Source organism: Hibiscus syriacus, unplaced genomic scaffold, assembly GCF_006381635.1.
Source record: "Hibiscus syriacus cultivar Baekdansim isolate YM2019G1 unplaced genomic scaffold, ASM638163v2 tig00110888_pilon, whole genome shotgun sequence".
NCBI classification, from domain to species: Eukaryota; Viridiplantae; Streptophyta; class Magnoliopsida; order Malvales; family Malvaceae; genus Hibiscus; species Hibiscus syriacus.
In genome coordinates this window covers 368,754-440,842 of record NW_024062898.1, presented here as the reverse complement: position 1 = coordinate 440,842, position 72,089 = coordinate 368,754, and the positions used below count along the sequence as shown (strand labels likewise).

The window sequence follows — 72,089 nt, the reverse complement described above, 5'->3', positions numbered from 1 at the left end:
ACCACTCCTTAAGAACCATATACATATTCCAATGGATCAAATATGTCTCAAAAGACCCTATAAATGTTCCAAAGGATACATATACGTCCCGAAGGACCACGTAGAACCCTCGACTCTTGGCATGCCAACTATACCTATAGCTCTCATATCGTATACCATGGGCATTATTCTTATGTTTCGTATGTTCATGTATTCGTGTCATTTCTCTTGTGATCACATAGCTTATATCATTTATCATATCACATGTGCATTTGAATCTATTCACATATATCATTTATCAAATCATACGAACATATATACTTTATGCATGTATCATAGTAATTATCATGTATGCATGTTCATAACTATTGTACTATGAAAATCAACATAGGAATTAGACTTATCACAAGTCTTATTCCATTGTACCATACTTATATTATGCCCTCACCTATATCCCTTTGTCTTTTCCTCGATCGATCTTACTTGTCACTTGTTCCGGAACTTGTTTAGGCTCAATATCTAGATAAATATAATTTTCAAACAATTATAAGAAGCCTAAACCTTATAATTCGATACTAATAACTTGAGCTAATTTAATGAACCCAAAAATTCAGTTTTCCTATATGGGTGTACCAATGCACTATGGATGCATCGGTACACAAATTAGGTTCGAAATTCCCATGCATCGATGCACCCCTTAATGCATCGATGCACCTTCAAAATTTATCTTAGTGCATCAGTACACACTTATAGTGCATCGATGCACCAGCCCATAATAGACTATTTCATATGAAAATTCCACAACTTTTCATTAAATTTCCTCATATAAAACTCCTTTTATACCACTAAACTCAACTACAACCATTTTCACTAACTTTTATCATTCCAATACCTTATTATCTCCCATATCTCATCCAAATTCTTAAAGCTAAGAATCATACCCAATTTTCCATGCCATCCAAACTTAATTCTAACACTTATAACTTCTTATTCTCATAGATAACAAGTCAAATCCAACTTTCAATTCTTATTATAAGCTCTATTTCAAGATTTCACTCAAGAACTCCAAATCTTTAATCTTTCCTAACTCCTTTATCTTTTGATTTTAAGATAACTTAAGCTTTCCTTAAGCTTAGTTATCATCTAATGATCAAAACTCAATCTTAAAAATAACAAATAATTAACTAAACTGAAAACTTACCTTTAATGGAGACCTACGGTAAGAAGAAGATAAGCTTCCAGATGCTCATTCAACCCCCATGCTTATCTCTTAAATAATATATTTTTCATGAAAAGACCACCTTACCCTTCATACTTTCAATCCTCACAATTTAATCCAATACCAAAATTTATCACTTTAAAATTCTAAACTTTTCAATAAATTCTACTTTAATCACTAACTTTTTAACTTTTTAAAATTTGGTCACTAACCCATAGTTTGGGATGTTACAAATCTCTCATCCTTTTAAGAAAATTCATCCTCGAATTTTCATTGCACACATTGATAAAAACATATATTCTAATGTTCTTATATTGCCTCATTTACTTAATCTTTCATTCGTTTAGTTCTTCAATTACCTTTTTCCCTTATATATATATTCATCTACTGTCACTTATCAGATAAACAGTAACCAGTAACCTCAATTCATTTTTCATTTCTCTCATTCTATTCTGCATTTTCCTTGACCTTTCTAAAATCCATATAATGTCACTCATTACATAGACAATACCCTCTATTTTCATCACTCCATATCATAAATCCATCTATTTCTTCATTAATTTCTAATTACTTTATAACAATACAAAACTTATATTCCATCATCATTTAACCAAACACAACTTTAAATCTTCTCCAATTGTGATTCAACATATACTTTACAGAATCAAACAATCTTTTCACATTACCTTGCACACTTTTGTTATTTCTATATCGAACTTATCATCTACACTTCCATATAACATTTATCTTACTTAACCCTTTAATTTCATTTTTCACTTACTTTCTTTATCCCTTTACACCTCCATAAATCAAAATCTCCTTGTAACATAGATCATATATTTTCTTCAGGCTCTCATACTCTTTTCATATCACTCTTATCCATGATTACCAATTTTCATCACATCTTCGTAATTCGATAATCTTCCTTTATTTATATAAAACCTCTTCCTTTATCATCTATTGTACTGATAATTTCTTCCTTAATCTTTTACAAATACTTATTTCCTTGTCTACATCATATTTATATGATCAGAATAAATAACCAAATCTAGATTCACCTTATACTTAATTAACTTAACTTATCAAATCCACAATTCTTTCTCATATACCATGCAATTTCTTTGCTCACATTCAACATTTTAACTTCTTCTATCTCATAAACTAATCACCGATGTACTTATTTTTAAACTCTTCCGAAACAATATTCACATCAATAAATCTTTCATTATTCCCATAACAACATTTGTTTACCATACTTTAGCTCAATCGCATAGTAACTAAATTACTTTATCTAAATTATCCACTTAGAATAGTGGGGATCTTTTAACATTATTCGGTTGCACATTTAAATTTCTGAACACAATCTTTAACTTTTTAATCTATAGTACAAACCTTATCACCCCGATCATATACTTCTTTTTCGTCGAAATTTTCCTCAAAGGTATCTTACTCAACTTTTCAAACTCAAACTTTTACTCACATACAATACTATTCCTCTATTTCAAAATCAAACGTTGTAACTTTCTGTGTCTTATAAACTGATCACCGATATATATTCATTCTTAAACCTTTCTATTACTCTTTATCTCCTCTTAAACATGTAAATCATTATCTTTTTCACTACATCACATTTACATACTCAAGATATACAACTATATCCAATACATTTTCATCACAAAATCATTTTAGCCAATGCTAACTCTTTCCTTCTAGATTACAAACCCTTATCATATCCACACTCTTGCTTATACACAATACTATCCCTTTGTTTCAAATTCATAACTATGATTTCATTCATCTTATAAACGTATCACTGATGCACTTATTCTTGAACTCTTCTACAATTATAACCCCATCATTTGATCTTTTAACGTTCTTATAGTGACATTTGTGCACCAGATTCTCTCTTGCCCACGAAGCAAGGAGACCACTCCATTTAAATTCTCTACATTAGAACAATGGAGACCATCTAAAATAATTTTTACATTATTAAGCCAAAGGTCCGCAACAATAGGATCTTCTTCGGCTTCACTTTTAAACTCTGGAGCTCCTAAACCCTTCAACTCCTTTGCAACATTCATTCTCAGAGTTAAAGTGCCAGGAGGTTGGAAACGCGCCAATACCGCATCTAATGTTCTAAAAAAAATGGATACGAGTTCGAGATGTCACATTGACTTTTTAAAACGACGTTCTTCCAAAATAACCAAATATTTTAACTCATTTTAAGAAAATACGATGATATATTATTGAATTATGCTTCATTATAAAAATTAAGGAAAAAAACATATTCATGAACAGTAAAATATGGTATGAACAATAATGAACAGTACCGTGAACAGTTTCGTGAACCGTGCTACAGTGCATCAATGCATTGCTACAGTGCACCGATGTACTAAATTTTCGAAGCAATATTATGCATCGATGCACTGCTACAGTGACTTTCGTAAAACTTTCATAAAATTCGTAAAAATTTAACAGTTCATTACTATACATTTACATTTACATAAATACGTTTAAAACATTACAAAACTTGATCAGAGCATAAATACTTAATTTACCAACTTTGTTTACATGCCAACCTACTTTCTCATAATAAAACATACTATTTAATCTACTTCTGATCTGACCTTCAAATGGAGTTATGTTATTCTGCTAAGCTTAGCTTTGATCTTCCTGCTTCTCAGTACCTACGTGTAAATCACTTACACGCTAAGTCATAGACTTAGTGAGACATAAAAATATAATAATAATGCATTCCGTATAAATATGAACATGCAATCTATCCATTCAATCATGTCATATGCAATTCAATATAAACAATAATAATATGGTAACATATAACTATAATAATGCACTTACATTTGATAACCTTTTATATGCCATGTATATTTTGAGAATCAAGGTATTCGAGTACATTGAGGTTGTGCACTATTGTTGTCACCATAGCTCGTATGGGGTCCCACTAGGGGCTATGAAATTTTGTCCCGAAGGACCTATGTACTGTATTTGTCCCGAATGACAACTCCTTAAGAACTATATACATATTCCAATGGATCAAATATATCTCAAAAGACCCTGTAAATGTTCCAAAGGATACATATACGTCCCGAAGGACCACGTAGAACCATCGACTCTTGGCATGCCAAATATACCTATAGCTCTCATATCGTATACCATGGGCATTATTCTTATGTTTCATATATTCATGTATTCATGTCATTTCTCTTGTGATCACATAGCTCATATCATTTATCATATCACATGTGTATTTGAATCTATTCACATATATCATTTATCAAATCATACGAACATACATACTTTATGCATGTATCATAGTAATTATCATGTATGTATGTTCATAACTATTGTGCTATGAAAATCAGTATAGGAATTAGACTTATCACAAGTCTTATTTCATTGTACCATACTTATAGTATGCCCTCACCTATATCCCTTTCCTTTTCCGATCGATCTTACTTGTCACTTGTTCCGGAACTTGTTTAGGCTCAATACCTACATAAATATAATTTTCAAGACAATGATAAGAAGCCTAAACCTTATAATTCGATACTAATAACTTGAGCTAATTTAATGAACCCAAAAATTCAATTTTCCTTTAGGGGTTTACCGATGCACTATGGATGCATCGGTACACAAATTACGTTCGAAATTCCCATGCATCGATGCACCCCTTAATGCATCGATGCACCTTCAAAATTTATCTTAGTGCATGCCCATAATAGACTATTCCATCTGAAAATTCCATAACTTTTCATTAAATTTCCTCATATAAAACTCCTTTTACACCACTAAACTCAACCACAACCATTTTCACTAACATTTTTCATTCCAATATCTTATTATCTCCCATATCTCATCCAAATTCTTAAAGCTAAGAATTATACCCAATTTTCCATGTCATCCAAACTTAATTCTAATACGTATAACTTCTTATTCTCATAGTTGACAAGTCAAACCCAACTTTCAATTCTTATTATAAGCTCTATTTCAAGATTTCACTCAAGAACTCCAAATCTTTAATCTTTCCTAACTCCTTTATCTTTTGATTTTAAGATAACTTAAGTTTTCCTTAAGCTTAGTTATAATCTAATGATCAAAACCCAATCTTAAAATTAACAAATAATTAACTAAACCGAAAACTTACCTTTTTTTGTAGACCTACAGGGAGAAGAAGAAGAGAAGAAGACAAGCTTCCAGATGCTTATTCAACCCCCCATGCTTATCTCTTAAATAATATATTTTTCATGAAAAGACCACCTTACCCTTCATACTTTCAATCCTCACAATTTAATCCAATACCAGAATTTATCACTTTAAAATTCTGAACTTTTCAATAAATTCTACTTTAATCACTAACTTTTGAACTTTTTACAATTTGGTCACTAACCCATAATTTGGGATGTTACAAGGTCGATGACGACTCCTCATATTTCAAAACCTTTTCAAAGAAACCCTCAAGTCGTGCTAAGTTTTTCCCCTCCTGGGCGAAAAACGATGTCGACAGCTTGGCGACTATGCTGGGGACCTAGTGGATCAAGCCCTAAATCGATTATATATTCTCTCTAGTTGGAAATATAGAACTCAGTTTTATTTAATTTATGATTCTTTTGATTTCTTTCAATTTTTTATTTTATTTCATATCCTTGTATATTAATGTTTGTATTTGATTGATTTCATATATTGAAATTTTGGATTCATTTTAGCTCGATCTTAGTGTGGTTGTTGGTCAAAGGTTTGAGAATTTCTCATCACACACAACACGTGCATTGCATAACATAAGCTCTATACTCGAGCTCTTTCCCCTATAACTGGGAGTGAAAATGACGTCTTCGTGAGAATTTATTCTCCGTGTCAGACCTAGGAAGTAGTTTCCAGGGTTCATATGCCCTATGTCTTCATGAGGATTTATTCTCTGTGTCAGGCATAAGGAAATGTGCCCTCTCGAATTGAACTCGATCCGCTTAAGCTTATAATGGGTGAGGATTGAGGGTCTGGCTCGCCCAAGGGGCACCGACAAAGAAAATTTGAATACCTTTACTCCTAGAACCAAAACTCTGCATATAGTAAACTATAAAAACCCACCCAATTTAAGACCATGCTTAACCTTTGTCTATAGGTACCCAAATAAGTGTACACAAAGGAGAAATGAACTCTAACTTTTGTCTTTTAATTTATTCGATAGATTCTTTTTGAATAATTGCATGTGAACTAAAAATTTATTCAAATAAGTGTTTTATTCACTGTATTTTATGGTTCATTTATCAGTTGAATTTATTCTTTTCATATTTCACTAACATACATTTTCTCTCTTTGATTATTATTTTTGTTAATATCTTTTATTTGTTCTGTTACTTTATTTATGCATAAACATGATGTTAATACCCGAGGTAATTATCAAATTAGAAGGCTTTAAAATAAAAATGTCACACGAAGGGGTAAATTTTTTATCTGCTTTGACATGTTGGGACGTTGTGAGGTCTTTAAAAGTTGATCTAGGATAATTACCTTGGAATTAATACATGTTTCATACATATCATGTCATAGAAGGTATTGATTCCTTAGTTAATAGTCGCATTAGAAGGCTTTCAATATGACAATGTCACTTGAAGAGTTAAAATAGAAATGCAAAAATGCATCGATAGTCCAAAAGGGTGCTCCAGGAAATAACTAAAGAGTGCATCAAGATGGAATATATGAAGCTCAAATGATGTAGTAAAACAAGATTTTCAAGGGTGTTATGATGTTGTTGATACAGCTAGCCGAGAAGAAATAATATGTTTGGAGTCATCAAGAAACAACGATAGCCAACACGAGACAGTGGATGATGTCAGTCACACATGGTCGCTCAACAAATGTATTTCTGGAAAAGAAGTCGAAGAGTTGAAGTTTTTCATCAAGCCAAGGATAAAAGAAGATTGTTTCATTGCATGTTCGATCAAAATTAAAGAAGTCGAGTATTATAACGTGATTTGTAGTTTCCATTTGCCTCAGTGTATTGAGACATTGTGTGTTATTTTGAAGTTGTTTTATGATAATTACTTTGGGGATCAATTACTTTGTTGCATTTACATTTTGCATTCCCATTTTTGCATCTTAGTATTTGCATATTTGCATTAACATCTATACATAGTACATTGTATGATATACATTACCTCTCAATGTGCATTAATCACAGATCCTGGGAGTAACCCGCGAAATCTTTTGAGGTAAATTGAAGTCACCCCATTCGTACCTAGAAAAGGTTAAAGAGCAATGGATGTGATGCTATCACCATATTAAGATCAAAGCACATCATTGAGAATGATGGGGCATTAAAACGCAAGGTTCATAATTTAATCGATCCAGGGGGCATGAACATTGATGAATAATGGGGCATTCTGATGCAAACCTAGGAAAACCATTGCAACCACTATGAACTTTGCAACATCTCAATTACCAGGTAAGTGACCAAATTGTAAGAACTTTTAAACTCAGTGATTTAATTAGAATAAAGTGATAAGTTTAGTGATTTATGGAGGAATTTATGTTGGGTATTATAGTAATTATGAATGTTTAACAAGGGCAAAATGGCAATTTATAGAGGAATGATATTTTAAGATAAGTATGGGGTAAGGAGAGAAAAGTTTGACTCTTTCCTTCTCTCCTTCTTCTTACCGTGGATATCAGTGGCAAAGGTAAGGATCTAAATTTTTTATTGTTCCTTTAATTTTTGGTTGGGTAATGGAAGTTTGGATGTTATATGAGCTAAAGGAAAGCTTATATAGCATTAAAACAACAAGATGAGTATTTTAGGGATGAATTTGTAAAATGGGGTTTTAAATGGAATTTTGTTATGGATGAGTTTTTGAAGTTTGAATAAGATTTTTGACTTGTTAATAGTCTATTAAATGGTTAGGAGTGTTAGAATTGGTTAATAACATGTCTGGAAGTTGGTTATGATTTGAAGATTCAAGTGTTCAAAGGAGAATTTGGGTTGTTTGAGAGTTATAAATGTGTACAAGTGGGTTTGGAAGTAAAAGGTGAGTTTATAAACTTAAAGAATGTGTTTAGGAGGGTTTTTTAGTGGATTTTAGGTGATTTTCGGGATGGAAACAACCATTCTGGGCTTAGGGCATCGATACCCTTATGAACAAGTACGATACCTCATGAGTTTAATAGGAGTAATTGTAAGGGATGTATCGATACCTGTTGAGAGTAGTATCGATACCTTGAGGGATGGGTATCAATACCTTAAGGAGGGTATCGATACCCTTAAACACCGAATGCCAAATGTGTATCGATACCATGAGGAGGTATCGATACCCTTACAACTTCGAATGCAAATTAGGTATCGGTACATGCGTAGTTATCGATACCCTTGAAGGGTGGTATCGGTACCCTTAGGGTGGTACCCGATACCTCTAAGAATGAAATAAAATATAGGGTTTCTTGCTTATCAAGTTATTATGATCCGATATAATTGAGATAAGAATGATATTAATTTTAGATTGTTTTGTATAATGATTGAACGTAATGACTTCCAGTCAGCTTGGTACTTTGAGCATCGATTCGAAAGGATTTAGACTAGACTTTAGTGAGGCAAAGATGAGTGCAACTTTTCTTTTTCTTAATAGAATTGAGGAAGGCTTGCGATAAGCCAACCTCCGTGTTTTCGATCGAAAACTTTATATTCATTTTATGATTCCCATGTTTTATTTAATTTACATTATGCAAACTATGCTTTATAATGATATGTTATGAGAAATTGAACTTTGAATAAGTGGTTGTGAACTTTGAAATAGTGAAAGTGAACAAACTCTGAGAGAAAGAAAATGTGTGAATAATGATTGAACCATATTATGTGATTAATAACCCAAAGTATATGTATGAGGATTAGATGTATAGTTGGCATGTCAAGAGTCGAGAGTTTATGTGGTCCTCTGAGACAAATATGTGGCACTTCGGTACAAAACCTATGTGGTACTTCAGTGAAAAACCTATGTGGCACTTCGGTTCAAACTATGTGGTCCTTTGGGACAATTATGTCGCACTACGGTGCAAATTACGAGATGTGGTGACAGCATTAGTGCACAACCTCATAGTACTCAAATACCTAGATTTCTCAGTAGTATACCTTGGGCAATTGGAACAAAATCATACAAAGTATAATTATTCATAAGTATATCTTTGATTTGGAAATAAAGAAAGTTCTTTGAAAAATAATTTGAATAAAACAAATAAGATTTCTATTAATAAGTTAGCACTATTAGTATTGCCTCACTAAGTCATCGACTTAGCGTGTGTTCTCTCAAATGCAAGATTGAAGAAAGCTGCAGATTGATTTGGGTTGAGGATAGCATACAAGACTGAAGATCAGATCAGTACTACAAATTAAATGTAGGTTGCTCATTTTGTAAACTGATGGCATGTATTATACGTTTAATTTGAAATGCTCTAATCGATTTTGTAAACTTATATATTTTGTATTTTGTAAACTCATACCTTTGGGTATCTATGTAAATTATTAAGATTTTATGTGAAATGACTTTCTATTTAGAATGTTATTATTTTTTTATCTTGATTGGAATAATAAAGTTTAAATTTATTCTTATTTTCGAATTTCTTATGTTTTGAAAAATCCAAATGGGACACATCGGATTCATATCTGGGTCGGATACGGGTCAGTGATATTATATTTAATGGTAGCATAGCTATGGTTTAAGTGGTTTTAAGTGTGAAATAAAGTTGTTTTTTATTTTAAAAATAGTACATGCCAATTTTTAATAAATTTTTTTGATCTGATAAGGGGATCAATAAGCTATCTTCACTAATACCTTTAGTAATTTGATCTTAATAGATGTCGAACTTTGAAGGCTCTCGAAGTGATGTGGGAGATAGGATGGAGGAGAGTAGTAACTCCCTTGCCCCTAGTAGACAAAGTGAGGAGCAGGCACAACCTGGAGTGCCTGTTCAAGATTAGGGGATATTCTTTCAGACGTTGGATGATATCTTAATACGCTTCCAACCGTCTGTCTCTTTCGCCCCTAAGATGAATATTCCTAAAGAGTTGAGAAGTTTGGGAGCGCAAGAATTTAGGGGAGAAGAAGTAGAAGATCCAGTTACTGCTTATATGTGGCTTTATGAATTAAAAGTTATGTTAGAGAATCTACATTTCTCTGAACTAGAGAAATTGGATGGTGACGTTTCATTATTAAGGGGTCAAGCCAAAATTTGGTGGTCGAATGTGACGATGCGAGCTTCAAGGGATCTGGTGAATTGGTCATTCTTTCTGGAAGAGTTTAAGAACAAATACATAGGGGATCAGTTTATCCGGCATATGAAGCATGAATTTATGAGTTTAAAACAAGGGAATCATGCAATGTATGAGTTTGAAAGTGAATTCAACAAATTGAGTAGATTTGTTACAGAGCTAGTTCTTATAGAGAAAGACTCGTGTGACTGGTTCATGGAGGGTTTAAGACCCAAATTTAAAGAATTACTATTGGCACTTAATCTCTCTTCCTTCCAAGAGGTTGTGAACTGAGCTAAACCCCTAGATCGAGCTCAAAATGAAAGGTTTACGGAACACCAAACGCAATGGAATAAAAGATCTGTGCATCGTTCGGTTCTTCGCAATCAAATAAGAGTAGAGGTTCAAGTTTTCGACCCCATACTAGGGTAGAATCCGCAACATCCTCGGGTAGAGGATCAAATTTGGGAAGAGCCAGACAAGCTTATTCAGTGGAATCTAGAGTGGATAAGCCGAAGCAATGTCAGCATTGTGGGAAAAAGCATAGTGGTGTATACAGACGGGTCTCTAGAGCTTGCTTTAAATGTGGAGAGCAGGGCATTTTATTCGAGACTGCCCAATGACGACTGGAGAGCCTACCCAGACAGAGAGATCCACAGCTGCACCAATGAGAGGTAGAGGTCGAGGAAGAGGAATGAATTAATTCGAGTCTACTGTTTCAACCTGAAGTGCGTTCTATAGCTCGGGTTTACAATTTGAAGACTATTGAAGATTGTGATGACCCAAAAATCATTGCAGGTACTTTTTAGATAGCCGATAAATCTGTTTTGGTTTTGATTAACTCATGATCGAATTATTCATATGTCAGTAGTAAATTGGTTAAAGAGTTGAACCTTCGTTAGAGCCTATTCGTAGTGAGATGATTATGACAAATCCATTAGAAATAGTGCCCGGGTAGGAAAAGTCTGTAAAGGGTGTCCCATAAGGATTCAGGGAATTGAATTCCCTGCTAATCTAATGTAATTACCCTTTGATGAATTTGAGGTTATTTTGGGGATGAATTGGCTTTATCATTATTATGCCAACTTGGATTGTCGACTTAAGCGAGTACAATTAACAAGTCTTGAGAGATTGGAGGTTAGTGTGGTCAGCGAAAAAGTTTATCCTTTAGCTAATGTGATATCATTAATATCGGCTTAGAAATTGATGATGTAAGGATGTCAAGCGTATATTACTAATGTAATCGATATAAGAGTTACAGTAAGTAAACTTAAGATATTCCGACAGTTCGAGAGTTTCCAGACGTGTTTCCGGATGAAGGTTGAATTTCATATTGAAATGATGTCTGGGTCAATACCAATTTCAATGGCTCCTTATAGGATGACTCTGAAGCAGTTGAAAGCTCAGTTGCATGAGCTTTTGAATAAAGGGTTTATTAGACCTAGTGTGTCACCGTGGAGAGCTCCAGTGTTATTTGTTAAGAAGAAAGATGGTTTGATGCGCCTCTGTATATTATCATCAGCTAAACAAGGTGACCATAAAGAAAAAGTATCATCTTCCAAGGATAGACGATTTATTCGATCAACTTAAAGGAGAGTTGATGTTTTCAAAGATTGATTTGCGTTCAGGTTACCATCAGTTAAAATTCAAGAAAAATATGTTCCTAAAACGGCGTTTAGGACTCGGTATGATCATTATGAATTTTTTGTAATGCTATTCGGGTTAACAAATGCACATGCAGCGTTTATGGATCTAATGAATAAAGTTTCTAACCGTATCTTGATTAGTTTGTGGTCGTCTTTATTGATGACATTTTAGTGTACTCTAAGTCAAAAGAGGAGAATGATGTCCATCTTCGTGTAGTTCTTCAAACGTTGCGAGATAAGAAGCTTTACGTGAAGTTCTCCAAATGTGAGTTTTGGTTATCGTAAGTGGCGTTTTTAGGGCATGTGGTTTCTATTGAGTGTATTTGGGTAGACCCACAAAAATTTAGAGCTGTGTTAGAGTGGGAGATCTGAAAAATGTGTCGGAAGTTCGAAGTTTCTTGGGGCTCACAGGTTATTATCAGAGGTTTGTCAAAACTTTTGATGATATCTATGCCTTTAACCAAATTATTAAGAAATGATGTACATTTTGAATAGACTTCTGATTGTAGGAAAAGCTTTGAAGTATTGAAGAAAGTTCTGACTGAAGCATCAGTATTGGTGCAACCGGAATCAAACAAGGATTTCACAATTTCAGTGACACTTCCCATAATGGTTTGGGTTGCGTTTTAATGCAATATGGGAAGGTAGTTGCTTATGCCTGAGACAGCTGAAGCCTCGTGAAAAAGAATTACCCGACGTATAATTTAGAGTTAGTAGTTGTGGTCTTTGTATTAAAATTTTGGAGGCACTATTTGTATGGTGAGCGTTGCTATATCTTCACTGATTACAAGAGCTTAAAGTATTTGTTAACTCAAAAGAAGTTAAATTTGAGGCAAAGAATGTGGATGAAATTGCTTCAGGATTATGACGCGATCATTGATTACTATCTCGGGAAAGCCAACGTAGTAGCAGATGCTCTTAGTCAAAAGACTTTTACCACTTTGCGTAATTTGACGCTTGAATGGTGTTAAAAGAAAACGGTGCATTGATGGATGAGTTAAGGGTAAAACCATTATTGTTGGATTGGATCAAGGAGTTGCAGAAGAAAGACAATAAGTTTTAGCTTGGCCTGATCGAGTAGAGAAATATGGACTTGAGGACTTTGAGGTTAAGTCAAATGGGTGTCTATATTTTAAAAATCGTGTGTATGTCCCTAATGACTATGAGTGAAATGAGATATTTTGTACAAAGCATATTGTAGTCCCTTAACGATGCACCCAGGAGGGAACAAGATGTATCAAGATTTGAAAGTGCGTTATTGGTGGCCTGGTATGAAGAAAGATATTACAAAATTCATAGCAAAGTGCTTAAATTGTCAACAAGTGAAAGCTGAGCATCAGATGCCTTCCGGTTTGTTACAACCCATCTCAATTCCGCAGTAGAAATGGGAAAACATTACGATGGATTTCGTAACGAGTTTGCCTTTGTCACCGGTAAAAAGGATTTGATTTGGGTAGTTATTAATCGCCTTATAGAAACTGCACATTCCATCCCTATGCGAAAAACTTCTTTATGGAGAAACATGCGGAATTGTATATCAAGGAGAAAGTGAGACTGCATGGTATTCCAATCTCGATAGTTTCTGATAGAGATTCCAGATTCACTTTGAGATTCTGAAAATCTTTGCAAGGACCTTTGGGTACCTGATTGAATTTTAGCACGTCGTTTCATCCTCAAACGGATGATCAATCAGAGCGCACAATTCAGATTCTAGAAGATATGTTGAGAGCGTGTGTGATTAACTTTGCTGGATCATGGGAAATATATTTGTCACTTGTGGAATTTGCCTATAATAACAGCTATCAGTCCAGTATCAAGATGGTACCGTATGAAGCATTATATAGAAGAAAGTGCAGAATACCACTCAATTGGTATGAATTAAAGGATCAAGAAGTTCATGGTCCAGATTTGATCAAAGAAGTAGAAGAAAAGGTTCAAGTGATTCAGTATAATTTGAAAGTTGCCTCGGACAGACAAAAGTCACACGCTGATTTGAAAAGAAAATATATTTAATTTCAAGTAGGTGATAAGGTGATTTTGAAAGTTTCACCTTGGAAGAAAATGCTTCGATTTGGACGTAAAGGAAAGTTGAGTCCTAGGTTCATTGGACCTTATGAAATTTTAAAGAAAGTAGGACCAGTGGCATATCAATTAGCGTTGCCACCAGAGATGGAAATGATCCACAATGTCTTCCATGTGTCTATGATTCGACGGTATCGATCTGATCCTGCTCATATCATAACTCTAGATGAAATTAAAATTCAACCTGATTTATCTTATTAGGAAGAACCTGTTCAGATTCTAGCTTTTGAAACCAAGCAGTTGCGGAGTAAGACGATTCCGTTAGTTAAGGTTTTGTGGAGAAATCATAAAGTAGAAGAAGCTACGTGGGAGTGTGAGGAAGATATGAGGGAATAATATCCCCACCTTTTTGTGCAATGAAAATTTGAGGACGAATTTCTTAAGGGGGAGATTTGTAACATCCCATTTACCGGGAGAGTGACCAAATTGTAAGAACTTTCAAACTCAGTGATTTAATTAGAATAAAGTGATAAGTTTAGTGATTTATGGAGGAATTTGTTTTGGGTATTATAATAATTATGAATGTTTAACAAGGGTAAAATGGTAATTTATAGGGGAATGATATTTTAAGATAAGTATGGGGTAAGGAGAGAAAAGTTGAACTCTTTCCTTCTCTCATTCTTCTTACCATGGATATCAATGGCAAAGCTAAGGATCTAAATCTGTTATCGTTCCTTTAATTTTTGGTTGGGTAATGGAAGTTTGGATGTATATAAGCTAAAGGAAAGCTTATATAGCATTAAAACAACAAGATGAGTATTTTAAAGATGGATTTGTAAAAAGGGTTTTTAAATGGAATTTTGTTATGGATGAGTTTTTGAAGTTTGAATAAGATTTTTGACTTGTTAATAGTCTAATTAAAGGGTAAGTAGTGTTAGAATTGGTTAATAACATGTTTGGAAGTTGGGTATGATTTAAAGATTCAAGTGTTCAAGGAGAATTTGGGTTGTTTGAGAGTTATAAATATGTACAAGTGGGTTTGGAAGTATAAAGCTGAGTTTATAAACTTAAAGTATGTGTTAGGAGACTTTTTGGGTGGATTTTAGGTGATTTTCGGGATGGAAAAAACCATTCTGGGCTTAGGGTATCGGTACCCTTATGAACAGGTACCGATACCTCATGAGTTTAATAGGAGTAATTGTAAGGGATGTATCGATACCTGTTGAGAGTGGTATCGATACCTTGAGGGATGGGTATCGGTACCTTAAGGAGGGTATCGATACCCTTAAAACATCGAATGTCAAATGTGTATCGGTACCTTGAGGAGGTATCGATACCCTTGTAACTTCGAATGCAAATTAGGTATCGGTACATGCGTAGGTATCGATACCCCTGAAGGGTGGTATCGGTACCCCTGGGGTGGTACCGATACCTCCAATCATGAAATGAAATATATGGTTTCTTTCTTATCAAGTTATTATGATTCGATATAATTGAGATAAAAACGATATTGATTCTAGATTGTTTTGTGTAGTGATTGAACGTAATTGACTTCCAGTCAGCTTGGTACTTTGAGCATCGATTCGAAAGGATTTGGATTAGACTTTAGTGAGGCAAAGGTGAGTGCAACTTTTCTTTTTCATAATAGAATCGAGGAAGGCTTGCGATAAGCCAACCTCCGTGTTTTTGATCGAAAACTTTATATTCATTTTATGATTCCCATGTTTTATTTAATTTACATTATGCAAACTATGTTTTATGATGATATGTTATGAGAAATTGAACTTCGAATAAGTGATTGTGAACTTTGAAATAGTGAAAGTGAATAAACTCTTAGAGAAAGGAAATGTGTGAATAATGATTGAACCATATTATGTGATTAATAACCCAAAGTATATTATAAGGATTAGAGGTATAGTTGGCATGCAAAGAGTCGAGGGTTTATGTGGTCCTACGGGATAAATATGTGGCACTTCGGTGTAAAATTCGGTGCAAACTATGTGGTCCTTCAGGATAATTATGTGGCACTGCGGTGCAAATTACGAGCTGTGGTGACAGCATTAGTGCACAACCTCATAGTACTCAAATACCTAGATTTCTCAGTATTATACCTTGGGCAATTGGAACAAAATCATACAAAGTATAATTATTCTTAAGTATACCTTTGATTTGGAAATAAAGAAAGTTCTTTGAAAAACAGTTTGAATAAAACAAATAAGATTTCTATTAATAAGTTAGCACTATTAGTATTGCCTCACTTAGTCATTGACTTAGTGTGTGTTCTCTCACGCGTAGGATTGAAGAAAGCTGTAGATTGATTTGGGTTGAGGATAGCATACAAGACTGAAGATCAGGTCAGTACAAATTAAATGTAGGTTGCTCATTTTGTAAATTGTTAGCATGTATTATACGTTTAATTTGAAATGCTCTGATCGATTTTGTAAACTTATATATTTTGTATTTTGCAAACTCATACCTTTGGGTATCTATGTAAATTATTAAGATTTTATGTGAAATGACTTTCTATTTAGAATGATATTATTTTTTCTTTATCTTGATTGGAATAATAAAGTTTAAATTTATTCTTATTTACGAATTTCTTGTGTTTTGAAAAATCCAAATGGGACACCTCAGATTTATATCTTGGTCGAGTATGGGTCAGGGGTGTTACAAACTTTCGATGCACTCACATATTGTCTTGTTTGAACTTGTTTTTCTTTTTCCAGCATTTAAATTTTTGTAAGTCACTTGACAATTGGATTTTTTAAATAAGATGCTTCCTTCTTAGGAAATGAACAATGAGCAAATCTTAATCTTGAAATTCCTTGAATATCATCTTAATTAAAAGCTTTTTAATAACTGAGGTTGTAAATCTATGACAAATGACATGATTGAAACCCAGCAAAACAAGGACCCCTTGATCCTACTCCAGAAATACACCACAATACATACCCTTATATTGAAGGGATCGACCTAGTTTTCTCCTTGCATGCAGACTCAATCAAGGGTTTGACATTTAGGTATGTGTTAGGAGCTGACAAATGGGGCAACTTGCACATGAGATTGCTAAGCTAATTGGTTCTTACTTTTGTTAATGGCGTTCAATGATGATCATGATCTTCACAGATGGAATGGTCGAGTAGTTAAATCTAGTTTAGGTCAGTTGTTTGGAAATTGAACTCTAAAGATGAGATTTTCTGACCTACAACAAACATCGGGATTATAACAATTCTCCTTGCAAGCTTAAGAAATGAAATCCATATACCCGAAATATATATATATACACAATAAAGATGAGTTATTCCGATAAAGAAATTGGTTATAGAGGAAACTCGAAAGCCCTGACTTTTTGAATATATTACATTCAAACCATGACATTGATCGGGTACTTGGAAATTCGTTGTTTGCTCCACTATGATTGTCAGGTCAAAGACTTTGTGACGACATGAATCCTTCGGCTAGCAAAACAAAGTCAATTATAATATATATGTACAATAAAGCTGAATTCAACTAGCCAAACAATGGCAAACTAAATCTAATTTACTAAATAAGGAGTCTCGGTGAATATGGATTAAGGGAGTTGAGGAACACCTGCTATAGTCGAACTCACACGAGCACTCAGAAATCTCATTTTTGGACCGATATTTCTGCACTGTCTTTGCTAGAGGAGTCTACGAAGCTTGAACAAATGGAAGATTTCAGAGAATAGAAACAAAAGTGTTCTAAAGATTCTAGAAATTGACTATGCTAGTTGTGACATTTTGTCCGCGTCCGATCAAAATGCCAAGCCGAGAAAGAGGGACATGCCATAATCTTCACAAGGACGAATCAATGAAACAAACCTTAGAATTAGGTAGCCAACCTCAAAACCAACCTTTCGATTTTGATATTTGTCAAAGGTTTGCAGCTATCAAAGATTAAATATTAGTTGATTCTTTTGATATCTAATGAACTCTTGTTTTATGATTTGTGTCAATTATGAAACTTAGAAGGAGGAAATATTTTTCAAAATTCATTTCGATATTTTTCAAAATTTTGAAAATTCAAAGGAAGAAAATATTTTCAAATAAGATAAGTTCTCTGGAAGTATCTTGGAATTTAAATAATATCCCTCCAAAGCTCAAGATCGAAGCTGGGGCAAGGGAGGAAAAATTTTGGGAAAATTTTGATAGGGCAAGGAAAACAAATGGTCTCAAGTCTATTTTGGGTTTTAGTGTTACTAATCTCGTCGGTTAACAGAATAAAAAGGAAATAAATCATTGGATTTATTTTATTATTAGAATCTTGTGTTGATTCTTGCTTCGTAAGGAAAATAAATAGTTAGATTTATTTTCTTGAGAATCTTTAATGATTCTAACTTTGTAAGGAAAATAGAATGTTGAATTTATTTCTTTGAGAATCTTAAATGATTCTAACTTTGTAAGGAAAATAAATTGTTGAATTTATCTCCTTGGAAATCTGAATGATTTTAACTTTGTAAGGAAAATAAATTGTCAAATTATTTTTTTGAGAATCGTGGATCATTTTATCCTCTAAAAAGAAAAAATTGTTAAATTTATTTTCTTGAGAATCTTAAATGATTCTATTTTGTAAAAGTTAATAAATTGTTAAATTTATTTTCGTGAGAATCTTAAATGGTTCTATTTTGTTAAAGGAAATAAATTGTTAAATTTATTTTCTCAAGAATTTTGAATAAAGAAATAAATTGTTGAATTTATTTTCCTATAAATTCTCAGGAATTTTGAATAAAGAAATAAATTGTTGAATTTATTTTCCTATCTTGTAAAAGAAAATAAATCGTTGAATTTATTTTCCTGAGAATCTCACATTATTCTAATTTGTAAAAGGAAATAAATCGTTGGATTTATTTTCCTATTTTATGAAAGGAAATAACTCATTGAGTTTATTTTCTATTTTATGAAAGAAAATAAACCGGTGGCTTTACTTTTCTTGTTTAAAAAAAGGAAATAAATAGGAAAATTTATTTTCTTAAGAATCTTGTATGATTCTGATATGTAAAATGAAATAAATAGTTGGATTTATTTTCCTAGTTTGAAAAAGTAAATAAACCATATAATTTAGTTTCCTAGTTTGTAAAAGGAAATAAATCATTGGATTTATTTTCCTATTTTGTAAAAAGGAAAAAATCATTGGATTTAGTTTCCTATTTTGTAAAAGGAAATAGATCGAAACAAATCATTTGATTTATTTTCCTGTTTTGTGAAAGGAAATAATTCTTTGGATTTATTTTTCTGTTTTGTGAAAGAAAATAAAGTGATGGATTTATTTTTTTGGGAATCTTGTTTAAATCTTGTTTCTTAAAGGAAATAAATAGTTGAATTTATTTTCATGATTTGAAAAAGAAAATAAATCGGTGGATTGAATTTATTTTCTTGGGAATCAAGTATGATTCTTGTAATACCCTAATTTTTGGTTAGTGACTAAAATATAAGTTTTGAAAGTTTAATGGCTAAAGTATAAACTTTAAAAAGTTTAAGGATCAAAAATGTAATTTAAAAAGTTATATATTTTAGCCCGTAAATGAACAGTTTTTCCTAAAACAAGGATTTTTGTGGTAATTATATTTTTGGTACGAGATTTATGTTAAAAGCTATAAAGCGTTAAAGTTCGGTATAGAAATCGGATAATCGGATTGAACAAAAATTTTATGAAAATTTGAAGGATGTTATATGATGGTTGGAAATATTATTTTTCATATTTTAGATCTAAGAAATTTATCTTAGATCAGTGTAATTTTTTAGATTTGGCCTAATAGTGAAATTTTAATGACTAAAATGCAATTTTCAAAAATTGCATGAACAAAGTAGAAAGTCAAAGCCAAGTTGATTTATTTTTGGCTAAGGAATATCTTAATGGAAAATAATGCAATTGCAATTGGTAATTATCAAGTTATATTCATTAATGGTATTTTTGGGATTTTTCATTAATTGAATTTAATATTCAATTATATTATTAAGTCATGTGTTAAGATTAATTAACACTAGAATAATCAAGACAAATAACAAATTTTCAGCTCCAAAACCCCTCAAGGCCAAAACTTCACTCTTCTCCAAGGTAAGATTTTATTTTTGATTTTTGAAGCTACATGATTAGTTTTTGGACTAAGTTGTGAGAATTAATCTACATGAAATTCTCTATCATTTGATAAAAATATTACACGGTGAAGATGCTTATATGTTTAGATTGAAAGTTAGGATTTATGTAGGGTTTATGCAATTTGAAGAATTTATGAAAGATTATTATGTTTTTAATGTTAGAGATTAATTTTCAAGCATGTGTGATGTTTAAAATCAAGTGTAGAGTGATCTAAAGCTTTAGGCCCTAACCTAGGGTTTTGAAGAAATTTTGTTTTGGATTAATTATGTTAGGGGTTTGATTTTAGAAGCTTAGAAATGTTGTTTAGAGGTTGAATTAATGCTTGGATCAAGTAGGAAAACATGGAACCCCTACCTTATAGTATTCAGCCATAAGGAAAATTTGGGGGGAAATTATTGAAAATTTTCATATGGTTTAGAAATGATATTATATGTATTCTATGTGATTTAGAGATCAATTTGAAAGCTTGAGTTAGTAAAAGGGCTAATATACAAGTTTTGAAAATTATGGGATATTATTGCAAGAATGTGAAATTTGGGGTGTTCAATGTTAATTATTAATATTGAAGTTCTGGAATTTTAAGTTAGAAAGTTGATTGGGATCAAATTACAAGTTTGGTAAAGTTTAGGGTGGAATTCGAAAAGTCTCAATATTATAGGGACTTGATTACAAGTTTATTAAATGTAGAAGTATCATTTGGATAAATTATTGAAATGCTGGAAATTTTATTAGTATGATGATTTTTGTGGTTAAATATTAAGTTAGGATTGAATTGCAAGTTTACAAAAGTGGGTGGTTGAAATTGAAAAGTCTAAGAAAGTTTCGGATGAAATTGCAAGCTTTTGAATGTTTAAGTGTTGATTTGAATATTTTATTGAGATGCTAGAAATTTTATGTAATTAATATGAAATAATCATATTGGTGAAGGGCTATTATGAATTTAATGAAAAAGTTAAGGTGAATTTTAGAAAGAATTCATAATTAGTGGTTTGATTATGAAATTGCCTGATTATGCAATTGATAAAAGTCGAGGGGTTAATGTTGGAAATAAATATTTATGGAATTTTAAGAGTATGTTGAGAAATTTGAAACTATGATGGAAGTATGATTTAGTTTTATATCGATTAAGTATCGATTTTATTTTTCTAGACTTTATATTTTAAGTTTATATTATGTTAGTTCGATATTAACATATAATTTGAGTATGTTATATTATTATGTTACATTGTCAGACTATGAAAAAACTAGTGATCCGAACGATACGAAAGGAAAGGATAAAGCTCGTGATTAAGAGTATCGTATAAAAGGTTCGGTAGTGAGACAAAGGTGAGTGCAATCTATTTATTTAATTATTTTGATTGAGGACGACTTGCGGTAAGTCAACCTCATATTACTTTTCAAGCACGTTTTCTACTTTAAGTATGGATTATTTCCATAATGTTTATATAAATGTTTTATGGATGATTTAGGGTATGAACTGCCTAAGTATGAGTTTTATGAGAAAGAATATTAAATGTTTATGTTTTTCAAACGTTGATTAATAAATGATTATATTATGAATTAAAACCCATTGTATGTTGTATTGAGAGTCGTACGTACATTTGCATGCCATTAAGTTGATTACTTTCAAGTCAAGTTATGGTATATTTGTGTACATTATGATTAACATCGTTGGTGCATATGTTACGATATGCACTTGGAGTGCATCTTATGATATGTTATGATTGGCACCGTGATGTGCCTAGTGCGCACCTTATGTTCTACTCATGTACCTTATATTATCTTAAATATACTTTGGGCTATGAAAATAAAATATAAGCTACAAACGTGTTAAGTTGACACATAATATGTTATGTTTATGTTATCTGATAAGATTTTATAAGAAAATGGAACAAGTTGATTTTCAGGTTACGATGAAGTATTGGACTTAAATAAGTCGGTTTGAAAGTTTAATATTTATTCAAAATTTATTTTTAATGCCTTACCGTATTTATGATATTTTCATGTTTTATCTCACCTCAGCTTATTACTGTCTCACTAAGTTATACTTAACGTGTGATGATTTTCATATGTAGGTTCTGATAGAGATACAGAAGTCCATTGAGGAGCCTCCTGAGCATCTTTTTGGACATCTTCTACATTATCAGTATCAATAAGACATTTTTGATGTTACTTTTGACTAGTAGGCATGTATATTTATGTTATTAGTTTGCTTTATCAATTTATTCTAAATGGTTGTAATAGTAACTATGACCATTTTATTTTGATTAGACTAGCTATATTCGTATTTATGAATGAACCACTATTTATGTTATTATATTTTAAATGGTTTTAAAATTCAATAGTATTTAGGCAATACTATATAATTTATGAGACATCACTAAACTGCCTAATTACTATCTGAAAATGGATTTGTTTTCGATGTTTTAATATTATTTATGACTTAATTGATTAAGAAAACAATTTTATAAATTTAAATAGGAATGTTTTAAAACGAAACAAAATTTTAAGTATTTATGTTCAGTGAATGTCTGTCAAGTTATTGTAATATCTTTAGCTCATATTTCGAGATGTATACGAGCTATGGGTATTACAATTCTATTTTAAAAGAAATAAATAAATCGTTAAATTTATTTCTTTAAATCTCGATATGTTTGTGAAGTGAGATCTTGAAAGTAAATTTATTCTGGAAATTGAATTTTTGTCGTAATAATGGGTTTACCTTATTTACTTTTACAAACAAGAAAGGATAAATATTTTATTACCTTCATTGGTGATAGAAAAAATTATTGTTATATATTTGCTAAAAAACAAAGGTGAAGCTATAGAGAAATATATTCTTTATAAATTCAAAGTTGAAAACCAACTTAATAAAATCATTAAGATGGTAAGAAGTGATAATGGTGGTGAATAAATTAAACCATTAATTGGTCAATACTATGCACAACATGATATTATTCATAAAGTGACACCATCATGGGGTAGCAAAGCGAAAGAATTAATTCTTAAAAAGGAAATGATGAACGCAATGCTAAGAAGTTATGGGTTATCACAGAACATGTGGGGAAGCTATTTTTCAGCTAATTACTTTTTAAATAAGGTTCTTCAAAAATTGATAGACACCATATGAGTTATGGAAATGTAGAAAATATTTCTACAATTACTTAAAAATGTGGGGTGTCTTGTAAATATAATGATCTCATTATCAAAGGAAACGGAATCCCAAATCGATGGATTATATTAGCTATGTAGATTATAGCAAGACATATTGACATCTTGTGTATGAATCAAAGAATCCCGAGATTCACAAGAACATAATAACGAAATCAAAGAATATCTCATTCTTTGAAAATATATTCCCATATATAACTAAGGAAAATGATTGAAGATTATCAATAAAGATAAGTCAAGATGTTCAACGAAAGGTTGAAACAAAGATATTACCATTATGACACACCTTTGAAAAGCAATTATGAGAGAACTAAGATATCTCAGATATGCTCAAGAGATGAATTGTATTATCCCAAGATAATGCTTCCTCAGAAGGATACTCTGATGCCAGTTGAATATCTGATATTCAAGATACCAAAGGCAAAGTGAATATATTTCACATTGGGAAGAGGACTCATGTCATAGAAATCCTCAAGAAAACGTCATAATCAATTTAAAATGGAATAAGCGTTTGTAGCTCTAGAAAAGTCTAGAGAATAAGTTGAATGACTTTTGAATTTCTTGGAGGATATTCTTGAATGACCAAAGTTTATGCCCACAATATTCATATATTGGTAAAGCATAGAACTTTATGTATAATGGTAAGTTGACATATATACATCATCAACACAATACCATTAGACAACTGATCTCAAAATAGAGTTATCACTGTTTACTTTGTAAGATCAAATGATAACATCACAGATTCACTAACTGAAGGGTTAATATTGAGATCAAGTTGAGTAAACATCTAAATGAATGAGAATGAAGCCCATGAAAGGCTTTATGTGAACGAAAACCCTACCTTATTGATAGGAGATCCTTAGATTAGGTTCAAAGGGACAATCTAATTACATAAACCGTGTGCGGTCACTGTAGGGATTTTTATCCCAAGTCGTTCCTATCACGTAAACAATGATCAAATTGGTATAAGCTAAGCAAATCTTTTAATTACCATTGTGTGCTTCGAAGAGTCAAGCAACATAAGTCACCTATAAGTGAAGCAGAGTTGCTTCAAGGAGAATATTGAGCATATTTCTTTCAAACTATTGCAGAATCAGGCGATGTCCATGGCTTTAGGGACATACCCATGAGAACTAAAATCCTTGTCAGATGGTAGTTGTGTGAAGTATATCATCGTTTACACAAATGGCAGAACAGTTTAAGAACATCACTTCTATGGTCAACTAGTAAAGTAAATATGTTGTCACAAGGAAAGGTTCAAAGAATGACACATACCTATCCTATGCAATTACCGATCGTAGAGTCTATCACCACATAGAGTCAAAATGATTTTGATAAATGATCAATTTCATTAATGTGGGGAATTGTTGGAAAAATTCGATAATTTTGGAGCTTTGAATGAGAAATTGATATAAACGTTGTTGAGGAAAATGTGAAACCAATTGTTGGTTCGTACATGTGCAGACGTGCACAATGTGAGTAAAGTTAATGTCTGAACCGGTCAAACTTTTTGTGGGCTTGTAGGTCTTTTAACCCAAATGTGAGATAATTTCCTCAAATTGAGAATGTCTTTTCAAAATTTGTTTTTGAATTAAAAGGATAAATATTAAAAGGTTCCTCTAATCAAAACAATAATTTTGGAAATTACTTAAATGCTTGATTCTCATTAATGCTTCATCAGGTCAAAAATTTCCAGTTGTTCACAATATGAAATCTATAAATATTGTGTTATCATACTAGGTTAAATATAATTAAAAAAAAACTCAAAAACCAATTCAAAGGTATTATTTTCTCTAATTTTTGGTGATAGGCGAAGACAATAAATAGTTTGTGATCTAGGCAGTTGTGCTACTGTACGCTTTGTTGATGTATCCTGGGAGACAGACAACCAAAGATCTCGAGCACCAAGGAGTGGTCGAAAATCTATCTTAAGGAAACAGCGTAATTGCAGGCCTCAACTTATTTCTATTCATATATTTATTATTTTATATTTAGATTATTTAATCGAATATTTTCCATGTTATTAATTGTGTTTATTTTATTCTTGATTCATGTACACGAGTTTTACAACAAGATCATGCTGAGGAATTTAATGTCGTTTGACACAACTTGTATGAATCACCATATAAGTAAAATTGGATCTATAAAATATTTGAATTTTATTTTCCTTTCGTGTTAGATTGTTATACCTCTAACGATTATTTCACCCTTACATTTTCTCACTTCATAAGATGGTGACACATGCCATCATTATTGGAGGAAATATAAGTTAGATTAAATAAATAAATAATTATGAAAATATCCTCTAATCAGGTAATGACATGTGTCACCATCTAATTGGAGATTAAATTTTATTTTAATTAAATTAAATGATTACTAAATTAATAGAATTATAAATATTGAAGATCGAATATGTAATTATATCCATTTTTTAACTGTCACGTCACTTCCTCAGTTAAAAGTTAACGGAGAGTGGCCTGATTGAAACATTTAAATAGTTTGGTGGTCTTACAACAACAACAACAAAACCTTATTCTCATATACAATGGGTAAGGGGAGGTAGGGTAGTAGGTTGCCCCCAACGCCAGGTTGAGAGCAGCTTCCGTGGAAGACCTCTGACAGCCAAAAAATTAAAAATATAATAAAATGCAATGCATGTATAAATAAAATAAATACATAGTAGACAGAAACGTAAGACCCGGCTAAATTTAAAAGATGACACATGAAGAGAAATATACACAGAAGTCAACGATAGCCAACTACGAAAATGAATAAAGCCAAATGGGTTAAAACCTAAACTAAGGAAACCCTACTCCGCTACCCTAGTTCTAAGCCTTCATAAATTCCAATGACATAAACGTATAAAAAGTAGGAGTCATGAAAATTACTACAAAGGCATTAAAAGAAGACAGAGATGATACACCCTATGGATGTGACTCGCACTACTTGGCTACCCTGGTCTTAAGTCTCCATACTTTCCTATCAGAGGTCATGTCCTCGATAAGTGGTCTTATTGATTATATCAAAACATTGGTGGTCAAAATGAAATCTAACAATAATTAGGTGATCACCAGTGTAGTTTACCCTGAATTTTATTCAATTTCAAACTTACTCGAATCCAAAACTATGAAAACATCTGAATTCTCAAAATAATTAAACATCTAACTTTAAAATAACATGAACTAACAAGAATTTAAAATTATCGTAAAAGTTATTAATATTGTGAATTTCAATGGAGGATCAAATTGAATAAAAACAGTAGAAAGTAAAATCAATCTCTCTCTCAAATTTTGCCCGCCAGAACAACTGTCCGGATTGTAGAGAGTCGAGTCTGCTTGACGAATCTGGTGCATGTATGGGTTGAGGTGAGGTTGCATGGGTTTGGTCCTACTTTTTTGGCTTACACTATCCATTTTTTGATAAGTTCACACGGTAATGTTTATAATTTATTTTCTAGGTAAACTATGCATATAATATTTAAATTATTAATTTTGATTTTTTTAGTATTAAATTTTTAATTTTTTTAAAATATTTAAAGTTTAGTTTTTATTTTATTTTAATATTTACTGTTAAAAATTTAAAGCATTTAATACTTAAACTACTAGTTTTGATTCGTTTTAGTACTTAATTTTTTTTTTCAAAACTTAACATTAAATTATGAACTAGTATTAACAACAACAACAAAACTATTTTAAAATTTATATTTTATTAATCGTTAAAATACACGGATTTTATTTTGATTTTCAATTCAGTCATTTTTTAAATCCTAACAAAAGTTCATTATAATGACGGTCTACTCTACTCTGTAACATTAAGATCGAACTTAGATATTGTTTAGGTATCTATGCTTTATTCCATTAAATTAATTGGCGATTAATGTAAAATTTAAGAATTATAATTAAAAGCAAACAGTAAAAACGAAGAAGTAAGAAATCACTACAAAATACAAATCACAGTTGTTTTTAAGACAAGATTAATAATTTTCGTTTTCATGTCATTTCCATTACAGTATGATGAATATTACCGCGTTGGAAAGAAAAAAAAAACAACTCTTCTTCCTTACGATCATAAATAATCAATCTCTCTCTTTCTTTATCAATAGCCAGTAACCACATCCCATCAACCATTTTCTCGATCCACACTCTCTTCCCAATTCTTCATTAAAGTCTTCCTTTCCGTCTCCTTTATCTAATTCACCTTTCACCCTTTCATACTTCACTTCTTCACCAAAAAGAAAAAAAAAGAAAATTACATATTTTGTTTTAATTTCTTGCTGTTTGTTTCAGTGCTTGATTCTTAGCTGAAGAGTTCTTTTTTCTGATTTTCTGTTATCTTCTGTATTTATATATATAATTTTGTTTTGTTGGGACTTTTTTATAATCATTGTCAATCATCAAAGGATAGTTCTTGATTGGTTTTTTGGATCTAAAATCCATTATTTTTTGGATGGGTTTATTGTTGTAAAACTGTGGAAATAAGTGAAATCCAGAGTTTGAGCCTTTTGAGTATTGCTTTAACGTAGGAAAAGGCAACCTTGGTAACTTTGGTTTTCAGCTATGAAAAGTTCTGTTTTTTAAGTTTAAAATGTGGGATTTTGGCCCCAAAAGGGTTTCTTTTTTATTGATCAATAAATGATAGTTCTTTAATTATTGTTTTAAAACAAAGGGTGGTTTCAAAAAGATGGGATCTGAGAATGAGTTTTTTTCAACTGGAGAGTTCAATTTAGATGCTAAATGGTTGATTGATCCTCAGCAGCTTTTTGTTGGTCCTAAAATTGGTGAAGGAGCTCATGCTAAAGTATATGAAGGAAAGTAAGTAATCTTTTCCTTTGAAATTCTAATTTAATTCAATTTATTATTTCCTCTTTTTTGGGTCTTTTAAATGAATCCTACCCATTTAAAACTATTTTGGTATAAATTTTATTTATAATTTGAGTAGCTATGATAATAATTTATAAAAAAATGGTGGAGAAATTTGATCATTAATGCCTGTTATTACATGACAGTTTACTTATGTTTTTTTTTACTCCATTTGATATTTTTAAGGTACAAGAATCAAAATGTTGCTATTAAAGTGGTTAGAAGAGGGGACACCCCTGAAGAAATTGCAAGGAGAGAAGGAAGGTTTGCAAGGGAAGTTGAAATGTTATCCAGAGTTCAACACAAAAATCTTGTCAAGGTTTGTTGATCATTATATATGCCATTGATTCTTGTTGCTGAATTTATGTTCTTTTCGATGGATATCCGTGAATCTGCAGGGTTTCAGGATATATTAAGTATAAATAGGCTTGTGAAGGTTTTTAGAATCATTATATATGCCATTGATTCTTGTTGCTGAATTTTATGTTCTTCCGGGTTATAGTCAATGTATTGTCGATAAATATCCGTGAAATCCGGAGGTTTTAGGTTTATTCAGAGGAAGTTGTGCCTTAGCAGAGCTTGCGAATGTTTTTCATTTTTGAATCATTATATATGCCATTGATTCTTGTTGCTGAATTTATGTTCTTTTCGATGGATATCCGTGAATCTGCAGGGTTTCAGGATATATTAAGTATAAATAGGCTTGTGAAGGTTTTTAGAATCATTATATGCCATTGATTCTTGTTGCTGAATTTTATGTTCTTCCGGGTTATAGTCAATGTATTGTCGATAAATATCCGTGAAATCCGGAGGTTTTAGGTTTATTCAGAGGAAGTTGTGCCTTAGCAGAGCTTGCGAATGTTTTTCTTTTTTGAATCATTATATATGCCATTGATTCTTGTTGCTGAATTTTATGTTCTTCCGGGTTATAGTCAATGTATTGTCGATGAATATCCATGAAATCCGGAGGTTTTAGGTTTATTCAGAGGAAGTTGTGCCTTAGCAGAGCTTGCGAATGTTTTTCTTTTTTGAATCATTATATATGCCATTGATTCTTGTTGCTGAATTTTATGTTCTTCCGGGTTATAGTCAATGTATTGTCGATGAATATCCGTGAAATCCGGAGGTTTTAGGTTTATTCAGAGGAAGTTGTGCCTTAGCAGAGCTTGTGAATGTTTTTCTTTTCTGAACCATTATATATGCCATTGATTCCTTTTGCTGAATTTTATGTTCTTTTGGGTTTAGCAGATATAATGTCGACGAATACCGGCAAATCCAGAAATTTTAGGTTTTAATAAGCGGAAATAGGCTCATATCTTAGCTGAGCTTTTGTTTATTTTCCAGTTCATTGGAGCTTGCCAGGAGCCCTTTATGGTGATTGTAACTGAGCTCCTACTAGGTGGTACACTGCGGAAATACCTTCTGAACATGCGACCAAAGTGCTTGGACATGCACGTAGCGATTGGATTTGCGCTTGATATTGCCCGTGCAATGGAATGCATTCATTCACATGGGATCATTCACCGGGACCTGAAACCTGGTATGATCATAACATTTATCTAGGCATGCTTTAATGCTCAATGAATTGCATTGTCTAGTTCCATACCTTATAACTGGTCTTGTATTAACTGTGACTAACCGAGAAGAACCAATTTTATAAGGATTTCTTTTTTTTTTAAACTGACTGTGAACCACTACATCATGCTTTATTGTCTGTGCTAGACGGATCGAATACTTATTTAAGATTCCAACGACTAATTTAGGTGGACAGAAATGAAAGCAATAACAATCTTTATGCCAACTTCATACGATATTGCGGTATCACCTTTTATAGGTTTGCATGGTCTTGATAAATGATTTCCTATTGCAGAGAACCTGATCTTGACTGAAGACCTTAAAACGGTTAAACTCGCGGATTTTGGTTTAGCTCGGGAAGAGTCATTAACTGAAATGATGACTGCTGAAACCGGGACATATCGTTGGATGGCTCCAGAGGTAATATGTTGAATTCTTCAGAACTTAAAATCATATCTTTTTCTCCATATAAATGTTGGGTTTTCTTTTTTGTTTAAGACTCTGACCCCTTTGCATATTCTAACAGCTTTATAGCACGGTGACGTTAAGGCAGGGAGAGAAAAAACATTACAACAATAAGGTGGATGCCTACAGCTTCGCTATCGTGTTGTGGGAACTCATACATAACAAGTTGCCGTTTGAGGGCATGTCGAATTTACAAGCAGCGTATGCAGCCGCTTTTAAGGTAATAAATGATGTGTAGTCATGTTTTGTAGTGATAGTCTCGAATACGAAATTGTCGGACAACCTTTGAAAATCTTTGCCTGACGCCATAAGATTTCCGGATGAGAAATGATTGATGACTTCTGTTTCACATTCGATCAGTCGAATTTAGTAAGTCTAACTGAATTAAGGCATGTGTTTCTTCAAATGCAAGTAGGGAATTCTGATATAGGCATGTTGGTTGAGTTTTAACCATGTTGTTTCAGAACGTTCGGCCTAGTGCCGAGGACCTTCCGGGAGATTTGGCTGCCATTGTGACTTCTTGTTGGCAAGAGGATCCGAATGCTCGACCGAATTTCACCAAGATTATACAGATGCTATTACACTATCTCTCGACGATTTCACCACCCGAGCCGTCGATGATGCCCCCAAAAAGAACAACTTCGGAGAATGTTGTATTCCCGCCGGAGTCTCCAGGAACAAGCTCGTTGATGGCTGCTAGAGATGATGTGGTGGAAACCCCGAAAGCTGCGGACGAAGACAACAGGCCGGGAGGCTTCTTCTTCTGCTTTAGAAAGTGTTACTGATCCCTTTGAAGGCACAATTTTGATTTTCGAAGGGCATGATCGCCGAATTAATTTTTAGGGAAAGTTCAATAAGGTAAATTAGTCTCAATCTCTTAGATATTAGAAATAAAACAATCTTGGCAAAAAAAGTTAATTAATCAGATTCATTTAGTACAAAATCTGTTAACTTTACATTAATGAATAACAACTTTTGGTGGTAGGGGTTGCCTTTATGGTATTTTCTATGTTTGTTTCAAGTAATCATGTTTAAAAATCGTGAAAGAAAGCTGTTGCAGCGGAGCGAACCCGAGTCGCTCGCGTGACAGGCGGAAATACTTACAACTATACTACAACGACATCTTATATTAGCTAATCCAACCTTTTTTTTTTACAACCATAAACATAAAGATAATTTATGATGAAATTGAAGACCAAAAGCAGTCGAATAAGGGTCAAGTTCGTGGCCTCCGTGAAAAGCAGATAAAAAATCCATGCAAGTTACAATAAAAGCAAAGTGTAAGCAGGTGAACATTTTATAAAAGTGATGAGTGGAATAGTTGAGAAGCCACGAACCGTACTTGATGGAAGCATAATTATGGTCCTTTAGTGAAGACCAAATTTGATGCGAATAAAAAAAGGGTTGAAAGCAAAGCTACAAGAGATAAGTTACACTTGTCTTGTCCATATGGCAGTATGGCACATGATTACTTGGTCGGATCCATGCTTATTACAAAGAAACCCTACTGCCTATATGAAACCATATTCCTATGCTTTACAGCATATCAATATGAGAAATTCAACCACTTCTTCCACCGATTGAGAGAAAGAAGAATATAGGAGGAAGCCAAATGATGAACAGAAAAGAAAAAAAAACCGGGCAACTTAGTAGGGTTGGGTTGGGTTAGTAATGACATGCAGTCTTTGTGGGGTTCTAGGTGTCTGCAAGATAAATTTACTTAGAAATATGATTTTATGCTTCGTTTTGTATGTATGGAGCTGATACAAGAATTCTCATTGAGTTTATATATATATTACTGATAATATATTTTCATCCATAAAATTTTATAAATTCTTCTTCTAATCTAAAATACTACTCCGTCCATGGTGACTTGAACTCTTCAATCAAGTTAACAAGAAACGCAAAACTGTTGAAGATTCTGTCAGCACACAAGAATCATTTGCTAGTAGATAAGCAGTTGAAGATGCATCAAATATGAATTGACTTGAATACTCATCAATTACAACCTGTTCAACACACAAATATCAACAGAAAAAAAAAACAAATGTTACGGAATAGGAACACTAAGCCAGCATTTTAATCTGCTTTGAAGATCAATTATGTTTTAAGAAGATAAGTATAGTATATGATCCTTTGCAACTCAACATATACATCCAACATAGGCAGTGCGTGGATAGTCACAGACCGAAGGAGAGAGGGTGGAGCAATCACCGCTATATTTTAGATTTTCTTTTATGTATTTTTTATTGAAAATATGTTTTATCCTCGTCTTTGAATTTTATATATTCGTCCTCTCTACAGATTTTAGAAATTTCTTTTCCTAACATAAAATTTCACGTCCTAACGAAAAACTATAGCATGGGAAAGCCATCCAGCACTCTTTGGATTAGTTTTCTTAGATGGCACTGAGACAACCATATTAGCCTCGCATTGAAGAGAGTCGGAAGATTGATGGAAGGAAATAAGGTGGATGGGAGATTCATCAACCAAAGATTCAAATGTAATAGAACCTGTCATTCAATGTTGAAGGAACAAATGAAAAATTGAATTAGAAACAACAAAAAATGGAATGAAATAATGTGGCATGTCAAATATGAATACTTCGAGAAAGGTATAGAGTCGAATCAACGTACATACAAAACTATAGTAAGGAAAAAAAAAAACTCTACATGAAATTCAATGGTTTAATTGTTAAAATATCGGTGATATACAAATTTATTTAGGTTTTTAAATTTGGTGTATTAAAAAAATTAGTCCCTGATGTTTATTAAAATGATTATTTTGGTTCTTAATTTTTTGGAGTATTTTGACTCCAACATTTTATTTTAGGATAAAGTGGGCCTAACGTTTCACATAATAATCACTTTAACTCTTATTCTTTTCGAAAACATTATGATCCTCAACAATCATTTTAGATTAAAATAACCTCTATTTATTAGCTTTAACCGTTTGTTAACTGACAATTTTCATCTTTTATTTTTTGCCCTAACCTAAAACATTAGGGACCAAAATGTTTTAAAAAAATAGAGAAACAAAAGTAATTGTTTAATCAAACATTAGTGGTATTTTTTAAAAGTATCCTTTAAAATTTACTTTGTTTTACAATTGTATAATTAGAGGCAAAATAGGGAAAGATTGTGAATTCAAAAATTATTTGGGAAGATGTTATTCATGTATCAATTTGAATTAATAAATTAAATTTGAAAAAAAATATGAATATTAAATTAGATCTTGAATTTTTTAAATTTATAATTAAAATAAAAAATTAAATATCATATTATACTTTAAAATTAAATTCAAATATCAAAATACATTTTTACTTTAAAAATAAATATATCTTATATTTTGAATTTTGGGTCATAAAACTCGCTTTAAGGCCACTTTGATTTCACTTGAGCCCAAATATGTTAAAAGCGGCATTTTGGGTCTAACACGTGGCAAAGAAACAAAGGGAAAAAATACAGTTACTTACTCAACGTGTCAAAATTTGTACAAAAAAAAAAATCAAAATTATCCACCGATTTTTCATTTTTTAATTTTTTTTTAATATTTTTTAACTTTTTACTATACATTTCTATATTAAAAGGATTTTTTATTAGAATATAAATTTTTAATTCAAACTTTTTTTGAAAGGAAAAAAAAAGAGTAAATTTTTTATCATACGAAGGATTGAATGAAGTTAAAAGCCTGTGTGGAAGGAAGTAATCTGCCAAAACAAACAGCATTGTATTTCAGACGAAGATAGGAAATAATATTGAACGATGTCGTCGCAGGGCATTGCTTCAATCTTGGAAAACTCAAGGGAACTCGATCGGTTAAGGAAAGACCAAGAAGATGTGCTAGTTGAAATCAACAAGCTACACAAGAAGCTTCAAGCTAGTAATTTTCTCAACTTCCTTTTATCCCCTTTAGCTTCAAATCTTATGATCTGGGTATGTTCTCTGTTATCAAAATATGGTGTTTTTTTTAATGCTTTTAAGTTGTTTGGCTCTCTGGGTTTTTAGTTTTTTTTCTTATTAAAAACATACTTTTTTAGGTAGGTTTGGTTTTAAAAGAGGTTAAATTCCGTTGATGATGGATTTTATTGGATAAGGAAGTTATTTCTGTTATACATTATTATTGGTGATTGTTTTAATTTATGATTTTTTTGTTGGTTTATTGAAGAAAAAAAAGTAGAGTAATCTGATCAAATAGTAAAGGAATTTAGTTCCTATTTGTACTTTGACTTGGTTTAATACTTATTTGAATCTAAGTTGTGGTTTAAACTTGATAGTTGGCAAACGTTTTGAGGTAATTTTAGTGTGAAGTTTTTTCCTTTTTGATTGAAAAACATGCGATTTACCTGAAATTGTTGCTCATGGGACTTAATTTTCATGGAGAAAGAAATTGTTTGGTCCTCACTCATTAGATACCTGCAAATCCATTTTGAGAGTGGTTATTTTTGTATACATGTAGAATAATGTTCAATGCTTTATGTATAATTTACCTTATGATTGGTGAGCTTCAAAATATCCATTTAGTTGCTTTAGTTTGGATTTCATTATTTTCTTAACATAAACTTACTCCTGATATCAGTTCTTTTGGAAATGTTTTGATTGATTGAATTGAGGTTCGAGTTCATAAACTTACTCCTGATATCTATTTTTTTGTATTTAGTAGCAACAAGACAATAAATGAATTTTTTTTTGTCAATTCATTGGGGTTTAAGGAATTTCGAGATCCATATGGTCATTACCGTTTAAAAGTTATATCTGGAATCAACTATTTTCTTGATTTAAGAGTAGTTTTTCTTCCTTGTTTTGCTTTATTTCATGTTCTCTATTAACTATTACCAATTTTTATTGTTAATTTTGAACTTTCATATTCCTATGCAGCTCCTGAGGTTGTTGAGAAACCTGGTGATTCTTCATTATCGAGGCTAAAAAGTTTATATATTCAAGCTAGAGATCTTTCAGAGAGAGAAGTAGCGTATGTCCGTTATCTCTATTTTTCTACCATTTTCTTTGTACTTAGCAATGAGCTTTTTGTTTGGTTCGGCAGGCCTTTTTATGATTCTCATTTACCATATTTTGTTTATGAATACCTGTTGTTTTGGCTTTGGTACAGGATTTCCAGCTCATTAGTAGGTCAACTTGACACTTTTCTGCCATCTGGACCTCCAGGACAACAACGAAGAAAAATGGGTGTGTGCTACCTACCATGTCTGTTTGAGACATTTCAGTTTCTTCTAACCTCTCTGTTGAGTTCTCTCTTTGCATGACGATATTTAGGGATCTTAGCCCTAATGCTGAGGTTATGGTCCTCTCATAACCATCTTGGCAGTTGACTGAACTTATCCTTAAACTTGTGGAAGGGTTTGATTTAGTTATGTAGTAGTCAAAGAGGATGTTAATATATAGCTGTAGTTTTTTGCAGTTTGATTTTCTCCATCTTCTGTTTCTCTTTCCTTTCCCTGACCTGCAACTTTTGTTTAGTTCATTGAAATGCTGAATTCCGAGGCTTATTCCTATGGATTTCCTGTGTTTAAATTGAATGACTAAATTTGCATACTATATCATGATAGCTAAAACAAGATAAAAGACTCAACAACTAGTTGAAACTATGAAGTCTTTATGATCTTTCTGTTCTTTTGAATCTAGAAGGGTGAATATATAGCATGCGCCAAAGCAGAAAAGTCATTTTCATGTGTAGATTTCTGATAATAGAACTAGACCTAGCGTATCTGAACGGCCTATTTATGCATCTAACATTAAACAAATTGCAGATGGTGATCAAAAAAGGAAAAGAATGAAATCTGATTCAGATATCTCTCGCATTTCTCCTTCAATGCGGAGTCATATTGAGGCTTGTGTTAGTCTCAAAGATGAACAGGTAAGCTTGCAGACCGTAGTGGTCTGTGCAGCTCTGTCATAATCCATTCGATCGTTATTTTTTGTTCTTGGACCTAATATACTTTTCCTTCCCTCCTGTAATCAGGTAGCTGCAAGAGTCACCTCAGATGCTGAGAAGGACGAGTGGTTTGTTGTAAAAGTGATAAATTTTGATGAGAAAACAAAAGAGTACAGTTCATATAGGACATTTCATTTTGGCTCGTGCGAAGATCCCCTTCAGAATCTTCTTTTTTCCTGTTTCTAAGTTGAATCTTCATATTGCAGATTTGAAGTACTGGATGAGGAGCCAGGTGACGATGAAGACGGTGGTGTCCAAAGGTAAACTTTTTATACATTCCATATTATGTTCTTATTCATTACTTTTTGGCCCGGGGGACTCTACCTCATTTTATTTGTTTTGATGGTTGAGACTGATTTTCAAGATTTATATCAAGGGCTCAAATTCTCTTCCAGTCAAATTTTCGAATCAATGTTCGTCGGTAGCTTCTTTTTTTAAATTTTCATATAGCTGGCTGAAACTGTTTGTCCAGAAGATCTCAATTTTTGTTACTGAGATTTCAGGAAGTACAAGCTGCCTGCATCTTGCATTATACCATTCCCCAAGCAGAGCGATCCTTCTAGTACTCAAGAATTCCCTGCCGGGAGACATGTTTTGGCCGTTTATCCGGGAACAACTGCACTCTATAAAGCAACTGTCGTTAGTACACCTCGAAAGGTGACTATTTCGGTCACCACTGTTGTCATTCAGTACCCAATTTATACTTTCAGATCAATTCGTATTCTTTACGTTCTTTGTTCATTTGCTAAAACGATAAACTGGCAATTACTTTTTGTGCATATTCGTGGCGGGCTGTCTACCTTATTGTATCGTTTCAGAGGAAATCTGATGAGTAAGTAACATCCTCCATACCGATGAGTGAATCCCTGTATTCCTTTACCTGTTTGTGTTCTTCCTCATTTCGTTTATCTTCCCAATAAACAATCTAATTACTATTGTGTTACTGACATGCATGGCCGGTTTTTGTTCTCATGTAGGTACTTACTGGAATTTGATGACGACGAAGAAGACGGAGCTTTGCCGCATAGGATGGTACCATTTCACAAAGTGGTTCCATTGCCAGAAGGACATAGACAATGAGATGTGTGTATAAAAATGTGTATAATATTATTGAAGTAGGCGTCTTAAACATGTTACCGAACTCGTACTTTCATGTAGTGGATCAGTAATGAACGATTGAAAATTTGTATCCATTTCCGTTACTTAAAGGTCTTTCATGCTTCCTCATTAGTAGTTTTGGGTTGTCATTGCACTCGAACTCGAGCTTTCGACTCCATAAGTGATGCATTTTACTCGAGGGTTTAAACACGAAGATTCAAAAAATTGACATAAAATCCGGATAAGCTAAATATTTCTTTCTATTGACCCTCATTATTGTTAAAACTTCTCATGGTCTTATTGTATGACATACAAGAGCAATTTGCACGTAACAAACCTTCAATACATGAAAATGGTGCTCCAAATTGTTTTCTCCGCTAACGCAAATCAGCGATGGTTTTTCAATAATCAAAGGTCTTACTGCTTATGACATGCTTGAGTGATTGGAATTTCAGGGTCTGATAACGATCCGTTGAGCGTGCGATCTGCAACATATTGATTTGCGACCTGGGAGTAGTGAACTCCATCCCAGCTTACAAAGGCAGAAGGATTTTTGCACGAAGCACCAAATACTTCGGTTTTGTTGATGATTGCTTTGTTCCCGCACCATACATGATCATAGTTCACATGATATCCGCAGCAGGGCTTTAATGGATCCGCCGTTCCTATAAACCATTGCATAAACTAATAAACAAGAGGCATTCCAGCATATATTACATCGAAGATAGCCTTGCATTGTGTTTATGTCAGCTTAGATGCAATCAAATCCAAACCTTAATCATCTAACAAAGTAAAAGTTTGATTGTATAGCAATGGGAGATTACCTAGATTCTTAGCATTGGCAATCATTGAAATTTTAGCGGTATAGATGTCCACAAGCGTAATCGAAGCTTCAGGGAGCTCGGTTCGTAGCTTGATGATTCTGTCCTTAAGCTGCCTATTGAATTCCATAGCAATTTCATTTTGCTTCTTGACACAACCGTACTGATCAACATATCCAGGGTCAGGCTTAAGTATGTAGAAAAAGTTAACCGGCAAGCAACCGATCGGACCCGTGTTGTGTACCCAGAATGTCCTCCCTCCTTGCTTATACAAATGCTGGTTTTTAACATACAGATCAGTTTGATTTTGCATCTTGCCATAAAATTTCTAAGAATACTACTAGTTGAACATAAATGCATTTGCAGTTCTTACACCAAAATCTATGTCGCTTGAAAAAATGGATCGGATTCAGATGTTGAACACGGATACTTCAAGAACAATGAAAAACCGGAAACTATATAAACAGAAAGAATGGAAATTACTTGAACTGCTGATGCTAGATGGTTTATGATATCCGGCAATTCTGCACGCAATTGATCAAAACTCAAGTGCCTAAACCCAACAGAGAGATCATTTTGGCCGATGTCAAATGTGTAAAGCGCCTTTGCAAAGTCCTCAGGTCTAGGAAGTTTATCCTTTTCGTAAGGATATTTAGCTAAGGATTACCAAAAAGAAAAGGGTTAAAACAGTGTTAAAAAAACAAATTCGTAAATTTCGTATCAACATTCTATCAAACACAAAACTTGTAGATCTAACCTTGATTATACATTTCAGCAGCCCTTGCTTTGAACTGTTTAAATTGCACAACCTGCATATCTAAAGAAAATGGACTTATCCCATACTGATAAATGGTTTCATTTGGCCTTCTTACGGTTGATCCTCCGGTGGCGAAATTCGCCCCATGCCTGAAATTTGCTCCCAATGAATTCAAGTATGCATGAAGATATGGCAATTTAACCCTCTCAGCTGCCAAAGGTAAAGAACAAAAGAACAAGATTTAGATTTGGATATAAAATAAGCTCACCATGAACTGTTCTTTCTTTTTCTTTTATTTTTTTACCTATGAAGTCTATGATGAGGCGACCATCACAGTCTCTACCAGATGGCTTGTGAAAATAGGGCACGCCATAAGGAGCTTGGATTGGTTCAAAAGCAGCTGAAATCCCACCAGTGTCTGAGTTTGAGTCACCAAAGTTGTAAATTGCAGGGAATGCACATGATGGTAAGCTACCCCCATTTACACTCAACACATACCAGGACACTAAAACCCCAGTGATTAAAACACCCCAAAGCTCCATTTTTTCTCCTCTATCTCATTCTAGGAACTTCCCATTTTATATCTGAAAAAAGCTAATCTACCTTTTCACCACTTTGTCTGGGGTTAAAACTTGATGATAAAACGGATCATCGACCCCCAATAAATGGTATTCAGCCATGTGGCCTGCCAATGTGTCCACTGCTGCAGACCGGACAATCTTTTATTGTGCACATGTTTTGGACCATTTTGCCTTGAGAGCTGTACACCGTTCGATGGTCTTGTAGTCTTCTGTTACAAGTGAGATCATGTCTAGTTTATCTTAGAGACGAGCATTTTCTGTCGGTGTTGGCCAAAATTCAAAAGAGGTACCAACATGTAAAAGATGAAAGGCTCTATTTTCTAGGCCTCGGGGCTAGAAAATGGATTTGGTTGTGCTCTAACAGTGGGGTACATCATCCATGTGCATAACCTGGCAATTACTAGCTAAAGCCACAAATCAGTTGCAAATTTTACAACTATATACGCTTGTATTATGTTATTGCCTTAAAAATCTGTGGTTTTTTTGAAAAACGAAAGATTTGATGATCTTAATGGGAATATTCTTAAAAGTTGTCTTTAATTTACTCTGTCTTGGACTTCCAAGAGCTTCGTCTTTGACAATGCATTATTTAAGAGATTTTAAGTTCCAAAGTTTCCTTGACCTCGAGAAACAAATCATGGTGATTACGTGACTATTAGTCAATTTCTTTTCCTCGTAGTCACAAGGGAACTTTCCATAAATTTAACTTTTAAGGAGAAAATATGTTTTTTTCCTTTAAATTAACTGAAAATTTAAAGTTCAAAATTTAATTTAAGTTTCGTTTTTAAAATTTTAGTTTAATATAAAATAAAGATTATTTATTTGATTTCATTTGGATTTATATTAAACTCAATTATTTATACTTAAGTTTAAATTTAATTTTTCTAAATATTTACAACAAATAAAATATTTGAAACCCAAACAATTATTGAATTCCAGTGGCAATGAAATTTGGGCTTTAAAATGAAAATAGATTGAAGCAGGCTGAAAAAACAACATAACTGAAGACATTCGTTAGCTCATTTAATACTTCTACCCACTTTCATGATGGGTTTTGATTGGAATAGTAATTTGTCTTTCTTGGGACTAGTTGGTTGGTTTCTTATGATTCTGAGAAAGTAGAGATCATTCATTTTGGGATAAAAATGAGTAACCCATCAGCAGGAACCTCTTCCAAACCAAAAGTTGGGTCATCACAGCCTTCTGAAGCTTCTTTCAAGCGCAAAAGAGGAGTTTTTCAAAAAGATTGTAAACCAAAATTCATTCCTCCTTTATATCCCAATTCTCTTAATTTTCCTGCATGTTTTTCCCCTAATCATTTCCATTGTTTTTCTTACAGTGCAGCATATGTTGTATGGCTTTGGAGATGATGCCAATGTAAGTATTCCTCACAAATTTTGAATTGAGCTCTTTTCATTGCTTAATTTTCCCTTTTTTTCCATGTCATTTTTATGGATCATGATTGAGATGTGAATGAAAGTAAAACAGAAAAAGATTATATCTTCTGTAGGCTATATATATATAATGTTGGACTTGTATCTTTATCTTTTTTGCTTACTGTCTTAGTAGGCAGCTCAATGGATCCCTTAAACTTGGCCTACGTTGCTTGGATTCGGGGTGTGAGTTTCGGATATGGTCCAAAGTGAGTATTTGCTGTGCTTTCTATGTTTTTCCCTATATTTGGATGGGTACTTGAAGAAAAAAATAAGAGTCGAAGCAGCCTAGTAACGGATTTCATCCCAATGTTATAGCTATGAGTTTCAACATTCACTTGAAGGAAAGAGGTAGTGTATGTGCAAAATGTCGGTGACGAGTTCCGATATTGTTCGCTGGCGTTATTTATGGTTTCAGACCTTTTGCTAGACTAAATTCTATAAATTCCTTCCCATGCTTTCGCCTATTATGATTTTGGTTTTGGTCTTGGTCAATTCAATGATGCAGTCTTGGAGTATAATGTCTCTAAGGTTGATTTTGATTGCTAATGTTTCTGTACCACTATCAATGGAGCTTAAGTACTAAAACATGTAAGTTCTGAAGATAAACCCCAATACATACAAACAAATCGTGAAACATCATCTTATGGATGCTTCATTGGGAGAAAGGTTCATAAAATTCCCCACTTTTATGCACTGCAGCAATGGAGACTTGCATTGTTCGTGCATGGTCTTCCGGATCCAATCATAACTTTGAACTCCATTTGTTGCATTTTCAGCCATTTCCCGAGACTGTAACCCTTGTGGAAGACATTGTCGTGGAATATGTGACAGATCTGGTAAGTCTCTGTAGTTTGGGCGATCTATATCCTTGGTTAAAGGAGATGCCATCATCTATAATATGTTCCTATCTTCGTCGTCTGTAGACACATAAAGCACAAGATATTGGATCGAAGAGAGGAAAGCTATCTGTTGAAGATTTTCTGTATCTGATTCGCAAGGTAATCTCAATCATATTTTGATGTGCCGATAAATTTGTTTTAACAAATATGTAAGGGATGATGATCTAAGCATGTTTCTGGCAGTGGTGGTTTGTCCTTTGATGTTTATCGTATGCTTCTAAGAGTAATGTTGATAGCCGGTTTGATTCTGCAGGACACACCAAAACTAAATCGTTGTACGGAATTGCTGTCAATGCAAGAGGAATTGAAGCAGGCTAGGAAGGCATTTGAGGTCGATGAAGAGAAGTTGGCAACATTAGAGTAGCCCATTGGTCTTTTATTTGTATAGGTCAAGACTAGTGCATTAAACATTGCAAACAAATGATTCTAATGATTTTTCATAAGATAAAAGAGTAGACCTGTCAATGGGTCGGGTCATGGTCTGAACTTTTTATTTTATTTTTTTTCTTATCTATGTTTTTTCACCACCCTATAATCATGTACTTGAAAATGTGTTGGAGCTTGGAACTAGGATACCATCTCTTTGAAAGCATCCAAGCAACATAGAATAAATTACCTTGTTTTTTTTTGTTGCATATCTGAGGAGCTTCATTAAATAAATGCCTTGTGACAGGTTTTTACCAATGAAAATTGTTTACAAATATAAAACAGTAAAACTATTATCAGTTTAGGTACTTCAACAATAGCATCATCCCTTTTTGAGTGTAAGAAAATAATAATCACCTCCAAAGCTCTTCTTTTCAAGGGCTGTGGCTATTTGCAGAAACTAGCAGGCAGTATGTTTTAATATAGCTCCCATCCACATCCCACAAGACGACAATTCTTCTTCGTCTTTGGTCTTCTAATCCTATTCCAAATTTCATGGAAAACAAAAATCTTCTTCTCCAATGGCAATCTTTCTTCCTCTTACATCAATGGCTACAACTTCCCAGTTTGCAACTAAAGAAAAGGAGAAGCATAAATCAGTTTTAGAGAAACAGACTAAGCTTGATAGCTTTTACTTAACAGTACAAGTAACATTCAACACGAGTAGGCTAACTAGGATGTAAGTGTTGGATACGAGAATGTGTCCTTGTATATGTTCAACTTTTTCTAAGTTTCTCTATATATTTTCGTTGGGTCTATATCGTCACATATCCATTTTCAAATATCCCAATATGATGAAGGGATAAAAGTACATAGGAACCAACAGAAATCAAGAGGAAATATTACGTTAAGAAAATACCTGAGGAAAAAAATGTAAATTCAAATTGCCATAAAACCATCATCACTCCACAACTTCTTTCGTGCAATTAACACTCTTTCCTCACCAACATAGAGAGCATCGGTTCCTGGTTCAACAACGGATAGCCAGCCATTCCACCTCAATGAAGGAATAAATTTCCGGATATGATCTATTACTGACTTTTTATCCCTTATAATGACGAACCCATCTGGCCTCAATATCCTATCCATTTCAATCAAGAGATCCTCTGCGCTACACCTCAGAAAAGACTGCCCAGGCATGAAGAAGATCATATGTTATTGGGTATGTAGAAAAAGCTTCGCACCTACAAAGGCAAAAGTCAAAGCATGGTGCATAGTTAGGCTGGGAAAGATGACTGGACAATGTGATTATCAGAATAACGATATATGACAGAAAGAGGAAGAAAATGGAATTACAAACGTATAAGTCAATTACAAGTTTACACATACCAATCATGAACAGTTCCAATCAAGCCTCGGTCATAAATAATTTTCAACCCTGCAGACATTTTGACGGGATCAACATTCATTACCCAGACATCTTTATCTTTAAGGGCAGCAGCAAAACCCCCAAGATTGGAGTTCATATCCATGATATTTCTGAAGGAATTCTTCTCTACAACAGATTTCATCTGCTTCCAGTATCCGATCACTCTAGAACGCCATATTCTCTGTACCATAAGGGTATCTCAGTCATCAAAATCCAAGGCTATATAGAGGATAGTAACAATCAAATCATGATGAAGAAAAGAAGAGACAACTACAGAACTTGAAATTCTTTTATCTTAGAAACTTACAGTATCTTCATGGAATTCCTCAGCACTAACACCGATTTCTTCAAGGCGGGGTGGTGGTGCAGTAAGCCTTTGTGGCCAGGGAAGTAGTCCACTCCATCTTTCTTTGTGCATCTCCGTAGCATCAAGCAAGAGTTTTCACACTTAATAGTTCCAATTATATTTCTAATTTTTAGGACCGTAAACCACTATCATGTTGTTATTATCATAATATGTGATCATATATGAAGATAAACAATATGAAATGTCCATCGACCAGTAAAAAGAATTAGAATGAGAGAACATTCCACAACTATCAACTATCAATGCCATAGAAAGCATGGCAGTTCTACTTACTTGCAGAGTATGGAGTAATGCATGCCTTCATAGACACATTCCAACTAGCATCTGGGTCATCTCCAGAATTGCACAAAGGAGGCCGAGTCCTAGGATCTCTTTTCAAATAACAATTGTTGCTCAGAGGCTTAGACCATATAACAGTTTGGCCTCGTTTTGCAGCAACTTTCCAGCACATTTTTTTCAAAAGGCCGTACATTGCATTCCAGATCTTTCTATTTTCTGGGTCTTGTTCATAGGCTTCAGGAGAAGAATATGCAAAGTACCCTCCGGGTCTCAACAATCTATCAAGTTCCAATAGGAGAATACCATCTCTCTGAAGCCAGTCTATACGGCAACGAGAACAATGAGCTAGCTCAAATGATCTGCTTGGATAAGGAAGCCTTTTTGTTCCCAGCACACCAAGTGTTGAAGGGATACCCCTTTCTAAGGCAAATTGTATTTGATTCTCATGTACATCATTAGGTGCAAGGGACATGGCTATGATATCAAGCGGTAGGAGATAGGCTCCAAAACTTGCAACTCCACATCCCACATCAAGAACATTTCGTATATGTCCGCCGTTGTGCAGTTTATCACCAGGAAATTTCAGCATCTGCACACATATAATAATTCAACATCAAGCTATAAAAGAGTACATAAACTTTTAGAAAGCTAAAATTTCAAGATCAGTCAACATAAGAATCATTAATCCAATAAGCCAGCAGGCTATACCTGAGCAAGACCAACAATATACTTATCAGCACCATCATGAAAATGTGTTCCACCACCGGGAAACTTTATTTTCTCCCCATCAACAATCATCCAATGCTGATCTGATTTCTCCTCCGCGAGATGTGTATGGGGAATATTTGCTTTCCACACTTCATCTCCACTAGAAGGCCATCTTCTAGGGATCTGAAATTCTAATATCAATTACATTGGTATCGGAACTGACTAAATTACATCAATCCAAACTCCTAGAATAAGCAGAAAAACCATCACTAACCTTGTAACACTTCGGTGGCGGAATCAAGCAATTGTATCTCAGGTGGCGGACAATGCCGCTCATTGTGTTCCAATACAGACAAATTAGGCTTTAATTTCAGCTGGTATATAAGGTTTCTATCTAAGCAGGGTATCAGCTCAGAATATTTTATGTCACGTATCTGTAAACTTATAAATACAATCATTTAGCCAGATTAATAAAAAAAATCCATAAGAAGCACCAAGTCATTTGTCATATGAAAAAACACATGAAAAAATAAAAGAAAAAAATCTTAAAGAAATAGAAAGCTAGTAAAAATGCAGTACTCACAGGAATGCTTTTAGGAGCTTCCGGGTAGTACCTTTGCTCGTCAAGCAAATCAACCAAATCCCGATGCCTTGAGAACCGACCGAAAACCGGGTCGGATCCATCCAATAAGGAACCGTTATCATCAGATTTCCTCGACCCAGGAGCAAATGAAGATCCATAGTACAAACAAACCAGCCCCAGAAGAGCGATTAAGCCGATTAAAATATATGTCAATAGTTTCGTAGTGTGAACTTTATCGTTCTTTTGGTTCATCTCGTGAACCGAAAAATCCCAAATTCGACACGATCCAAATCAAAAACCCTAGAATTTCTTCTTCTCTTTGGTTGAGTGTTGAAATGAGAGTGAGAGTGAGAGTGAGAGTGAGAGTGATAAGGAACAGTTGTCTCCCCAGATCTAGCTGAACTAATTTTTCGCGGGATCGAATTAGCGAGGATCCGGTGATGTTTTCCATTTTACGGATGGTTATTTGAGGTCAAGTTGATTCCTTAGAGAAATATAAAACCAATAATTTGATTGCACGTGGCAATACGTACAAGGTCAGGTTTTTATTAGAAACGAAGAAGGCATGATTCTTGGTTCTTGTTACATGATGAATCATCATGTTACCTATGCCCCCCCGGGGGAAACATATGCTATCTTGCAGGAACTTCAATTCGCACTGGATATCGATTTTAGACGGGTAACAATTGAAAGCGATGCTAACTCGATCATTATGAAGCTCAACAATGGAGAAACTGACCATTCGACTGTAGGTCCATTCATCCGCGACACAAAGCAACTGGCTAGACTATTTCTATCTTGCAAATTCAGCTTCATTTGGCGAAATGGGAATAAAGCCGCACATGCAATGATAGCGGAGGATCTCTCCATTCTCCAACGCTCTTGATCGTTTCTGGACTGAAGAAGCACGGACCAAAGCTCTTCAAATTGTAAATGAAGACAGATGATTAAGTGACCCTCCTTGAACTTTCCAAAGCTGCTGTTTTGAGGGGATTCTTCAAATTTTTGCAATGGCAACCTCCTCCTCTCCCTTCGGTCTCCGTTCCTTGCTGTCTTTCCCTTCTTGATCCAAGTTTGTGTTAACTGATCTCTTGTCAAGGTCGATGACCCTCTTTTGCTTTCTCATTTGTTTTTTAAGATCTCTGTGTTTCTATAGTTTCTGTGTGGACATGAGTGGTCATTTACTTTTGTGGGCCACGTTCTCATTTGTTTTAATTTATTTTTAACAGTCAATGCATTTAATAAAAAAAAGTAAGCCACGTCATAAAACTGTTATGAATATAGAGTGATGAAAAAAATTAATATATAAAATTCAGTAATTAAATTAAAAAAATAAAAGTACATTGAATAAAATAAGAAATAGTGTAAAATTCATTGAGGAATAATGTAATTTACCCTTTAAAATGTAATATAGTAATTATATAAGTAAATTAATCGTTTACCTACTGAATTTTATTATATTTCTTATTTCACTCACTGTATATTCAAATTTTTTAATTTACTCATTCAACTTTATATATTAAATTTTTTAGTCACTCCACTTCCCTAACTTTGTAATGATGTGTCTTTTATTTTTTATTTTTTAACCATTAATATTTTTTAATATGATTTATATATATATTTATTATCCCTTTATTTGCAATTCCTCCTCCTCTTCCTTTTCCTTCCTTTTCCTTCATCTTCCTCTAACCATCTCTCTCTATTTCTTTCTTCAACTTGAAAAAAACACATAATTATAACCGGTTCCCATAACCTTAGTGAACTCTGCAATGAACCCATGTTCTCAACAATTCAATTCCACTAAAAAAAGAAAACAAAACGAAAAACCTAAAATCTCCTGTTTTGATTTCTCCAAATCATGAATTAAGTTTGTCAAGCATCTTCCTATATTATTCTTGATTGCTCCAAAGCATCAAAACTCTATCTTGAATGAAGGAATCTTTGGTGAATTGACAAAGAAGAAGAGAATGAAAATTGAAAAGGGTAATCAAGAGAAAAAAAATTTGGATAATAGAATTAGCATGAGAAAAACCTTTAGAACCAGTAACAAATCTTCCTTCATTCTCTTGATTACCCTTTTTTGTCTAAAATTTTCCTTCATTCCTTCTATTGGACAATTGAACTAGATTGAAAAGGCAAACCTTGGAACGAATTCTATTTGAGGGCAAGAGAATATACCTGGGGAGCAAGGGCAAAAGTTATGGCTATGTAAGCGATAAGAGAAAGAAGCAGAGAAAAATGGTGGGAGGAAGCCAAAGAAAAATGGTGGTGGAGCTTGAATTTAAGAAAATGAAAAGTTTTGAAGGTTAAGGGTATCTTAGTTTTTAATTATTTTCTTTTTACTTATATTTTAATAATTATTTTAATGATTAAAAATATTTATTTAATCCATGTCATAACGCTATTAAAAGGAAAACAAATGAACAACACTTGTATATTAAATACCAGAACTCTGCATTGAATACAAGATTGTTACTGTTTATATACAGCTTCTCTTTACTAATGTAACAACCTTAACTATTCAACTAACCATGCTAATAGCCTTAACTGCTATAACAAATTCAAGAAGCTTCTAACTATTCAACTAATGATCCCATGCAGACTAAGTTCATACACGCTGCAGTACTAACAACATTGTTACTAACTCATTATGCTAACATTCCCTCTACTTCTTCTTCTTATGTTCTTCTGACCTTGAACACACTATTACAATAAGCTCTAAAAAACTAATTACAACTAATTTCTAACATTCAACCTTCTTGATGAAAAGATGAACAATTGAATCGAAAGTGCTGATGCTTCCTTCCGTTCACTTGAATCGAAAGTGCTGATGTTTCATTTCATTCTTCTTGAATCGAAAGTGTCGATGTTTCCTTTCGTTCACTTGAATCAAAAGTGTCGATGCTTCCTTTCATTATTCTTATTCACCTTCATTTCTTTCCTCTTCATCCTCTTTTACAAGGATCCTTGACATATATTTTTTTATGGACACTTGGCTGTGAAGCTTTCAAGTTCCAACAACCTTGAAGAAGAAACAACATATAACGAGGAATACAAATTGTCAACAATTGAGCTACAATGCAATATCATAGTATCCATTTCCTTTGTGCTCATTTTAACACGGAACATGGATGATGCAGTCAAGTAATGACCATTTCGTGGATCAATTGCACACATTATGTTCTTTGTGTCCCATATTTGCTGAGTGAGCTCGGGAACTGTAAGAGCTTTGTACTGTTGAGATCCTTTGGAAGTGAGTGGAGCAAAACCCAACATGAAAAAGTGAAGTCGGGGGAATGAAATGAGATTCACGACAAGTTTCCTGAGATCAGAGTTGAGCTGGCCAGGGAATCGCAAGCAACATGTAACTCCAGACATTGTTGCATATATTAAATAGTTCAAATCACCAAAGCTCATAGTGGTGAGCTTAAGTGTGCGGAAACATATGTCATAAAAGGCCTCGTTGTTAAGAACCATACACTCATCAGCATTTTCAACCAACTGGTGAACATACAAGGTAATATTGTAAGGCTCAACGACTGTATCAGAGACCTTGGAGATGGGAAAACCGAGAAGGTCAGCATCATCCTATCTGGATATTCCTCCCTTATTTTCGAAATCAACAGTGTTCCCATTCCAGATCCAGTTCCTCCTCCCAAGGAATGACAAACCTGAAACCCTTGAAGGCAACCACAGTTTTCGGCCTCTTTACGAACAACATCAAGAAGAGTCGATTAACTCAGCACCTTTGGTGTAATGGCCTTTAGCCCGGTTGTTACCGGACTGACAAAAACGAAGTTATCCGGTCTAAAGATCTCACTGACGGGGCCAGATCTGATGTTGTCAATGGTTTCAGGTTCAAGATCCATGAGAACAACATAAGGGACAAATCTACCACAACTGGCTTCATTGTAGTAGACATTGATGCATTCAAGTTAAAGATCTAATTCCTCTTGGTAACGACCAGTTGGATATGTGTCGTGCTCGGCACAAACAACTTCCTAGAACTTGGCTCCAATTTGGTTTCCGCATTGGCCACCTTGAATGTGAAGGATCTCACGCATTTTGTTTTAGGGAAAAGGAGAAAACAACATTAAAGACGGCATAAGCAGCCATGATAGAGTCAACGAACTCCATGCAATGGAAGAAAACGAAGTCAGGATCGTTTGGCGAATGATACCATATTGAAAATGCAGAAAACAAATGAACAACACTTGTATATTGAATACTAGAACTCTGCATTGAATACAAGATTGCTATTGTTTATATACAACTTCTCTTGACTAATGTAACAACCTTAACTATTCAACTAACCATGCTAACAACCTTAACTGCTATAACAACTTCAAGAAGCTTTTAACTATTCAACTAATGATCCCATGCAGTCTAAGCTCATACACGCTGCAGTACTAACAACATTGTTACTAACTCATTATGCTAACAAAAGGTTAACGGTGAAATGACTTAAAAAAATTCAATGTATAAAGTTTAGTGAATAAATTGAAAAAAAATTGAAAGTACAATAAATGAAATAAGAAAGAAAGTAAAATTGAGCGAGTAAGTGTATAATTTATCTTAATATATTATAGGGTTACGAGTCGATAGAGAGAGTGAGATGTACAGTCAAATTAAAATGTCTCGTGATATTCACGATGAAGATGAGAAAGTGGGGAGGTTGGGTCGACGTTTCAGTTCTTCGGAATTGTGTAACCGGCGGTGGAAAATGGAGGTGGACAAGATTCTAAGAAAATATTCATACAAAACAGTCTCAATCTTAAAAAATTTAGCTCATAGTTGGATTGAAATTCACGTTTAAATTTACAATCATCATCAAATAAGCAGACCAAAAAAAGTAAAGATATAACATTAAAAATAGAAAATAATTCTGGAAGAGCGGCTCTGCTTCTAACTCCAACAATGACGGCAATGTCTTGCAACCGTTTAGTATTGCAACAACTTCTTGTTCCTTATCCTGCTCCTTGCGTTAAATGTTTGCGTTTAAGTTTTACCCCCCTTTCTAGGTTTTCTCCATGCATGCTTTTATAGAGCTTCTTATAGGATTTCTTCAGCCTCAAGCCATTGCTTTCTTCTTATCCAAGTTATTGACGTGAGAGCCAAAAGGCGACAATAATTTGTACACGACGATGAGACATACTTCTTCTCTCTATCCACTAGCACGACACAACTTCTGACAAAACACCTTCTTCTAGTTGTGATGGAAATTCTCCCTATGTCTGATTCTTTTGCTTGCGTTCACCTACACCATACAACATAAAAGAACTACTCAATAACAATAAAAATCAACAATAAACGCAATTAAGTGCAAACCAAACTTCAATATGCAAAACTAACTCAATTAAACTACAAATGCATCTAGTTTGCTTAAATACGAGCAAATAATCATGTCTAAATAGTCTAAATATGAACTTTTTTAAAGAATTAACAGACATTGGATTATATTATGATGCATACATGTTATGGATTGTATTGCACCGATGATATTGTTTTTCTGACCATACTTCTAGACATACTTATGATATGAATGTATGTAGTATGATAAAATTATTTGTGTGGTACTAAACTCGTTAGCTCAACATTCAAAATGTATTTTCATCCATAGGTTTTGAGGTGGAGATTCAAGGAGCACATTGTCGAGTCAAAGTTTCAGCCAAGATCTATTCAGAGTTCATCTTAATTTATTATACTGGACATGTATATTCATTAACCTTGCATCATATTTCAATCAATACTTAATCTATTATATTGGACATGTATATTCATTAACCTTGCATCATATTTCAATCAATAAATTTATTTTGTAAAATTTTTTGTTGATATTTGATTTGTATTAATTGGAGCTTCGTATTTCTTTATAAACTTAACTTATCATTATTATTTTGGATACGATGATTATGTCTTTATGATTTGGGTAAATATTTAAAACAAATATTAGTCACTTCGGTATTTTCGAGTGAAACTTGAATTTTCTATATTCGGGTTAAGTCAGAGTAGGGTGTTACCTATAAGTAATAGTTTTAGACACAGGTAGGGGTGCTTCAATCTCGCTCACGTGTAACCGACTTTTGAATATGGTCATGGTCTCAGTAAAGATGAGGACTAGCATTTGCGAGTATTTGGTCATACTTAGACCAAACGATTGATGAAGACGTTAGTAGTTAAGGGCTATAGTTTCATATCGGTTTAGTATGACGAATACCAATGGTTATTTCAAGTAACCAGAAGTGTTGATACAGGGCATGACAGGTTAAGTCTGCAAGAGCAGAAGATCATTGATGCCATAGTGCAAGGAAGGTAAACGTTATGGAGCCTGTTTCATTCAATTTAGTTATTTTCATTGCAAAATATGTTTCTTACATCTTGTTTGGTATATTACAGTAAGCTTCCACTTTCAATTATAGTTGTTGTGTTGAAAACATTTTGATATTTCGATATAACAAATTAAGATAAATGAATTTTAAGATTTTCCAAAAAGAATTTCTAAGTATATTCGATATAATTATTCGAATATCAAAATATTACTCCAAATCTTTCAAATGTCATTTTTAATCCTTACTCAAGTGTAAAATTAAGATTTAAACTTAAAATAATTTCAAAATAATTTTACAAAATATTTCGAACCATTTTAAAGCCAAAAATTCCAGATTGCTCAGAGGGAACCGATTCCCCCTCAAGGGGTACCGATTTCCCCCTGAATGGTTTGGCTCCGAGAATTCCAGTATGCTCGGAGGGAACCGATTCCCCCCAGGGGGTACCGATTCCCCCCCTGTGTAACGGTCGAAATATTTGAATATTACACTTAGGGAACCGATTCCCCTTAAGGGGTACCGATTCCCCCCACGCTCCAAACTGTTTTATTAATTGATTTCACACTAAAACGGCTATATTATCTTCATTAATGATCCCCAACGTTCAGAAGTGATTCAATGTGTATTTAAGCAAGCTTAGAAGACATTGATCAACAACAAGAAATATCAAGCAACTAGAATCAAGAGAGAATCAAAGAGAAAACATCAAACCTCAAGTTTGAGCATTTCAAGCCTATTTTTCATTCAATATTCATTTTGCTTTCAAGAACACTTATTGTGCTCAATTGTATTCATTCTTGAGTGTTTTTTTCTTTGTTCTAGAATTGTGCAAACAATCTACCTTGTGAGGATTTCCTTGTAAGTTTGCAAATTTGTATTGTTCTCTTTGGGAGAGAGTGTTCTCAAGAATTTGGGGTATAATTCTTGAGGGTTTGTAAGGTTACTCTTTGTCCTCAAAAGAAAGACAAATTAGTGAATTTGTGGAAAATCCTTAGTGTGGATAGCTAAGGTAGTGGACGTAGACTTTGGTTGAGAAAGCGGAACCAATCTAAATCGCTGTGCAATTTCTTTCAATTTTCTGCAAAATCTTCCACCAAAATTTTATTGCCAATTCACCCCCCTCTTGGCCGATTCCGTCAATCGATTAACTCAACAGGTTGGTGTCGAAGATGGACCTTGGGACCAATGGCGGATCCATGAAGTTAAGAATGGGGTCCAAAATTTTAATTTTTTTTTAAAAAAATAATGGGTATGCAAAAATTATAATTTTTTTTCTTTTTTTACTTAACACATTAAGCTAAATTTAATCACTTTTCCAAAATAATAGGGATGCACTTGGCCCCTATGGGGGCTTAGTGCATCCGCCACTGCTTGGGACATAAAGGAGTTCGACGACAATATTCCAGCTCGAACCTTTGATAATTTCCAGGTAAATTCTGATTGCATACTAGAAGTTACAAGTTTGATATTGTTCATTCTTCAGTTATTAAGGTTTTCCTCATGACGATTCTCTTTCTCTAGTTCGTAAATTTCACGGAGAGCATGTCGAAGAATATAGCTCCATCGCTCAAGGAGACGAAATTCGCTCTAGCTGCTTTAATGGAGATCCCATCACAGTACAAGGCAACTATTGAGCATAACATTCTGGGGTAATACCCACTTCTCCATTGTTCAATTTTAGCCTTTCTGCAAACCCAAGTGGTGACGGGAACTTTCAATTTACCTGTGCAGCGTTCGAAAGGGAAATGTTCCAGAGAGAGTTCCCCTACCTCTACGTACATACAGTGTTGCATCTTTCAATGGTTCGAAACTGTCTCACCTCACCGGTTTCCGACCAAGTATCTGATGACTCCGTAAAAGGTCAAATTTTAGGACATTTTCACTTAAGTTATTGAGTGTTTAATAGCTAATTTAGGACCATATAGATGCATTTAGAAGCATTTAGTTGTATGTGGCGGAATTCAGTTTGTCGCAACATTTTATTTTTACTACGGTGCTGCTTTATGGGAAAGATACTTGTCTGATGATGTACAGGTTTAACAAGCAAGGAAAAGAGGAAAGAAAATGCCGTGACGTAAGTATATGGCTGAGCAAAATGAATTTACTGAGTTCAACCGACATTTCAAAAGTGTTCACATTGCGAGATGATATTTTTGAAGCCAGCTGTATCCGACTCCCCGAGAGCTCTACCCGAGAAATCCACCTCAAAGATCTGCCTGGAGGGATCGGCGCTGCTACCGTCGGTTCTGCTGATGATATCGTCTGACCCTGCAGATCCTCTCTGTCCTTGGGTGCCTGCAACGTGATTTTGTCGGTCCATCAGCTAGCTACCCAGGCTGTATCATAGCCTGTCTGGCTCAACTTTCAAGTACTTAACCATGGTTTTGGGGTTTTTTAGGAAAGTTAACACCAAGTCCTAGGATTAGTTTTCCCCTATAAATAGAGGATAAAGACACATTGTTGAAGACTTTGGTTTCACCCAGATTTGAGCTTAAAAAGTTAGAGAGAGAAGGTCTCATCTTTCTCCGTCAATCCTACTTGTCGTGGCATTTCTCCTTGACAAGCCGAAGGGAGTGGTGTTCTAAGCATCCGAGAGGAGCTAGTTCGCTAGGAGCAGTTCTTGGTGGCTGAGGAAGGCATTTGGCAGTGCACGTTGAAGGCTTTTTCTCCTCCCTTTAGTTCTTGCTTTCATATTTTTTTATTGGGTTGTAAGGAACGAATGAAACTTGCTTTGTGCTTGTTTATTTCGAACCCCACTATGAACTAATCCTATTTGGTGGGAGTTCGCTTGGATGTTTAAGTTTTTATTACAATGAATGATTGATTTTCTCTGCTTTATTTTGTTTTGTTTGTGAAACTTAATGCCTTAAGGTTGTAGGAGCTACGAGAGTAGACTTTCCTTAGGAGAGCTTGAGGGTTCGAGAGAATGCCTTGGCAATTTATCTTTAGTCTTCGAGAGAAGCTAGGGAGGAACTACATAAACAAGGGGTTCTAGGTAGTAACTGGGCCTAATCCACCTTAGAGATAAGGCTAGAATTTTAGTCGACTAAAATGAGCTGTACAAAAACGATAGGTTATATATTAATGCTACCGCAAAAAGGTATTGCCGAGACATATCTTGTTATCTGAACTAATAGGATCACTACAGGGGGTTTACGCTAATCGAATTTGCCAGGGCATCTTTAAACTATCAAGTCCCTTACTAGAGATAGCATAGGGTACCTCTGTAGACTCTGTCGGGCAGGTTAGGCATAGAAGAAATAACATTCAGAGAAATAGACTTAGATTTTCCTAGTGACTCCTACCACTCATTCTCATAGCAGCTTGTCGTGTGAGAAAGCTAAAGTCCTATATATATATTAAATCTAGTATTTGCATTTTTATTTTGCCTTGGCATTTCCATTTGTTTGCATGTGTTAATTTAATTTGCCGCAACATATCCATTTACTACCATACCACTATTCCATTTCCACAACATCCATCTCATTTTGCCACAACATTATCATTTGTACATACCATAACTAACTTTACTTAGGTGACAAAGTAAAGTGCCTTGACAAACCTATTTGATTTCCCCAATTCCCTGTGGAGACGATACTCAACTTATCACTTTATTACTTGTTCGATTGTGTATACTTGCACACATATCCGCACTCATTTATAGTACTCACAAAGAGCGAACAAGTTTTTGGCACCGTTGCCGGGGAGTTGGCAACTGGAAGTTAAATTGATTTGTCATAGCATTTTTATTTTACTTGTTCATATTTTCTTTTTAGTTAGCTTTATTTTTACTGTCTTTAATTTTTCTTCATTTATTTTTTCTAGGTACATGACCCGAAGCAACCCTTAAGAGCCATTAGAACCGATTGATCCTGAAATCGAGAGTATTTTTAGGCAATGAAGACGCGCTCAACGTGTAAACATGTACCAACTCGAAAATCAATGTATTGGTCATGAGGAGGATCAGAATGCCGGAGCAAATTTAAATGCTGGAAACACAGCTAGACCTCGTGCCATTCGTGATCACCTAAATCCAATCTTAGAGGATTTAAATCCTGGAATTGTGGCCTTAGATATTCAGGCAGCCCACTTCGAGCTCAAACCCGTCATGTTTAATATGTTGAACTCTATAGGATAGTTTGGGGGCATGCCAAATGAAGATGACATGCAACATATTCGTAATTTCTTAGAGGTATGTGATTCTTTCTGCCAACAAGGGGTGCACGAGGATGTTCTCAAATTAAAGCTATTTTCGTACTCCCTGCGTGACCGAGCAAGGACACGGTTGAGTGGCATTCTAGCGGGTTCAATGGAGTCATGGACTGATCTGTGCAAAAAAAAATTGTTGCGGTATAATCCTCCAAATATGAACACCTAACTGAGGAACGACATTGCTTTTTTTCGTCAGGCTGATGACGAGTCGATGTATGAATGCTGGGATCGACACAAAGCATTGCATCACAAGGGCTTAAACCATGGTTTTTAAGATTGGACACAAGTGGTGATGTTCTATAATGGAGTAAACGCACCCATGAGGATGATGCTAGATGCCTCGGCAAATGGGACGTTACTTGACAAATCACCAGCAGAGGCATTTGACATTCTGGATAAGATTGCCACTAATGTTTATCAGTTTCCATCCACAAAGCTTGGAGTTGGGTAAAAATCTCATGGAACTTTCGAGCTAGATTCTAAGGATAACGTGTCTACCCAACTTGATGCTATCACCAACATGTTAAAGAATTTGTAAAGGCCAAGTGAGGTGAGAGAAGTGAAGGCAGCTCATTCAGCATATTTATTATGCCAGGACAATCACAATAAGAGTGACTGCCCAACCAATCAAGAATCCATCAACTTTGTAGGCAACTTCAATCGAGGCAATAATAACCCTTATTCTAACACATATAATCCTGGATGGCGTCAACATCCAAACTTTTCATGGGGAAATCAAGGGAACAACAATGCTCATCAACCAGCTCGGCATTTGAATTTCAATGACTCTCAAGGTTATCAATCGAATATGCCATGGCATAATTCTAACAAGGGAGGACCATCTTCATCAAATACAAGTTATTTGGAGGCCACAATGCAAGAGTTTATTGCGACAACAAAGACAATGCTGCAAGACCACACAACCTCCATATAAAATCAAGGAGCTCTGCTTTAGAGCCATAGTTCTTCGTTGAGGCCGTTGCAGAATCAAGTTGGTCAAATTGTCGCGGCATTACAAGAACGCAAACCAGGACAATTACCGAGTGACACTGAAGTCACCAAACCTCATGGCAAGGAGAACTGCAGTGTGCTGACTCTCTGAAGTCGTATTCAAATTAATGTTGAAGACAAGTTTAGGGGAAGACCGAAGGATAATTCACCCCCTGTAACCAAGCAAGCTGATACAGAAGTGCAAGAAGAAGCACCAGTGGAAGAGGAAAAGGCTGAAGATTCGTCAAGTAAAGAAACTGAGGGGGCAAATAAAAATGCCAAGGAAACTTATGTTCGCACCCCGTCAGTACAGGAAGCCAGACCCCCACCTCCTTTTCCACAAATACTAAATAAGCATAATGAAGATATTCAGTTTAAGAAGTTCGTTGACATTCTGAGTCAACTGCAAATCAATGTTCCTTTTCTAGAGGCTTTGAAACAAATGCCGACATATGCCAAATTCCTCAAAGAGATTGTTACCAAAAAGAGAAATGTTGAGTAGTATGAAACAATTGCCACGGCAAAAGAATTTTGCTCTTCCTTAAGTAAGATGCCACCAAAGAAACATGATTCAGGCAGCTTCATCATCCCATGTTCGATAGGAGACAAATTTGTTGGGAAGGCATTATGTGACCTTGATTCAAGTGTGAACTTGATGCCTAAGTCAATATTCGTCAAGCTTGGGATAGGAAATACGAGACCCACCTCGGTCATCCTGCAATTAGCCGCTCGTTCGCACGTTCGACCAGAGGGGCAAATTGAAGATGTCATCGTACGGGTTGACAAGTTTGTTTTTCCTGTCGATTTTCTGATTCTAGACTGTGAGGTCGACGCCACATCACCCATCATCTTGGGGAGACCTTTCCTAGCTACCGGTCGAATTCTCATCGACTGTGAGAGGGGTGAGCTAACCATGCGAGTGACCGATCAACATGTCACTGTGAATGTCTTCTGATCTCTCAAGTATATGGATGATTTTGAAGAATGCCAGAGCATTTTTGAAGTAGATACAGTAATAACAACAGCAGCATATCAATTTTACCAAGATAATTTCATTCAGCTGGGACCTGATGTTGGGCTACTTGAAGACTTAAAGGCTGAAGAGCCTAATGAAGTTTCATCTGAGGAACAACAGGCTAGCGTTCTCAAGGCTAGCCCAGGTACGCATTTTGAACCTTTGCACTTTGAAGAGTTTGTTCCTCCCAAGCCCTCATTACAGCATGCTCCTACCCTAGAACTTAAGAATTTGCCACAACATCTTAAATATGCTTATCTGAGTAGTGATGAAACTTTTCCTGTGATTATTTCTTCTACCCTTACTCCTAACAAAGAAACGAGTTTGTTAAGTGTTTTGTCATAGCATAAGAAATTGTTAGGGTGGATAATGGCAGATCTGAAGGGAATAAGTCCAACCATCTGCATGCACAAAATCTTGCTGGAAGAATGCCACGGCAAATCCATAGAGCCGCAGCGTAGACTGAACCCAATCATAAAGCAAGTTGTGATGAATGAGATTCTTAAATGGCTTGATGCTGGAGTAATTTACCCCATTTCGGATAGTTCGTGGGTGAGTCTCGTTCAATGTGTGCCCAAGAAAAGAGGCATGATTGTGGTAACAAGTGAAGACAACGAGTTGATACCTACTCGCACTGTCATCGAGTGGTGAATTTGCATGGACTACCATAAGCTTAACAAGGCCACCAAGAATGATCACTTCCCTTTGCCGTTCATCGATCAAATGCTGGATCGGCTTGCTGGAAAAGCATTTTATTATTTCTTAAATGGTTACTCGGGGTATAACCAGATTGCCATCGCATCAGAGGACCAAGAGAAGACCACGTTCACGTGCCCGTATGGCACTTATGCTTTCTGAAAAATGCCTTTTAGACTCTGTAATGCCCCAATAACTTTTCAATGCTGCATGCAAGCCGTATTCTCTGACATGGTTGAGGATTATCTTGAATTTTCATGGATGATTTTTCTGTTTCTGGTGACGACTTTCAAAAATGCCTTGACAATTTGACAGAGGTGCTAAAGCAGTGCGAAGAGGTCGACCTCGTACTGAATTAGGAAAAATGTCAATTCATAGTAACAAAAGGTATTGTTCTATGCCACAAGATTTCTGCAAAGGGCATTGAGGTTGATAAAGCCAAGATCGAGGTGATCGAGAAACTTCCCCCACCAAACTCTGTCAAGGGCATTCGGAGTTTTCTTGGACATGCTGGATTTTATCAAAGATTCATCAAGGACTTCTCCGTAATATCCAAGCCCTTGTGTACCCTGTTGCAACAGAAACAACCATTTGTGTTCGATCAACAATGTCATGGCGCATTCAAAGAGCTGAAGCAAAGACTTATATCTACTCCGATCGTAGTTCCCCCAGACTGGACGACATCGTTCGAGTTAATCTGCGACGTAAGTGATTTTACCGTTGGAACTGTGCTTGGATAACGTAGAGGATTAACCCACATGGAGAGCACGTGAAGTGTGTGGAGAAAGATTGTACAAATTTTGGGCGGCAAACTTGAATAGTAAAAGAAGGGAAACTTTTTCACTTTTCATTTTCACTTAAGCTTAATATTTCTACTCTTTCTTTTTGTTTTATTCCCGCCTAGACCCCACCATATCCACTTTTATACCCCACAAAATCTCTCTTTTGTTTTTATCTTCTTCTTTTGTTTCACTTTAACTTTTCTTCTTTCTCTTTTATCTTCTTCTCCCCTCCTTTACCGAAACCTCCATAACAGCCACCAAGTTCCAAGTTTTTTCAACTTTTTTTGTTTTCTCTTTGAATAATGGTCTGATCAAGACCCCCTCCACCACCCTCGCCGCCTCGCTTTATTGATGATGCCGCTCGCGATCATTTCCAAACTATAAAGAACTAATGAGTCTTTTTCAAGTTAGGGTTTGTCTTCCCCGAGTAAGAGGATACCGATTTGGGGAGTGAAGTGCTTGATGTGGTCACCAAACATAAGTGGCAAAAATTTGCCAAGCATCATGTCGCCGTCAATGCAACTATAGTGAAGGAGTTTTATTCAAACATCACCGAGCCAAATCAGCATGTCGTGGTGGTTCGCGGTATTTTTATTCGTTTTACTCCTTCTGCCATTAATTGTTATTTTAAACTGCATATTACTGAAGACCACCAAGCTAGTTTGCTAACAACGAAACTTAACAAGGCCTCCTGGAAGACCTCTGTCTTCCCGATATGCAATGGAATGGTCAGCAAATGAGCCACAAGACTGTGGATCGGGAGAGGCTACTTCCACAAGTGAAGTTGTGGAATCATTTCATGAAGCACAAACTCTTACCCACTTCCCATAATACCACTGTATCCTGCCAGCGGATGCTCTTGCTACATTCCATCATATTCGGGCGAGCCATCAATGTAGGGAAAATTATTGTGGACCAGGCTCATCTGTGCCTGAAGCGACCTACAAGTGCCCTGGTATTTCCAAATCTCATCACCGCTTTATGCCGTAAAAAGAAGGTTCCTGAAGAATTGTTTGATGAGCTTTTACCGGGTATTGCTGGCATTACCAAAGCGAAAATCCCTCTGCTGTTGGGTTACAAAGAAGCCAAAGGGAAGGAAAAAGAGGCGACCACATCTCGCCCTATACCATTTCCACATGCTAGGGCAACTTCAAACGCCCTGGAGCAGGCAGTCTAGCGCACTCAAGAGCATGTCAGGCAGTTGTTCGACAAACTGATGACATATTTTGCCTATGCTAAGCGTCGAGATACGTTTCTCACCAATGCCTTAATGGAGTTTCTACCACACACAAACTTTACCATCCCTATTTTCCTTGAATAACTGGTGCCACCAAATGAGGATGTCGAGACATCTGCAGAAGTACCCCTCCCCGTTCCAACTGATGATCATCACTCATCCAATGGGGATAATCACCAGACCGCTGAAGCAGAAGAGCATATTGACCCTGATCCAGTCCATGCTGTGTCACCTGATGCAGACCGAGAAGCCAACCTCCAACTCACTGATATCCCGAAACCAACACAATTTGTTGAACCCTTGGCGGTAGAGCAACTTGATATTCCGCAACTTGCTGCACTAATGGAAGAAGAACACCCTGAGGTATCGCAACCCATGGAGTCAACCGAGGAGTAACAATTCGAGATGCCACGGTAAGATCCTTTGCGTAGGAGTCGACGTCGCCTTAGGAATGCATCTCAGCATCGGGATCCTCCGCTCTTAGTTGTTCCAGAAGGACCCAGTACTCCTCCATCCGCACTTGCGTCTGACTCTAAACATTCTAGCCCTGTAAAACTAAGAAAGCTCACTCGCCATGCAACCGCTGCACCACCACCCACGTAAAGCCAAGGTACCTTGCATTTGCATTGCATTCATAGCATGTAGTTTCATTTTCCTTAGTTTTAGTAAGCATTGGGGACAATGCTTCTCTCAAGTTTGGGGGAAGTAGGGTTCTCGCGTCACTGCACAATAGTAGTAGGAAATTAAAAATGCCATGACATTAGTAATTGCTTGAATAGTTTTCTGGAATTAGTTAAGGATACCCGATGATGATGAATTTGATGGCTAGGATAGAATGTACATGAATGGTTGAGGATGATAGAACCAACTCTAGGACTTGTTTCTTTTAAACCCTTGATTACACGATTATATGTTTTCCATGCTTAAGAAACTTAGAAATTTTTTATAAGAGAATTCTTAAAATGTCGTGGCATAAAACTTTGACTGTTGAAAGCCTCGTTTATGCTTTGCTAAAAAAATTATGAAATGAAGATGTGAATAAATGCCTCGGCATATCTGTAGAGGGACACTCCGCTATACCACGACATTTGAGTGAATGAAAGATGTCACGGGATGACTCTACCTGACTAGTTAGGGGGTGGAAGGTATGCTCCCTTTCACCTAGAGTGCGGGATGGTAAAGTGATGTGTTGACTCCTCTCGTAGCAGAATTAAAGAGAAAAAAAAAAGCAAGGTGGGAGTAGAAATTTCTAAATTTCATGGCAAATTAAGAAAGCTTGCATAGAAAATTTTTAAGTTTGTTAAACATGGACTGGATACAACACGCACACACCCACACAAAGAATATTGCCCTATGGGACAATACTAGATTTCTCAAACCTAGTCTAGCATGTTGAGGTCATATGTGCTGAGGGCTGAAATTTTATCCCATAAGACTATCCTGCTTCTAAACTTGTCATGGTATTTTTGTTTTACTTATTACTATTCATTGCTTGAGGACAAGCAATAGCTTAAGTTTGGGGGTGTGATAACTCCGTAAAAGGTCACATTTTGGGACCTTTTCACTTAAGTTATTGAGTGTTTAATAGCTCATTTAGGACCATGTAGATGCATTTAGAAGCATTTAGTTGTATGTGGTGGAATTCAGTTTGTTGCGACATTTTATTTTTACTGCGGTGCTACTTTATGGAAAGGTACTTGTTTGATGATGTGCAGGTTTAACAAGCAAGGAAAAGAGGAAAGAAAATGTGGTGACGTAAGTATATGACTGAGCAAAATGAATTTTCCGAGTTCAGCCGACATTTCGAAAGTGCTCACATTGCGAGATGATATTTTTGAAGCCAGCTGTATCCGAATCCCCGAGAGTTCTGCCCGAGAAATCCACCTCGAAGATCTGCCTGGAGGGATCGGCGCTGCTACCGCCGGTTCTACTGATGACACCGCTTGACCCTGTAGATCATGTCTGTCCTTGGGCGCCTGTAACAGGATTTTGTCGGTCCATCAGCCAGCTACCCAGGCTGCATCATAGCCTGTCTGGCTCGACTCCCAAGTAACTTAACTATGGTTTTGGGGTTTTCTAGGAAAGTTAACACCAAGTCCTAATATTAGTTTTACCCTATAAATAGAGGATAAAGCCACATTGTTGAAGACTTTGGTTCCACCCAGATTTGAGCTTAAAAAGTTAGAGAGAGAATGTCTCATCTTTCTCCGTCAATCCTACTTGCCGTGGCATTTCTCCTTGACAAGCCAAAGAGAGTGGCGTTCTAAGTATCCGAGAGGAGCTAGTTCGCTAGGAGCAGCTCTTGGTGGCTGAGAAAGGCATTTAGTAGTGCACGTTAAAGACTTTTTCTCCTCCCTTATCACTTTATTACTTGTTCGATTATGTATACTTGCACACATATCCGCACTCATTTATAGTACTCACAAAGAGCGGACAGTATCCCTCCGTATCCTGAAGATACAACTTCTACTTACAATAGCCAGGTACAGGAAGCATGATTCCTTGGCATTCAATACAAGGTTTGGACCTATAAATGCTCTGTGATTAATGTTGAAGGCTTATCCTTTACGGTTGTTTCGAACAACTTTGTCCCATTTGTCTTAGCAACTCGAGAGGCATGGGATTTGGTTGCCAGCATTATATAACATGTCTCTAATGTTATTTTCCCTTAGTTCTTTCCATGGATGTTTGCAGAGATTATATGACCATTTGTTTTTGTTTTTTTCCTCAGACGTGTGAAGAATGTTCGGAAGAACTCAAAACCTGACCGATATGTCGGAGTTGGATCAGATCAAAACTAAATATTTACTTTTAATCCTCCTCTACTTGTTGTTGGGAATCACGGTCTTTCCCGCTTTGTGAAGTTAAGATAGGCACTTAGCTGAATTACTAAGTGTAACAACGAGTTTATCCCAACTTTTCGGTAAGGAACTAAGGAGTAGAAGAGATTGCAACTCATCATCAATTTTTATCTCGATTTTTGTTAATTGATTTACGAGTCCCTTGAAATTATTTAAGTGCTCAATTATACTTTGGCAATCCATATACTTCAATTTCACTAACCGTCGAACTAAATTGCCTTTATTACGAGGCGTTTTCTTTTGAATCATGGATTCAAGCTTTGTCCATAATTCATAAGCATTTGTATAAGTAGAAACATGCTCAGAGAGGGTTTTATCAATGTACTTACGGACATAGCAATGACCTTCCAATTTAGAAGCCCCCATTGAGCATCACTATTGCCTTCTACTTTGTCTTTGTAGATGATGGGCTCATACAAATCCTTGCAGTACAGGTGGTCCTCTATCATCGGCTTCCAATATGAGTAGTTATTGACTGTGAGCTTGAACATGTCTCCATCATGAGCAACGTTATCCTCCATCTTGAGCTGCACGAGCTAATTACAGCTACGGATGAACCTGACTCTAGTACTACTGTTGGGAATCACGGTCTTTCCTGCTTCGTGAAGCTAAGATAGACACTTAGAGATTAAAGATAGTAAAGAGAGCACAAGAGTATAATTATCCAATTTGAAGATTCTTCCACTATACAAATGAATAGTATGATTACAATGATATGTTTACAAATTTGACTCACACTTGGTGGCTCACTCAAGCTTGAGGATAAAGACTTCCCAAGCTATCTCTCTTGTCTCTCAAAGAGGTTCTCTAACTCTCTAGTTTCTCACTCTAAGAAGTGGACACTTTTTGGATTTTTTGGATTTTTTGGATTTTTTATGGTTTGGAATGAAGTCTCTCACCCCTATTTATACTACTCCACCTCCACAATGAATGGTGGAGATTACTTACATCCAAGGGTGGAGATTAATTATCTAGAATGCTCCACACACCCTAGGAAGCTCTACACTCTTCCACTCCCTTCCATATTCTTCCATAAGGTTCCACACATCTCCAGAATATTCAAGAGGAGTCCACACTCTTCCACAAGGTTCCACACATCTCCAGAATATTTCAGAGGATTCCACACTCTTCCACAAGCTTTTAGAGAGATGTACACTTCTCTAGAATTCTTCAAAATATTCTAGAAAATTCTACACTTCTCCAAAAAGCTCTAGAATTTTCTAGAACCTCTCCAATTAAGGAGAGATCCAAAACTTGTAATCATTCTTTTTAATTTGTTGTTTGAGAAGATGCAGATGGTGAATAAGCCTGGCGAAGAGTTTGTATATATTCATATATATTAATTCAAAATTTATTTGTCTCTCATTATTTCGCTTATTAAATTATGATCAATATTTTTTTTTGTTTAATTCACATAATTTAATCAAATAATTATCTTTAAAAAACTATTAAAAATATGATATTATCAATAAAAATAATATTTAGGTGGAGTTGAGTATCATGAAGTTACACACACTCATGAATCTTGGCATATCCCCTGCCGCCAAACAAGCCTGAGAGGTTTCAAGTTACCGACGGATCGGCAAATTAAATAAGGTGAATTTTGAAACCCTAAATTTAACACGAGGATTTCTCCTGAGATTTTCAGTTGTCTGCTCTCTGCTTCTGCATCACTCTACTATTATTTTTTTAATTGTACTGCTTGTTACTCTGTTTCATCGAATTTGTTTAAAAGGTATCGATTTAGAAGAACTAGCGGATGGTTATCGCTGCTATTTTCAGTTACACTGTTATTTGCGGAGTGAAATTTCTCCACACCGTCATAATGTTATTAATCTCTTTAGCGGTGGCGACACGGCTGTATAAAGTATTTGAAATATGACGATAGGTTTGCTGAAACCGACAAGGAAGATACAATGGTGGAAGAAGAGAAACAAGTGGCTTATGTTAATGATAAAGGTGATGACTTTGATGATGAAAATAGTATACCCGACAGCCATAATAATAATAATAATAGCAAGAAGAAGAAGAAGAAGAAAGACGAAATTGTTGAAGGAAGCAGCTGAGGCTGATAATCGTGGGGTTTGTTATTCAAGCAAAGTTCCACCACGCATGGATCATGCCAAACTACGCCAATTGCTTTCTCTGTATGGGGAAATACTTAGGATTTATCTCAGTCCTTCTGGCCAGTAAATATACGTGAAATTCACAGCTCAATAATGGGTTCTTTCTTTGGTTGTCATCTTTATGAAGGATTGGGTTTTATTAGTTTTGTTATTGCAGGTCATCAACCCCAAGTAAAGGGTAAACGCCCTAGACCCTCCAAGGTTAAAGAACAAGAATTTTCTCAAGGGTATGACATGTGTACCTTAACAAAGTTCATTGCTACTTTTTAAAGGTTTCCCCTTATAATTCTGTGGCCCCTTTTTTCCCTTAAAAACTTGAAGATGTTGGTATGACAGTTCAAGAATGGGTTTATTGTTTTTTTTTCTGTAGGTGGGTTGAATTTGCTAGGAAAGGGATTGCAAAGAGGGTTGCTAAAATGTTAAAATGGTGAGCAAATTGGTATGGGAATCAATTGCAATGCCTTGTTTCTTCCTTTAAATCCATATTTAAGTTGTTTCGACTGTTTATTTTGCTTCAAATATTCTTTTTGGACGCCTGATGTCCAATGCATATTTGGATATGGGTTAGAGGTAATATTTGTGACGAACACATACCCATATCTGACCCAAATACCTGAGGCCGAGTAACTTGATATTAGTATTATGTGATTTATATGGTTTGTTCTTATATTTTTGATCTTTTTACACCATGATCAGGCGGAAGGAAGAGGTGTCTCTTCATTATGATCTTTGGAATATCAAATACTTGAGCAAATTCAAGTGGGGGACGATCTTGCCGAAGAAATTGGTAATTTATTGGTTTATGTCTCTCTGTTTTGCAATGATTTTAATGCTTATACACACACACATGTGCGTGTTGACGAATCTTGTGCCCTAAATGCGATTGAAGAGCGTATGAAGAAGGTAAACGACCATATTTTTCATGTAACTCACTTCTTTCCATTGATGATAGTTGTGGATTCAATACATCTGCAATTCTACGTTATGTTTCTTAGTTTTTTAATGTTCCACTCTTAGGTGATAACTTCCGTGTCCGAATTTCTTGTGCATATTTTAATCCATAATTGCCTCGAAGAAATTAACAAAACCTAATACGTAATATTGCATGCATGTTGAGTTCCTCGTGTTTCTGACTTTCTACAGAAGCAGAAAGTGCAAGAGGAGTCTGGAATGTATTCTGAGCTGCTGGTTACCTAGAAGACGGCGATTCGTCAGTTCCGGCAGAAAAAAACCAGTTGCAGTTGAATCATCTCAAGGCAAACCGCGACTCTCTAAAGATATCCTTGCTGGGGTAAATGTTACTTGATAAGCAAGTAAGAGACAACTGTATAGTCTGTATTTGTTTTCTATTGTTGTTTGTTCCCTGAAGCTTTGTTCCTATATCCATTGCAAAGATATTGGCTGGTTCTTAGTAATCAAGGGCACAAAGTGCTCTAAGTGCTAGGTCGAGTAGCAACTGTGTAGGTACTTATCTATTTATTGTTCAATTATTGAAATGTTGTTCTCCTCAAGAGGCATTAGAAATATAACAGCTCCATGGAATATTTGTAGTCGTTCGAGTTTCAATCTGGTTTTACATAAACATTGAACAACAGTTTCCTTGTATTTTTAGTATGATTTGTCTCAATATGAAACAATTTTTGATGAGGGCTGGAATTTTGTTCTGTTTCTAGCATCAATTGGTTTACCCTTTATGGGTTGTAAGGGTTGTAAGGGTTGTAAGGGTGAAAGCACATATTCTTTTGTCTACTGACTGCAACAGCTACCTCTCTGACCAAGGTTTCCCTCTTTAGCACCAGTTATACCTTGTCCCCGTCCATAGCCGATCTTGATGCCGGACGACTGCATTAAGGTCAATGACTGCATTAAGGTCAATGAATCGATCTTCAAGTGATATACACTTATGGGGTTCTTATGAACGGAAAATGATAAAGCCCAGACCATCTACGGATTAAGGAAAAATGAAAATGCTTCTCAGTTCAAGCTGCCTTTAGACATTTGGAGGGTCCGACATGGATATATTAAAGTTCTTTCTTTCAAGATTATATTCCTATACCTCATCAGAAACGTCAAAGATCCCTTCCTTAATGTTCTGAAGTATCTTTGCAGCAGTCATGATGAAGGCCTACATGATGATAAGATATTTTCATTTGAACAGTCATTAACCGATTAAAGTATAAAGCAATATAGTGCCGTATTAGTTGGGTGTGAGTGCCACTTAGGGAGGATAACACTTACCTCCTCGGCATTTTGAGATGCCCTTGCAGATGCTTCCAAGAATAAAAGCCCATTTTCATTTGCAAACTGCTCACCCTTCTTTGCTAACCGCCCTCCGGTGAGAAAGATCACACTTGTTCCCAATCACCATGACCGCCATGTTCGTGTTCCCGTGCTGTCGAGCATCCTCCAACCAGCTCATCAGATGATTAAACGTCTCTCTCCTGATCCAACAGTGTAACTTTGCAGTTCAGTTTCAAATGGTAAAGAACTAGATCAGACCAGGACAACAGTAGCTGTTGGGACCTTCCTTGCTTTACAATTATATTGTTTGGACTCTGCATTTTACTTGAAGTATTCATGTCTGACACATAAAAATTTTGAACATATCAATTTTTTATTCTAACATCCTACCTTCAAAACACATTACTTAAGCAGAGTAAGAGAATTTGGTATCTCACCTGGTTATATCATAGACCAGAGCGGCTTCCTTTGTAGTAAGATCTGGTGATGGATCTGAAGGATTCTTGCCCAGCCTCAAAAACATATATGTTTATTAATTTATAAGGAAAAGAAAAGCTGCTTGCTAAAAATATTCATCTAATCATTGACTAATGGAATAAAAAAGTGATAAAAAAACAACCAACAAAAACCTTATAATCAAGATAAAAGAAGCCAATTAAACTAACTAATAGTAAGCTACACTTCGCTTGGCTCCACATTCCTTGAGTAGGAAGCAACTACCAAAAGAATAACTAGTCATGGAGTTATAGGGAACACACGAACAAATACCTATGTTTCGATCTTCGAAATACATGATGAACTTGGAGACAATTGAACATATTGATATTGAATATATATTCATATCTGACACCTTATATAATTAACTTGGAGAAATTTTAAGAGACCGATACTAAATGCATACTCTTATTCGAGACAAATCTGAGTAAATTAACTCAAACCATAGACAGACTAAACACCAATCATTCTACGTAAAATAAATTTCAATTCCTACGAAACTCTACTCCAAAATAAACCCATATTTCCCGTCACCATCCTGGGATCCTAAACTAAATTCATCTATGTCTAACGGCCAAAGAAAACACGTGAACATAATATTTTAACAGAATTTCCTAAGTTGTTCGTACCCAACAGCTAAAAATGGTAAAAACAAATGAATAGTCTTTTCACTGGAAAGGAGGATAAAAAATGGAGGAAAGCATCTTACGGTATCCCAGATTTGAAGCTTGATGGGCCTGTCATTAATGGATACCACCCGAGCACCGAATTCAACACCGATGGTCAGATCATGAACCGGTTGGAATCTCTTGTCCGTAAACTGCAAGTGCAGACATGATTTTCCTACGCCTGCACCTCAAACCAATCCGTCCCCATAAAAAAAACAAACAAACAAAGAAGCCCAAACGCTGAGATTTAAGCCGAGGGATAGGGTCTATACTATAGACGAACCAGTGTCACCGATGATAATGTACTTGAACAGGTAGTCGTAAGACATGGCTCTCTATACGACGACGTCTCAACCTTCTTTGCTTCAAAATAAGACTGCTCGGTTAAGTTTTTTTGGATTTTGATTTCGTGGAGAATTTTATTTCTTCTTTTCTTTGCTTTTATTTGATGCTCTAAAATAATCTGTCGATCGATCAAAGTTTCAAGTAGTACAATGATGGTAATAATATGAAAAATTCTCACACATACCAGTTCGATATAATAGGATAAACATAATTTAAGCTATTTAAATTAACGAGTTTTACTCTATTACTAATCATTTGAAAAAAATGTTTTAAATAACATTTAATTACGCCAATATATTATTTATATTAACTAATAATTTTATACATTTTTAATTAAATTATTAAATTAAAACATTGTTATATAATAATTTTAAAGATATACACATTATCTACTTCATACAGAAATGCCTTCACAAAAAAATATGAAATTGATTGTAATTATGAATATATATATATATATATATATATATATATATATTACAAGATGAGGATTATCGTGAAAATCTGACATTAATCTATGAAGATAATTTTTTTTTGATAAGAATTTCAGACCTCGTTAAAAACTCTCTTCTTGATTAAAAGAGCTTGTAAAGAAACTCTTTAATCAACGGAAGGGGGAAAAGAGTGCTTTAAAATATTATTGAATAAAAGAAATTACATAAGATACAACCTACAAAACACCCCCATGAAAAACATAAATACAATAAACACCCATAAACCACCCATAGTAAACAACACTAAATCAGCAAATTCCTTCTTTAGCTAAGACGTCAGCCTCTAAATTGATTGTCCTATTTACCCATCTAACAACACCATGTAATACATCAAACCTATGAATAATATCTTTAACCATACAAGCATAAACATCAGGACATAATTTCACCTCCTTAACCCAATCCACTACCACCTTATTGTCACTTTCAATAATCAAACGATCCTTGAAGCTCTCTCGAAAATCAGTATAGAACACCAACCCCTTCTAAATAGCTTTTAATTCCATATAGGTCGGAGGCCTCCGAACCAACAGTCTCCTTGAAAAAGCCTAAGGTCAACCCTGTGGAATCCTTTAAAACTCCTCCTATCCCACTCTTCTTCCAATCTCTAGTAGTAGCTGCGTCAACTTTAAGTTTTACAAAACCTTTAGGAGGAGGGGACCATGGAGAAACAGAAACAATCTGTTTGGCATTAAAAGAACACGAGTCCCCTAAGGAAGGATCTGAAATAAGAGAATCTTTAAGGATAGAAACCTCTTTGTGCTTTGCTAGGAACCAAGAAGCAAGCCTAAACCTTGCTAAGAAGAAATATTTAACCATATCTAACTTCCCCCCTCAAACACAATTAGATTCCTTATTTTCCAAGTTGTCCAAAGGACGACCCCTGGAATTAAAGACCAAATTGGAGAGTTAGTCTTCAAAGCAGCCCAAACAAGAAGAAAGCTTTTCGCATTATCATGAAAAACAGTCTTTATCCTCCAGAAACTCAGAAATTTGTTCCAAATAACCCAAACCACCGAACAAGAGAAAAACAAATGTGAGGAAGACAAGCAAAGATAATTCCATGCAAATCATACATCATGACTGGAATGTTAAACACAAACTCAAAAGCTTCGGTTTAACCAATAAAATCTAGGTTGAAAAGACGAGCAAACACTGATCACAAACTAGTTCTTTGAAAGAGCATAAATGAAAGCTGATTTAGTAACACGTCTGCTTCATTCTTCCATGGCGTCGCCTCCTCCAATAATCTCCACTTTCTCCTTAAGTGGAATGATTTTTGTCAACAGAACCTCTGTGCAACCATACAAATTAACAAGAAAATTAAACATATCATAGCCACTTGAAATGTTTGACGTTTTCTGATATAAATACAATATATGGAAAAGCTAAAAAGAAAAGAAATGAATATACCAATGTTGGATACAAAATTGTCTTTGTATCTGACATTTATATGAATCCGAATAACATAGACTAAAACAACAATTATGGCCTTGCTTTGACATTTGAAATCTTTGCTATCGACCAAACATGATAGTAATCACTGTTCAATCATGCAACACCCAAACCTTTGATAACAGAAAAATGGCATTTTTCTGTTGTTTTAACAGAAAGTGGAAACAAACCTAAATGTTCTTCATAGTTAAAATGGATTGAACTTGTAAAGAACATGCTAACCTGTCTTCTTGGGAAAAGAATAGCCCTTGGAGCTGGTGTAAGTTCGAGGATTAGGTTGTAGATGGTTCCTCAAGTATTCTTTGCCACCCTGAGGGATTCATTAAAATGAGAAAGTTGAGAACTAGAGATCAAGACGAATGTATGGTGTCCCTTAGAACAAAATGAGATTAGCGAGTAAAACATCAAACCTTAGTTATTACACAAACATCAACATTGCTTCCACTCCCGAGATCATTGAAGATACCAGAGCATATAGCCTCAGTGACAAGTTCAATTCCTTCATTTCTCTGCAAAGCAAGGGAAAAAAAGTTGCTTAGTATTATCAACAGATCAAAATAGGTG

General features: G+C 34.9%; 5 protein-coding genes and 4 pseudogenes across 5 annotated transcripts in view; 4 read left to right on the top strand and 5 right to left on the bottom strand.

Moving 5' to 3' along the window:
- Nucleotides 1–27,466: 27,466 nt before the first annotated feature.
- On the top strand, nucleotides 27,467–31,290 carry LOC120144339 (serine/threonine-protein kinase STY13-like). Its single transcript, XM_039158428.1, has 6 exons — nucleotides 27,467–28,218; nucleotides 28,453–28,585; nucleotides 29,611–29,806; nucleotides 30,137–30,261; nucleotides 30,368–30,526; nucleotides 30,771–31,290. The coding sequence occupies exons 1-6, from the start codon at nucleotides 28,088–28,090 to the stop codon at nucleotides 31,089–31,091; spliced, it is 1,065 nt and encodes a 354-aa protein (XP_039014359.1). The 5' UTR covers nucleotides 27,467–28,087; the 3' UTR covers nucleotides 31,092–31,290.
- A 2,700-nt stretch (nucleotides 31,291–33,990) lies between these two features.
- LOC120144340 (SAGA-associated factor 29 homolog A-like) lies at nucleotides 33,991–37,387 on the top strand. The gene is made up of 9 exons (XM_039158429.1): nucleotides 33,991–34,188; nucleotides 35,184–35,277; nucleotides 35,416–35,492; nucleotides 36,074–36,180; nucleotides 36,286–36,368; nucleotides 36,465–36,518; nucleotides 36,762–36,915; nucleotides 37,077–37,090; nucleotides 37,236–37,387. Exons 1-9 carry the CDS (start codon nucleotides 34,071–34,073, stop codon nucleotides 37,336–37,338), a joined length of 804 nt encoding a protein of 267 aa, XP_039014360.1. The 5' UTR covers nucleotides 33,991–34,070; the 3' UTR covers nucleotides 37,339–37,387.
- A 272-nt stretch (nucleotides 37,388–37,659) lies between these two features.
- LOC120144338 (GDSL esterase/lipase At5g14450-like) lies at nucleotides 37,660–39,491 on the bottom strand. The gene is made up of 5 exons (XM_039158427.1): nucleotides 39,239–39,491; nucleotides 38,935–39,144; nucleotides 38,661–38,833; nucleotides 38,181–38,454; nucleotides 37,660–38,021 (listed from the first exon to the last, which is right to left on the bottom strand). Exons 1-5 carry the CDS (start codon nucleotides 39,474–39,476, stop codon nucleotides 37,774–37,776), a joined length of 1,143 nt encoding a protein of 380 aa, XP_039014358.1. The 5' UTR covers nucleotides 39,477–39,491; the 3' UTR covers nucleotides 37,660–37,773.
- Nucleotides 39,492–40,660: 1,169 nt separating this feature from the next.
- On the top strand, nucleotides 40,661–42,258 carry LOC120144310 (transcription initiation factor TFIID subunit 13-like). The gene is made up of 6 exons (XM_039158407.1): nucleotides 40,661–40,763; nucleotides 40,855–40,892; nucleotides 41,089–41,157; nucleotides 41,728–41,787; nucleotides 41,875–41,949; nucleotides 42,104–42,258. The coding sequence occupies exons 1-6, from the start codon at nucleotides 40,661–40,663 to the stop codon at nucleotides 42,212–42,214; spliced, it is 456 nt and encodes a 151-aa protein (XP_039014338.1). The 3' UTR covers nucleotides 42,215–42,258.
- Nucleotides 42,259–42,816: 558 nt separating this feature from the next.
- Nucleotides 42,817–46,050, bottom strand: LOC120144287 (annotated as a pseudogene).
- Nucleotides 46,051–48,564: 2,514 nt separating this feature from the next.
- On the bottom strand, nucleotides 48,565–49,663 carry LOC120144309 (annotated as a pseudogene).
- Nucleotides 49,664–65,596: 15,933 nt separating this feature from the next.
- Nucleotides 65,597–67,260, top strand: LOC120144284 (annotated as a pseudogene).
- A 313-nt stretch (nucleotides 67,261–67,573) lies between these two features.
- Nucleotides 67,574–68,807, bottom strand: LOC120144308 (annotated as a pseudogene).
- Nucleotides 68,808–71,129: 2,322 nt separating this feature from the next.
- LOC120144283 (proteasome subunit beta type-7-A-like) overlaps nucleotides 71,130–72,089 on the bottom strand; it is a 3,272-nt gene continuing 2,312 nt past the window's right edge. The window contains exons 7-9 of the mRNA XM_039158386.1: nucleotides 71,936–72,034; nucleotides 71,748–71,835; nucleotides 71,130–71,364 (exon numbers count right to left, since the gene is read on the bottom strand). Coding sequence (XP_039014317.1) covers nucleotides 71,288–71,364; nucleotides 71,748–71,835; nucleotides 71,936–72,034 — 264 coding nt within the window. The 3' untranslated portion in view covers nucleotides 71,130–71,287. The remainder of the gene's footprint in view (nucleotides 71,365–71,747; nucleotides 71,836–71,935; nucleotides 72,035–72,089) is intronic.

Coding starts and splice junctions, on each gene's coding strand:
- LOC120144339 (XM_039158428.1), top strand. CDS start 28,088: ATGGGATCTGAGAATGAGTTTTTTTCAACTGGAGAGTTCAATTTAGAT. Junction 28,586..29,610: donor AACACAAAAATCTTGTCAAG/GTTTGTTGATCA, acceptor TTTATTTTCCAG/TTCATTGGAGCTTGCCAGGA. Junction 29,807..30,136: donor TCACCGGGACCTGAAACCTG/GTATGATCATAA, acceptor TTCCTATTGCAG/AGAACCTGATCTTGACTGAA.
- LOC120144340 (XM_039158429.1), top strand. CDS start 34,071: ATGTCGTCGCAGGGCATTGCTTCAATCTTGGAAAACTCAAGGGAACTC. Junction 35,278..35,415: donor CTTTCAGAGAGAGAAGTAGC/GTATGTCCGTTA, acceptor GCTTTGGTACAG/GATTTCCAGCTCATTAGTAG. Junction 36,519..36,761: donor GAAGACGGTGGTGTCCAAAG/GTAAACTTTTTA, acceptor CTGAGATTTCAG/GAAGTACAAGCTGCCTGCAT.
- LOC120144338 (XM_039158427.1), bottom strand. CDS start 39,476: ATGGAGCTTTGGGGTGTTTTAATCACTGGGGTTTTAGTGTCCTGGTAT. Junction 39,145..39,238: donor CCTCATCATAGACTTCATAG/GTAAAAAAATAA, acceptor TACCTTTGGCAG/CTGAGAGGGTTAAATTGCCA. Junction 38,022..38,180: donor TGCCAATGCTAAGAATCTAG/GTAATCTCCCAT, acceptor AATGGTTTATAG/GAACGGCGGATCCATTAAAG.
- LOC120144310 (XM_039158407.1), top strand. CDS start 40,661: ATGAGTAACCCATCAGCAGGAACCTCTTCCAAACCAAAAGTTGGGTCA. Junction 41,158..41,727: donor AGTTTCGGATATGGTCCAAA/GTGAGTATTTGC, acceptor TTGCATTTTCAG/CCATTTCCCGAGACTGTAAC. Junction 41,788..41,874: donor TGGAATATGTGACAGATCTG/GTAAGTCTCTGT, acceptor CGTCGTCTGTAG/ACACATAAAGCACAAGATAT.